Raw genomic sequence first — 72,089 nt, forward strand, 5'->3', positions numbered from 1 at the left:
GTTTGCATTCATTCCGGTACATAGTTGTTGTTTGTTTTTTTCCTCCGTATTTTCCATCAGGGCATTTAGTGCACTTGGTAAGATATCCATATAATCCCTATTTCATTTCTGGAAGTGCAGGTGTAAGATCCAGGAATGATGATAGTTCTGTTATAGGGTATAATTATGGGAGTGGTGGAGATGCACCATTGGCAGGTTTTACATGTTTTGTCCCGGCATGGTCTGGATCCATTCAGTGTGCTTTGGGCCATAGGAAGCTTGCTTCTGGTAGTGACATTGGTGAGGTTTGGTGCTTGTTTAAAGGCTAGGATGGGTGGTTCTGGGAATATCTTTTTAATAATTGGGTCTTTTTCTAGTATGGGTTGCAATTGTTTGAGGATTTTTTTGTGTAGGTACCAGGGAAGGATGGTATGTCATAACTAATGGTGTGTGATTTGTGGGGATTTTCTTTTTTTACTGCAGCAATTCTTCACGTGGTATCCGGGTGGCTCTTTCAAAAGTGTGATCTCTCTCTGGAGGAGTGTTCTTGTTGGGTGAAAGTCCTTTTGAGATTTGCAACGTGATGATTGCAGGTATTCTTCTCAGTGCAAATTCAATGGTATTGGAGGGCTTGGCTGTATATTTCACCATTCTTGGTGTGTTTTGGACGATTGCTAGTTCTGTATATGTTGGTCCATGAGTTTGTTATATATGCTGGTTTGTATTTTACCATTGTGGATATTGATTATAATGTCTAAAAAGGAAATGTTGGTGCTGGAGTATTCAAGAAAGAGTTTGATGAAGGGGTGATGGTTATTGAATTTGTGATGGAAATCAATCAGAGACTGCAGGTTTTCAGTCCAAATGATGGAGATATCATCTATATATCTTAGGTATAGCATGGGTTTGATGGTGCACTTCTTGAGGAATTCTTCCAGGTGAGCCATGAAAAGGTTAGCATAGTGTGGGGTGATTTTGGTGCCCATAGCTGTGTCCATGGTCTGGAGAAAGTGTTGGTTATTGAAAATTAAGTTGTTGTGTGTGAGGATGAAGTGTATAAATTCAATAATATCTTGAGGTCTGTACTCTGAGTTGTAATCTTGCTTGTGTAGTTATGCAAGGCAGGCTTGGATGCTATCTTGGTATATAAGCTGGTAACATCCATGGTGGCTAGAAGGATATTTCTGTGAAAGTAGTCTATGTTTTCAAGTTTTTTAATTTTCATAGAAAGTTTGTTGCATCTTGAGCAAAACGTGGTCTCTGGGTGACAAGAGGTTTTAGGATGGATTTGATGAAACCTGATATTTCCTGAGTTAGGTTTCCATGGTTGGATATTATAGGTCTGCCAGGGTTTCCTTGTTTGTGGATTTTAGGGAGTATGTAAAAACTCCCTGGACTGGGTAGTGAGGGTGTTAAGTTTTGTAGGTTTTCTTGTAGTTCAGATGGAAACGATGTGATGGTAATTTTGAGTTTTAAGGTGAAAAGGGGAGCTGGATCTTCCTCTAGTTTTTTGTAGCAGGTGGTGTCAGAGAGTTGTCTGTTGACTTCTTTTATGTAGTCTTCATGGTTAAGGATGACTATGGCTCCTCCTTTATCTGCTGTTTTTATTACTGTTTAGTGTTTGAATCTTAGAGCAAATGACAGAATTCCAGATGCAGACATAGTACATGTTAATCTAATTAAAAGAGTGATTCCTGTCACAGATAAAATGTGGGCACTAATTGCAGAAGCTACTGCTCAGGACACCACATTGCAAAAAGTGATAACAGCTGTTTGTGCTGGTTGGCCTGGAAAACATATACCTAGCCCCTACTCTCAGTTCAAGGAAGAGCTGTCAGTACTGGATGGCAGTTTATTCAAAGGCACGTGACTTGTTGCTCTAGCAGTGCTAAAGAAAGACATGTTAAACAGAATACATGAGGGGCATCTAGGCATTGAAAAATGCAAAAAGAGAGCAAAGGGTGCTCTATATTGGCCCAACATAAATAATGACATAGAAGATGCTTTAAAGGCTTGTGCAATGTGCCTAAAGTACAGATCAGCACAAAGCAAAGAGCCCATGATGGTCATGGAGGAGCCCATAGCTCCGTGGTATTGAGTGGACATTGATTTATTCATGCATGCAGGAAAAATTATGTATTAGTGCTGAATTATTATTCTCACTATCCTGAAAGTGTATTGCTCAAAAGTACAACAGCAAACCATATGGCCTTCTATGACCAGGTTACAAAATCCTTGGACACAGGGGTAACAGTGGACGTAGTCTTTCTGGACTTTAGGAAGGCCTTCAACACTGTCTCTCACCCCACTCTCATTAAAAAAACTATGGGACTGTGGTATTGACACCTACACAGTCATATGGGTCACTAACTGGCTGGAGGATCACACCCAGAGAGTGGTGGTGGACAGGTCATTTTCAACCTGGAGGGATGTGGGCAGTGGGGTTCCGCAGGGCATGGTCCTGGGGCCCACACTGTTCAACCTCTTCATCAGTGACTTGGACAAGGGGGTAAAAAGCACCCTGTTCAAATTCACAGATGACACTAAGTTGTGGGGGGAAGTGGGCATGCTAGAAGGAAGGAATAGGCTGCAATCAGACCTAGACAGGTTACAGGGGTGGGCAGATGAGAACAGGATGGGTTTCAACACGGACAAGGGCAAGGTACTGCACCTGTGGGGGGAAGAATCAGCAGCATATTTACAAGCTAGGGAACTCCCTTCTTGTCAGTGCAGAGGCAGAAAAGGATCTTGGTGTCATTATTGATACCAAAATGAACATGGGCCGACAGTGTGGGGGTGTGGTCAGGAAGCCCAACCATATCCAGTTCTGGGCACCACACTTCAGGAGGGATTTGGACAACATGGAGAAGGTCCAGAGGAGGGCCACTAACATGATCAGGGGTCAGCAGGGCAGACCCTACAAGGAGAGGCTAAGGGACTTGAACCTGTTCATCCTCCACAAGAGAAGGCTGAGGGGGGATCTACTGGCCATTTACAAACTAGTCAGAGGGGACCAGCAGGCATTGGGGGAGTCCCTGTTCCCCCGAGCACCACCAGGAGCGACTAGAAATAACAGCCACAAGCTGGCAGAGGGTAGATTCAGACTAGATATCAGGAGGCGCTACTTCACTGTCAGGGCAGCTAGGATCTGGAACCAATATCCAAGAGAAGTGTTGCTGGCTCCTACCCTGGGGTTCTTTAAGAGGAGGCTAGATGAACACCTTGCTGGGGTCGTTTGACCCCAGTACTCTTTCCTGCCATGGCAGGGGGTCAGACTTGATGATCTGCTCAGGTCCCTTCCAACCCTACCTACTATGAAACTATGTAATAACTCACATCAAATTGATTTTTGCTAGCATGGGATTCCACAAATATTGAGAACAGAAAATAGACCTTGACTCAACTGTCTTGAGTTTAAAGAGTTTTCAAACAAATATGGATTCTGTCACACTTCAAGTCCTAAATATGCACAATCCAGTGGTTTGTGGGGCGGGGCACAAATGTAGGCCTGCTACTTTAAGAGGCTGGAGGGAACCAGCCAGGTTGTGGAGCTACCCGCATGTGCACACTGGCTCAATCAGGCAGCCACCTGGCTCCAGGGCAGGCATCCGATTGGGTGAGAAGTGAGCCATCTACCATATAAGCACAGGCTTTGGAAACAGATAACAGTTCCCCCTGTAAAAACAGCAGAAGCAACATTTCTCTGCTGAAGGGCCTACAGCAGAGTATACCCTGGAGGAAGATACTGCCAGGGCAAGCTGTAGAAGTAACGGGATTGCCAGCCTAAGAATTAATTCCAGGTGAGGCTCTGCTGTGGAGAGCAAGGTCCAACAGGTGGCAAGGATCAGCAATTGTAGTGGCTGCTTGGGATAGCTGTAGTTCTGAAGCTAAGCTGCATTGGGGATTGTTTCCTTTAGTGAGAAGGGAGAGCTTACTCTTGGAGGAAACCAGAAAAGCTAAGTGAGCAGAGTGATACCAGGCAGAAAGGAGCAGCTAGCTGGGGATGGAGGAGGCTCCAGGGGATCTTGCAGGGTTCTCTAGTCCAGGCAGGACTGCACTGGAGGGGCCTAGAGGCACTGGAGAGACCCACAGCTGGGCTTATTGCCAGGTGTATCCAGGACTCGGGTCTGGGTTTGGGCTCCTAACCACCCAGAAGAGAGTGCAGCAAGAACTTGGGAAAGAGAGCCCGGAGCAGCTCAGACCCACGGGTACTTGACAGCAAGTCCCTGGGAAAGGACGGGGGCAGCTGACACTGAGCCCTAGACCAAGTGGAAGACTAGATAGTCCAGAGAAACAAGCTTGCCTGAACATGGAAGCAGATCATGGTAAGGAGAGAGGAGCTTGGGGAGCCTAGTAGAGAAATCAGTTGAGAGTGCTTAATAGATGACCAAAAAGATAAGAACAGTGGCCCAGAGTAGAGGAGCCAGGGTGGCCTTAATAACATAGGCCAAGTAGACATGCCCGGGAGGAGTGTGGTGGAAGGCCAATGATTAGAAAGGCAAAGAGACACACCTTGTCCGGCCCAACCTGGGGCCATGTCATAAGGAGGCCAAAGGTGCAGGAATTCCCACGGTGACGGGTGAACCTGGCTGCAGAGAGCCTGGTGTTCCAACTGTCCCAACCCAGGGCCAGGACCTCTGGTGTCAAAAGTTTTTCTGGTGGCAGGAACCATGGATGAGGGGTGTGGGCCTGGGTACAAATATCCAATTGAAAGGAGTTCTGAGTGACTCCCAGAACCCAGACTGAGAAGAACCAGGCATATGAGAGTTTTGGGATGGAGAGAGAGTGGGCCACAATGAGATAGGGACACTAAGATTAGGAACTGATTAGGGCTCTAGGAAAGGGCTTTAGGATCCTGTTGGTCCTGGGTAAGACCTGAAACTGCACCCTGCTGGGGTAGAATGGTGTGGTGGTGCCACCTGTGGTGGGGTGGTCCCCAGGAAATGTCACACCTGTGCCTCCCCAATGAAAGGCAGGCATGGGGCACCTGAAAGCTCCACCCCCCCCATGACCTACTGGGTTATCCTATAGAGGGGACAGGCAAAGGGTAACACCATTCAGGCCTGTTGAGAGTGGAGAAGGCCTGTGGGACTGGGATAGGCCTGGGAGAACTTAAGAGGCCTAACTAAAGTGGGCCCAGAGAGGACCTAGGTCCAAGGTTCTCAGTCTAGAGCCTGCAGCCAATTGTGGTCAGATTGAGTCTGAAGGGCTGCACAGAGTAGGCACAGGTGGGACTTGAATGGCTGCATGGAGTAGGGCTGGAGTTGAAGGAAAGGGCCTGAAGGCCTGTGAAGAGTAGGGCCTGGGTGAGAGCTGAAGGGCTCCATAGAGTAGGACCTGACCAGACAGAAAGTGGCCCAGTGAGGGATAGAGAGTGGCCCAGTGAGGGGTGGAATAGTGTGGCCCAGAAAAGGCCAAACGCCACAGAGTGGGCCCTGAGGCCAAGTTTGGGCTAGAGGCTGAGTGCAGCCCAGCAAAGGGGCCAGGGGAGTTGTAGGTGATTTTGACTGCCATCTGTGAGGTATGGGGCATGGTATTAAGGGAGGTTTGGAGCCATGTATTTTGGTGCAGGACACCAGGGCCACAAGTAGGGCAGCCTCCTATTTTTTTCATCAATTTACATTAAGGCATGGCAGGAAACTAAGGGCACACTGCCCTAGACAGGGGATAGGCCAGTGATGTACTCAGCCCTGGGGCAGCCCCCTGTCACAGTCTGGTGGAAAATGGAGTACAAATAGTGAAGGAATTAATGAAAAAAAAGCTACAAATTTACACACCAATGTTTACCTGTCACCCTTAAATTACAGGGCAACATCCACAAAACATGGATTGTCCCCAGCAGAAATGCTGTTTAACAGGAAACTCAAACCAAGGTTGTCAAATCTTGTTGACAATGCTTATCAGAACGAAAAGCAAGACATGAAAACATATAAAAAATTCGGCCAACTCAAACAAAAATAGTACTATGATAGGGGTTCCAAGGAGTTACCACAACTGCACAACAAAGATATGGTGTTTATTTCAGATGGATAAATGTGGAAACAAAAAGCACTAGTTTCCCATCAAGTAGCTCCCAGATCCTATAAAGTAGTCACACTGGAAGGACAGGTGTTAAGAAGGAACAGACAACACTTGCAGCTCCTAAAGGGGAGAAAAAAAGCAGCATCATAAGATTCACCAAAGGAAACGGAAATAACATCACAGCAACATGGAATGCCAGAGGAGATTGAAAATAACACAGAAGTAGAGACATCTGAGCAAGGAAACCAAACAAGAACTCAACCAATAAGTATTAAGAATGCAGAGAAACTGAGAAGATCACTTAGAACCAAAAAGCCAACACAAAGACTAATAGAGACCTGTTAAAATGTGTTTTAACTATAGGTTGAACTAAAAACTTTCAGTGTTAGTATTATGTGTTATATGTAAAGGGGGAAAATGTGCAGATATCTTTAAGAGTGTTATGTATAAATTGTTACATTGGCCCTGGGATTGCAGGAGGGATCCGAAGGGAACAACAGAGAAGTAGGTTGAGCACTGCTGCTTTCTGAATAAAGAAACTTTATCGTTCTGTTAACTTGACTCCTTGGTCTTCTGAGAGCAAACAACTGGCACACTGTCCCCTCCTTCATTCATGCCTGACACACATCCTAAGGTGCCCCTAAGTATGGGCCATGTAAGGTTTCTTTCATTTAAAATTATTTTAAATGAAAATCTCCATATATGGATAATTTCTATTATCCATATAATTTGGTTTTGGGGTCAAATCTGGGACAAAATGGTCTGTAAGGATGAGCTAGTGATGACTGAACTTCAGTTTTGACAACTGAGCTCTGCTTCAATGAAACTTTAAATGGGTTTGATCCATATAGGAACTTCTTCCAGTTCAACTCTCCATCTTATTCTTTCCCATTCCATATCCCAACCCCCTTCTTTTCAATCAACCCCAAAAGACTCTTGAACACATAGTATCCTTTTTTTTTTTTTTAGCACAACCTTTAATGGCTCTCTAGACTCCCTTCTGAAGGCAGAAGGCAAGATAAACTATAACTTATAGACAAACTATAGACTTCCCTTGTAAAAGGCCAGTACAGCATCTAACTATTTTATGATCAGACTTATACAGTGTGCCCTGACCAAGAAAACCATGGAGTGCACGTGATTTAAACATAGTTGATTTTTTTCCCAGCTGCCTTTCCAGCATAATAATTAGACCATGTCCCAAATCAACACTTATGTCATCATTTACAGTAATATTCAGAAAAATGAGATCTGCCTACATATTTTGGTATGTCATTTTTCTGGTGTGTGGGAAATGAAAAGTGTGGGTAATTTTATTTTATTAGCATAATAATTTATGGCTTGATTTTTCAATAGTAGAAGCAGCTTAACCCTGGTATTAGGAATTAGCTGAGAAAGATGTAATAGTCTTGTAAAACACAAGATGAAATAAAGCTGTAAAATCAAATATTCCAATCTGTAATTACAAAATATATAATGCTCTTATAATAATAAATTGTAAATAAGTCATGTCAAATGAGGCTTAATTATGCCAATTTACCTAAGTATGGGATGGTCAGAAAAGAAACATGGAACTTCTGATTATGCCTTGCCTACGTGGTGGAACCGAATGAAATTAAAGGTGAGGGGAATATCAAACCAGAGTGAGAGTCAAGAAAACTAGAGACAGTATTGGGTCATCTCTGTACTGATTCATTCATGCTTATATTTTGGTGTAACATGTACTAAAATAACAGATTAAAACTTCACTTGATTGAATGTGGATAGTTGTCATTGATACTGCCCAGCTTAAATATCACCAGGGAGCAAATACACACAATTATTAAAGTAGAACATTAATGAACTTCACAAGCACTCCCAACCATGCATACACACATGCATGCACACCAGTATACATTGGTTTGAAACAGAATATACTGTACATTGTAAATTAATATGTGCAGTTAATTAATGGGCTGGGGTTTCCACTTAGCTCTGAGTTTACAAATGTCTGTATCAAAAAATAGCCACCATTGTCAGACTTGTGGTGGGGGTAGTCCTTTGCTGAAAGTTCACAACACCTGTCCACCTTGCCTTGCAGAGACCTTTCCAACTGCATTTGTTGAAGCAGAAATTCATCTGGAAATCACTCCATTTCTTCTATCAACCACAAGCTGCCCTGTGCCAGCACCTACCTCACAGTCACACAGATCAGCAGCATCCCCATTCCTCCAGGCTCTGGCTGATTGTGGGATGCAGGCTTATTGGACTACATGCTCAGGCTGCCTCCCGGGCTTTTTCCCCAGCCCAAAGGTGTATTTAGTTAACTGTGTTCTTGCAGCCTCTATAACTACTACCTGGTACTCTGGCCACTGCCTTCTTTTCCTCCCCTATCTATCACACAGATTGCCTGCCATCTCTCTGCCCAACTCTTGTTTGTTTATCACCCTTTGCTAGTCAGGCTGAAGGGTCAAGGCCAACTTTCTCAGTGCTGAGACTGCATAGGGATTCACAGCTCCACAGTAGGGCTTCTCACCTCCACATCTCAATGTATCAGCTGGGGGCCAATGATTTCACTGGATGTCAAGTCAATGTCAGGCTGCAGGGCAGACAGGCAGAGCAATATAGAGAAGCTAGCGCTGCCCTTGCACTGTTTGATTATGTGTAGACAAATGGAGTATTTCAGTTTCTGAACCTGCAAATCTCAAATCCAAGTTCACTGAAAGAAGAGTAAGTACTCTGAAACCTTGGCTGCTGTAAATCAGCATAGTTCCATTGACATGTATGGATCTATTCTGACTTGAAACTATGGCACTTTAAACTAGGTGGGGTTTTGACCATATTTTTGCACCTGTAGTGGTAGAATAATTTTGAGTAGCAAATAATAAAGTTTTCAAAAATGTCATCTCTGATCTGTTAAGATTAGAAATGACATCTATTTCTTGATGTTTTGGTGCCTGCACTGCCAGCAGTGTCCGTGAAAAATGAACACAAAAGGATGTGAAAGTAGTTGAAGCTTCTAGCGCTAATGGGCATTGATCATAGCCAATATAGGCTCTGACTCTACTGTATCAGATTCAGTTGCACTGAAGTCAGCCCTATCAGGTGCAGGAGTGTGGCCTATCAAATTCTCAGATCCTGACAGCCCCTGTCCTTTCTGTCTTAAGAACTTAACCCTCTATGCTTTTTAGTTACTAAGGCCAGATATAATTCATGACTTCCTCCTAGTCATACATCCTCCTAGTCATATAATGAGTTTCAAAACCAAGGTCATCTACTGTAATTAAAACAATGAAATTAAAAAGTGATTATGGTACAGTTAAAACTATATTCTCTGACAATGGAAATAAAATATGGGTTATTTAAAATAAGTTAACATACATTTAATTTCTGTTTTCAGAGGTTTTGGCTTAGCAGCATATAACTTAACTGTAATCTTTGTACAGTAAATGAGACATAATACAGGTAAGGCCAGATTTTTAAACATTTGATACCATTTGAGCAGCTGAATAACTAGTCACATTTTCAAATGAGCTTCCTTCTCTATTTAGACAGTTAAATCAACTTTGTGGCCAGATTTTCCAAGTATTTATCGCTCCCCTTTGCAGAGCCCTTTGAAAATCTGAAATTTATTTAGGTTTGCCTATGTCCTTAAACCAACACAGCTACAACCAACAACCCTAAATGGGAGAAGAGCACTTATGAAAATGTCTGAATTTAAGTTGCTGCTTCTGAAAATTTGATGCACTGCAAATACTAAGAAAAAATTTAAGAAAATGTAATATGTGTGCTGGTATGATACAAAAAGTTTTGCACAGCATACAGTTGGGGTGATCGCATTATCCATAACTGTCAACACTGAGTTAAATAAATGGAAAAACTTGTTTTTAAGAGACCATTCTACTAACAAGTGCTCCTTAAAAGGATTTGGATTCCCTAAAGGATATAGATTCCTTTAATAGGGAAAGCAGAAAGAATTCCAGTGGAAAAAAGTACTGTGATAACTGGAATTTTTGCTCAGCCAGGTAGCCAAAACTTTATTGAACCTTTAACAGAGCAATGTTAATTACATTGAAATTTAAATCAGTTGTGTTTAGTTTTTCATCACAAAATGGTATGCATATGGACACTGTACAAGCAGAGGTACTGAGACTGAAATGTTTCAGTTGGCCTCCAACTCTGGTTGGTTTTGGTCCATTTTGGAGTGATAGTCACCAGGTCCCGAGTCAGCAAAGCATGTTAATACATGCTAAATGTTAAGCATATATTAAAGTCCCATTGAAGCAATGTCCCTATTTGCTTTGCTGAAAAAGGAATGGGTTACCTGTGTACGTAAGTAATATGGGTGCAGTAAATTGCATTGATATGGATAATTTAACATTATAAAATATGTGGGGATATTTAAAAAGGGCTATATAAGGCAGCTGATTGCTTATTAAAGGTACTCTTTAACAGATATGTAAGTGTTCATATGTACTGCTACAGTGAAACATTAGTTAAGTCATTTAGATCCTAGTCTATGGACACTGGTAAAGTGAAGTTTTCTGATGCACTCTACATGTAACTTCTAGAATCAATTGAAGTATAGACCTCCTATGACAATAAATACCTGAATAAGCATTTGGTAGTGTATTGAAGAGGCATACTCACCACATGAGCTACATAAACTCATTCTCTAAATGGGAATATTTTAAAAGATATTGAGTACAGATGTTTCAAAGTAGAATTTAAGGTCTCACTGGGTGTCCCCAAGTGGTGATCACTCTATTGTAAGCTTAACTCTTTATAGAAAGAGTCCTGATTCTAGTTTTTCCTTCCCAACTTTGCACCCAGCAAGCAATCATCATTAAATTTCAACAGTTTTTTGCACCCAGTACCTAATACAAAACACAAACAGCTGCATTTTCACTGCCCAATCCTTTCTTATACCCTTACAACATTTGTTCTGTTAATGTAGGTTAATTCTGCAAATAACACTTCTGTAAATTGTTCTTGCAACTGCTACATCATTTATGTAAGGACTTCTGTGAACTTTGAAAAATTAATGCCTTTAATTTTGGTTGATGGCAACATCAGCAGAGCTCTGTAAATTGCACTTTAATGAGATTTTGCTACAGGGGATAATCTGCTACTGACAGAGTAACATCTTGAAAACATCTGTAGACCTATAATTTCTCTATGACGATTAGATCCCACCACAAGAGTCCAAATACAGAGCAGAAATAAAGGAAAAATGTAAAGTCCTAAATGAGTATCCAACCTGTTCTTTAAAAAGAAGAGGCACACAATGAAAAGTTTCATGTGCTGAAAATAAATCAATTTTTCTGACTAATTAACATTTAGCTTTATTTAATTAAGAAAGACTATTACTGTCTCCACTGCTGTGCATCTGTATATAATGAAGCAAACAGCAGTAGGTATAAGATACCACGGAGGGATATGCCCAAGTAACCCAGCACTATAGGTGCAAAGGAACGTCTATTATTGTTAAGTAACTGACATCAGAGTCTTTCTTTAATGTTGTCATAAATAAAAGGAAGATTTTCACAGATGCTTTCACATATGGTTTCTTATTTGTCTCTGATGGAGACTGGGAGTTAGATTAGATGCCAAAATTAAATGATTTAAATAGACAGCTGCATAATGAAAACTACTAAATAACACCTTTTAAATAGTTTCTATTTATAGTAGTTCTAACTCACAGAAGGATGACAAATCTTATTCTGATCAAACCAGTTTAGCTTGTTGCTACAAAGCCTTTGGAATGCCATAGCATTTGGAAATCTACGGCACACAGAATTCTTTTGACAAAGAGAAGAGGAAGGTTCAGAATTCAAAATTAATATTAATATAATAATGTAATCACTAAAATATGCCATTTCTGATCCTTTTTAATGATGAGTTGACAAGCTCAGGTCAGGTGATCGACATTAGAGAGAGCAAGAGTTTATGGCTGTCTACAATAGCAATAGTCTACAGTAATGTAACAAAGAATAAGGTGGTATAATTTGTCTTTTTTTTTTTTTTTTTTTTAAGTGTCTCATTTTGTGCCTCCACTGGTACCTAACTATTTCTATGCCCAGATAAGAGTTCAGTAACTATGAAAATTTAGACCTGCAACCTGAAGTCATGTTCTTATACCAAGTAGCCTCCCCTTTTTTTCTTTTTTTTTTAAACTTGTTTTATCATGTGCAGTATAATGACAAATTTTAAAAAAGAATCACCTATATAAAAACTAAATGAAGCCATTTTGTTTTGAGAATATGAATTGCTATCTCATACATACAAATTCCAGTGGTGGAGGTACTTTGTGCTTCAAAAATAGGTTGAAGAAAGCATATACTGGAAAATGATGACATGATCTGCATATACAAAAAAGTTCTACCTAATCCCCATCAGCTAGGGGATAGTAGCTGGTTTATATAATGAAATATGAAGGCATAAATACTAATGGTAAAACCCCTGGCCCATGAGCCAAACTGGTCCACAGGGCCATGTCATCCAGCTTATGGGACTCCCACATGTCCAGAAATTTGGCAATGGGGGAGCAATGGCAGCATTAATTGCTGCAGCATTCTAATTAATGCTAACACTATTCCCCCACTACCAAATTCTGGGATATGTGGGAACTTTGTGGGCCAGATGATATGGCTCTATGCACTAAATTCACACTGGATATGGCCTGCGGACTGACCCCAAGTTGCAATTTCTCAACTTGTTTTCAGAAGGAACAAAGCTTTTGTTTATACTGCCCCAAAGAAAGAGAGACCATATGGAAGGACTTGATAGCATCCCCCGGAGCTTACATAATCATCTGTTTTCACTCACTTCTTGGAGTTACTGAGCTGGAGATTTTCAAAGTAAAAATGGCATTTATGCCTTTAAGTCCCAATGACAGGAACTAGGAGATGGGCATCTAACTGTTGTTTGAGAATCTCCCCAATGGTTCCTCAGTTTGTCCTACTAACTGGAATACTACTATGCACTGGTTACTGTTCTTTTACTTAGAACTTGTATAATCAAGTACTAAATAAATGCACAGTAACCAGAGTTTCTGCACAGTAGCGCTGGTGAAAACCATTTTTTAGTGACATTACAGTGCAGTAGCCTAATAATACTGAGCAGTAGCACATTAGCACTTTTTGTGCTGTGACATGCTACTGTGCGGTATTATTCAGCCACATAGATGCACCCACTGTCTTTCAAGATGAGCAGATGCAATAGCTATAATGGCCTACCTGGCTCCATGACATCTCCATCATAATGCACAGCCTTTGGCCTCATACAAAGTTGTCCTCTCTAGTTCATTAAAATGAAGTAATTTATCCTCAGGTGGGCTCTTTCGGGTTTGGTTTGGTCTTTTGGGGGGAAGGAGTTCCTAATCCCACACCTAGAACAACTCTTTCTATAAAGGGTTGTTCCTCACCAACTCCTCCCTTGTAACTGTGCACAGAATAAGCCACCCACTTAACCCTTTCCCATTTGGTACATGGGTAGGATGTGACAAACAGAAGTATTACAATCCTATACAACCCATTACAACCCCTATGTAACCCATCACAATCTCTGTTTTACAAATAGAAAAGATGATACACAAAAGTCCCACAGAAGGTTAGAGAGAGAAGGGAACATATCCTACACTGCCTCAGTCCTGTGCACTACCTAGTAAATGATGCTGCCTCCCCATAACACCCTCCAATCCTTGGCATTGCAACCATCCTTCTTGTCCATTTACTTCTGCTTATAGTTGGAACCATTCTAAATAAATGGACAAGAGGCAATGAATTTGAACTACAGTAAAGCAGATTTAGATTAAATCTCAAGAAAACCTTATTAACTATAAAAGCAGTATGACAATATACAGACCCTTCATTGGATGTCTCCAAGAGGCAAGATACACATCTACCATAGAAAATTCTGCATCTGTGCAGCATGTTGGACTAAAAAACCCTTTCAGTACCTTACAACCCTTTGATCTCTGAGCACAACAGCAGCCAAACTATAGTATGGTGTCCAAAGAGCTGTTTAAACATTAATTAATATGAGCAGAGTATTAAAGGGTATTATGCCCATTATAGAGAGGATAAAGTTAAGACAGTTGAAAGCAAAACTGGGTTTCAGATTCAAGACTTCCTGACTTGTTTCCTTCTTTTTTTTTCCTCTAGACCCTGCTGTTTCCTGAAAAATCGCTGGTAAAGTCAAATATAGCAAGATTGATTTTTAATGGCATCTTCTTTCTGTATATGGGATAACAACATAGTTTAAAAGATTCTATCTACTCATATATATAGCTTCTTATAAGCAGCTACAGGGAAAAAATCCAAATATTTTTATTAACAATGTTATAGGAACTAATATATACTATATTTTCTTTTATACTTATGCCATTAACGTAGAAAATTGTATGTCAGACAGTTTTAATGCCGGTATACTCTTAATAAAACAGAATGGATGCAATTTATGTAAATTGGCTTAAAATACAAAAGGTGTAGGAACATAGATGTTATGAAATATGAAACACTGAGTCAGTAACCAATTGGTTTTCAAATTAACCAGTTAATGATTCCCACATTACACCATGCAAACAGTTTGGATAGTGGACCCACATTGCTAAAATAGATAATTATGGCTTCAAAGTGCAAATGGCTAATTGAAAGGTCCTCTTTCACTTTTTACAGTAACCATGCTATTGTTACATTAAAAGAATATATAAATAAAAGTGTAAATAAACATTCAGCACACAGTTATATAAGCATATCTTGAATCATTCCTGCCTATGCAGGGGGTCGGACTCGATGATCTATTGAGGTCCCTTCCGACCCTAGCATCTATGAATCTATGAATCTATGAATCACCATGTAAGAAAAATCTTATTCTGTTTTATTATTATTTACTAGGAAACCGTGTGAAAGAAAAGTGGCATTTATGTATTGAAAAGGGAAAAGGCACAAGAATTGGATCTAATTTAAAAATCTGAAGTAGTTTCTGTTCTCCAAAAGAAAAAAAATCTGAATAAATTTTCAATTAGCAGACAGGTAAATTAAGCATGATGCTAGTAACACTTTGTCTTACGTGTCAGATCTAAGCAACAGAGACATAACACTTGTAAAACAGTAAGTAAACTAATAGTAATGATAAAATATTGATATATACAAAATTCCAAGCTGAGGTGCATTTGATATATATGAGTGATGGAAACATAGCCCTCTCCAATATTGTTTCTGGTGCTACTGCACAACCTGGAGGAGCCTCAGGACAGTTCTAAATCAGATTAGTTTCGAACAGCTCCCTCAACACAAAGGATGCCAGAAAGCTGCAAAACTCTGACCATTTCCAACTTTCCTCCATCACATCCATGGCCTTATAATAGTGGGACTGCTTTTGGCTACTTTTTATAGTTGTGGTGATAATAATAATATCATTTCATAGATTCATAGAAGTAGGGTCGGAAGGGACTTTGTAGATCATCAAATCCGACACCCTGCCCTGGGCAGGAGAGAAAATTGGGCTCAAATGACCCCAGCCAGGTAGATGTCAAGCCTCCTCTTAAAGACCCCCAGGGTAGGAGTCATCACCACTTCTCTTGGAAGTTGGTTTCAGATCCTAGCCGCCCTGACTGTGAAGTAGTGCCTTTGGATGTCTAGTCTAAACCTACTCTCTAACAATTTGTGGCCATTATTCCTTGTTACCCCAGGGGGCGCTAGAAGGAACAGGGTCTCTCCCAAACCCTGCTGGTCCCCCCGGTGAGTTTATAGACAGCCACCAGGTCCCCCCTCAGCCTTCTCTTGAGAAGGCTGAACAGGTTCAGGTCCCGTAGCCTCTGTTCGTAGGGTCTGCACTGCTGTCCCCAGATCATGCGGGTGGCCCTCCTCTGGACCCTCTCAATGCTATCCACATCCCTCCTGAAGTGCAGCGCCTAGAACTAAATACAGCACTCCAGCTGCGGCCTGACCAGTGTCGCATAGAGGGGGAGGATCACCTCCTTGGCCCTACTTGAGATGCATCTGTGGATGCACAACAAGGTACGGTTAGCCCTACTGACCATGACCTTGCATTGTCAGCCCATGTTCATCTTGGAGTCAACAATGACTCCAAGATCTCTTTCTGCCACTGTGCTCTCGAGAAGGGAGTTTCCCAGCTTATAAGTGTGTTGCTGGTTCCTACTGCCTAAGTGCAGCACCCTGCACTTGTCAGTATTGAAACCCATCCTATTTTCGTTAGCCCACCCCGTAACCTGTCCAGGTCCTGCTGTAATCTGTCCTTCCCTACTAGCGTGCCCACCTCACCCCAAATCTTGGTATCATTAGCAAATTTAAACAGGCTGCTTTTTACCCCATCGTCCAAGTCACTAATAAAGAAATTGAACAGTGCGGGCCCAAGGACCGAGGCCTGAGGGACACTTCCCTCCCGGTTGAAAAAGACTCATCCACCACTACCCTCTGAGTACGACCCTTCAGCCAATTTGCAATCCATCTGACTGTGTAGGTATCAATGCCAGAGTCACCTAGTTTTTTGATGAGAATGGGGTGCGAGACAGTATCAAAGGCCTTTGTTGTTTTAGCTTTACTCAGGTATTCCCCCTCTCCCTCCCGCCCCCCCACCAAACACACACAATTTGGGGGATTCCCAGGTGACCACTTATGACAACATTAAGGCTCCATTGTACCTTAAAAAGGGAATTGACTGAGGCTGTAAATATGCCTGATTTTGATGCGTTTAAATTGGAAGTAAATGTACTGGAGTTGATAGAATTACACCAGAATAAGGTACATTCTGTATTCCACTAACAATGATAGATAGGCCCAAAGCAGCTCTCATTCCTGAACACAAACTTGTACTAATGAATGAAGAGGCATTATACCCTTTTCAACACCAGAAGAGCCCTCTCGTAAAGTCTCTATGCCTAGTTCTTACTCATACTGTCTTTTGTATATGTCATGTTGCTATATACTGTAGTTCAATAGTTCTAAAACTATGGAATTCAAGACTACTAGAACAGAAAGAATACCATGGCAAGGACTAGATAAGAAGAGTAGTGATCGACAAGTGTTTCTATTCTTTTGAAGTGATTTTCAGAATGAAAATATGAAAAACTACTGCTATAGTTTTCAGCTGGGGCGGCATGGGCACTAAGGCACATGGTTGACAGCCCAGAGGTCGCAAAGCCATAGCAGAAGGACTTATGGCATGGCCCTGGCATATTCCAACAAATCTGAATTCTGCTAAATACATTGTCACAAGAACATGAAAAAGGATGGAAGTTTTCAGCAGGAATAAGTTCAGTTCCAGCATGACATCCAAAGCAACATTTAGCAGAGTCGGTGTGTTAACAGGAAATATAAACATACAACATAAATAATTTTTTATCCATAAGGAATGAACAAGACAAAGTAAACAGTAATCATTATTACTTTATTTCTAGTTTATTTTATTCCTTCCCCACTAAGCATTCAGGGATCAGTACAAATTGTTTATTATGCTATAAAATACAATAACATACCTTATTACCATAAAATACATAATAAACCTTAATGCTAACAATGGGAAAAAATTAAGGGGTGCACAAGCAGATTAGTAGCCTCTCAGATATTTTTAGATCTTTTAATGTCCAATAGTCATCTCAATTTCAGTTTCAGTCATCTGCCTGGAAAAACAGGGATATGAGTTTGAGCCAACTGGCCAACATGCTAATATCAAGAAAAGAAGTTTCAGGCAGGCAATATAAATACAAAGAATAATACTGACCCATCCCTAAATGGGAGAAACATTATTAATGTCAGCAATTATATGAAAAACATGCAACCCTCTCTGAAGATGTACTAAGGTAAAAACCAGCGCTCTGGTGTGTCACCAGGAACCCAAAGACTATGAATGTCCTCCTCAGACACTTAGACAAATTTAACTAGAGCGATAAAATATATCTGTAGGGGTCCCAAGAAAAACAATTAGAAATGATGTGTCTAATCACAAAGACTGCACCAATCTGAAAATAGATGAAGGTAGGAAGCATTTGAAGGAACTGCTGGTTGGGGATGGGGAAGCATCTGGATTAATCAGACTGTATTCTAACTAAAAGAGTTCTGATGGATCCTTCCTAGTGGTAGCACTGCCTGAGATAGCTAATGTATTTTAGCCTCAGTCTTTTGCTTCCTTGTATGCCACATTAAGATCCTTTATGGAAGAAGATCAGACTGTCAGCAGCTCTCCAGTCATCTTCAATCTGCACCCCAGCTGCTTCAGTTCCCAGAGATCAGCCATTAAACCACAGGGAACCCTTAACACAAGAAACAGTCAGGATATAGTAAGGGGCCAAGGTGTCAACAGCTGATAAAATCTGCTGGTGAACTATACAGTTCCTTAGTTGGAGAGGGAGATCAGGGATTCATCAACAGGAATAAATATACCACAAAAGTCTATAGGCTTCAGGAAATAATCAAGACTTGGCATACATGGAGATGTTACAATGCTCTTGCATTGTAATGTACCAGAAAGTTGTTAAGCCATACAAAATGGATGACTGGATATCCAAGATAGTTACACTAGACTCAAATACAAGATTAAATTTGGAAACTTATCAACCATGTGCATAAAATCCAGTGACTAAACTACCTCCAGGAAAACACTGATGGCTCATCTTAACATGATACTGGCAGCCAAGTTGAAATCCCTAAGGTTAATAATACAGTTCCATAGTATCCATGACACAGGTTCAAGGAATTAACGCAATATGCCCTGTCTAACCTATAGTATTCATAACTAAACACTTTGGTCATACCCCAAATACACAGGAAATACTTGAATGCTCTAATAAGCTCACCTACAGGGCTCACAGACTTTAAGCATTGCAACCAAAATGTATAAGTACGAGACCTTCTGTTTCTTATACTTCATACCCTAAAATATAACAGCCTCCATGAAAAAGTGATCCATTTCCACTGTCATGTTCTCCAAGGGAAGAAATAAATGGCTTGGTAAACCTGTACTTCTACAAAATTTGCTCTTCTATCACATCAGCAAGACTGTCGTTTCTCCTATATGCCATGCTTGCTGAATACAGGCTTGTTCTCTGGATTCAGATTGCTTTGTCTTCTCTGTTCACTCTGGGGGTTTCCCCATGAGCATGCACTTGCAGTTTGCAGCACCTCAAAGCAGTTTGAGGCACCACCTACCACACATAGTGCACACGCACCTGTTTGCCATGCTGCTAATTTTCATTGCAGTGCGGGGAGGGGATTTGACACCAGGAGATCCCAGTGTAAAAAAAACAAACAAACAACAACAACCTACTGCTGAAAAAAAGCAGTGCATGTGGCAGCAGCTTGCACCACCAGAAAAGGAGCCTGGCCTGACAGAGGCACACTGGCCTCAGCCTCCCCTCCCACACCCCAGGGCAATTTGCCCCACACCAACCCCACGTGCAGGGGCATGTGCAGTGGTCAACCACATGCCCCTCCATATAGGGATGTGTCCTCTGAGTTGTCACACAGAAGGCTCAGATTGCATGGTTTCTAAATTCGTTGAAGCCTCTGAGAGAGGCAAAGGGCTTGTGTGGTTATTGTGACTACCATAAGGCAAGTCCTTTTCTGTACCACCATTTTCCTCAAATTAATTAAATCGTAATTCACTATGAACAACAACTAAATACCATTAAAGACACTAAACATCACTCTGTTGTTATGCCTATAGCACTCTATAAATACACTCGACACCTAAAGACAAATAATGTACAACTCTCAAAGATAGATGAGGATAGCAAGAGATGGGGAAAAGATCAAGATGATGACAGGAAATGGCCAAAAACTTAACATGCTCCTGAACTAGGCTATAGTATGCACGCATCTTTTTTACTAAAGATAAGCAAGAGGGCAAGAGTATAGAGAAGATGACTTTAGGCATGGTGGTTTATTGAGAGCAGCTGCATATGCTCTACATCCTTTTACCGTTCTCTGTCCACTTCTACATCCTGGCAGAGCAGGCTGGGAAACAATGTTGATCCAGGAGCCTAGATGGTTTGGAGGCCAACCAAACATAAATTTTAAGTGGGTATTGCCTCTTGTTGCAAACACCAACAACATAAAAAAAAGGAAAGTCATGGAAAAGTTAAGACTTAAAAAATGCTAATTGCTAGCATTCTCTTTCTATATTTTTTATATCAGTACTACATTTGCTTTTGTCCAGACTCCATATCTCTGCAGATATTTTAAGAATGACTAGCAGTCATACAGAAAGGTCTGTGAATTCATTTCAATTTAGAAAAAACATTCAGGACCATTCTTAAGTCTATCCCTAAATATGAAAATTGAAACATATGCTCAGTTTTAAGCAATTACTTAAGTACTTTCCTGAATAGAGATGCGTTCCCAAATGAGGACCATAGTTTGCTGATAATCCATGGCACATGCTATTTGCACTGACTGATGTGTATATGTTAAAATGTATTATGAACTCCATGGTTTGTTTTTTTTTTGTTGCCAGTTATTTTTATTAGCCTTTCTTGCTCCTTAAATATCTTTCTTAAAAAGTCTTTCTTGCTTCTTAAATATCCAAATACCCATTTCTTCAATGTTCCTGTTAGGCTAAGAACAGACATTACCTTAGAAGCAGTTCTGACTGATCCAAGTCAAACACTAGGACAAAAGAGCAGCACAGCCCTGTATACATACAGCCCTTTACACATATAACTTGTCCCAGGAATGAATGAAAATGTACTCAGATGAGCCATGATTGTCCCAGGGGGAAAAGGCTAGACATAGATATCACCAAATGAAGTAGATCTGCTATGCCATGATGTGTCCCCACACAGTTGATCTCCTTCATTGGGCAAAACATGCCATCTGTTGGCCTGCTCATCTATGTTGTGGGACAATGGTTGACGTGTCCTGTCAGAGTTTGAGGGGCCCAGTCCTGCATGCCACTGGAATTCCCATGTAGAATCATAGTTTCATAGTAGCTAGGGTCAGGGGGGACCTGAACAGATCACCTAGCCTGACCCCCTGCCACAGGCAGGAATGAATGCTGGGTTTACAAGACCCCAGACAGGTGATCATCCAACCTCCTCTTGAATTTGCCCAAGGTAGGGGCGAGGACCACTTCCCTAGGAAGCTGGTTCCAGATTCTGGCCACCCTAACTGTAAAATATTGCCTCCTGATCTCTAATCTAAACCTATTCTCCATCAGCCTATTACCATTGTTCCTCGTCATTCCAGGTGGTGCTGGGGAGAAAAGGGCTTTTCCTGTTTGCTGTTGATCTCCCCTGATGAGTTTGTAGGCAGCCACCAGGTCCCTCCCTCAGCCTCCTCTTGCCAAGGCTGAACAGGTTCAGGTCCTTCAGTCTCTCCTCATAGGGCCTGCCTTGCTGCCCTCTCACCAAGCGGGTGGCCCTCCTCTGAACTCTCTCCAGGCTGGCCACATCCTTTTTAAAGTGCAGCACCCAGTACTGGATGCAGTACTCCAACTGCAGCCTGACCAATGTCGCATAGAGGGGGAGTATCACCTCTCTGGACCGGCTTGAGATGCACCTTTGGATGCATGACAAGGTATGGCTGGCCTTGCTGGCTGCGGTTTGGCATTAGCAGCTCATGTTCATCTTGGAGTCATTATTGACTCCAAGATCCCTTTCCGCCTCTGTGCTTTCAAGAGGAGAACTCCGCAGCCTGTATGTATGCTGTGGATTCCTTCTCCCAAGGTGCAGCACCCTGCATTTGTCTACGTTGAACCCCATCCTATTCTCATCTGCCCACTTTTGTAGTCTGTCTAAATCTAGTTGCAGCCTCTCTCTCCCTTCAAGTGTGCCCACCTCGCCCCACATCTTAGTATCATCAGCAAACTTGGACAATGTGCTTTCAAGCCCCTTGTCCAAATCACTGATGAAGATGTTAAACAATGCGGGCCCCAGGACTGAGCCCTGGGGGACCCCACTGCTCACATCTCACCAGGTTGAGTACAACCCATCCACCACTACTCTCTGGGTGCGCCCCATCAGCCAGTTTTTTACCCATCCAACTGTGTAGGCATCAATGCCGCAGCCACTTAATTTATTTAATGAGAACAGGGTGAGAGACAGTGTCAAAGCCCTTCTTAAAGTCTAGAAAGACTACATCCATGGTGACATCATCATCCAAGGATTTAGTTACCTGGTCATAAAAGGCAATCAGGTTGGTCAGACAAGACCTGCCTTTGATGAACCCATGCTGGTTCCCACTGAGCATGATCTCCCTTGCTGGCCCCCCACAGATGTGCTCCTTGATGATTTTCTCCAAATCAAGCCCCTCAATCCTGGCTTTTCCCACTTACAGAGATGCACCCCTGGATTTCCAGGGTGTGTTTCCATAAACAGGGAACAGGAGCTCCCAGAGTATACAGGATTGGGCCCCTTAAGCCTCCAAAGCACCTGCCTGGGGTGGCTGGAGAGTACAGGAAGCTCCAGGCTGCCCACTCTCTCTCACCTCACACCAAGAGTGACCTGACTTCAGGACGGCCTTCGATATGGTATCCCATCCCATACTGGTGAACAAGTTAAGAGGCTGTGACCTGGACGACTACACAGTCCGGTGGGTGGCTAGAGGGTCGCACCCAGAGAGTCGTGGTGGATGGGTTGGTTTCGACCTGGAAAGGTGTGGGCAGTGGGGTCCCACAGGGCTCGGTCCTTGGACCGATACTCTTTAATGTCTTCATCAGTGACTTGAACAAGAGAGTGAAGTGTACTCTGTCCAAGTTTGCGGATAACACAAAACTGTGGGGAGAAGTGGACACACCGGAGGGCAGGGAACAGCTGCAAGCAGACCTGGACAGGTTGGACAAGTGGGCAGAAAACAACAGGATGCAGTTCAACAAGGAGAAATGCAAAGTGCTGTACCTAGGGAGGAAAAATGTCCAGCACACCTACAGCCTAGGGAATGACCTGCTGGGTGGCACGGAAGTGGAAAGGGATCTTGGAGTCCTAGTGGACTCCAAGATGAACATGAGTCGGCAGTGTGATGAAGCCATCAGAAAAGCTAATGGCACTTTATCATGCATCAGCAGATCCATGACGAATAGATCCAAGGAGGTGATACTTCCCCTCTATCGAGCGCTGGTCAGGCCGCAGTTGGAGTACTACGTGCAGTTCTGGGCGCCGCACTTCAAGAGGGATGCGGATAACCTGGAGAGAGTCCAGAGAAGGGCCACTCATATGGTTAAGGGTTTGCAGACCAAGCCCTACGAGGAGAGACTAGAGAACCTGGACCTTTTCAGCCTCCGCAAGAGAAGGTTGAGAGGCGACCTTGTGGCTGCCTATAAGTTCATCACGGGGGCACAGAAGGGAATTGGTGAGTATTTCACCAAGGCGCCCCCGGGGGTTACAAGAAATAATGGCCACAAGCTAGCAGAGATCAGATTTAGATTGGACATTAGGAAGAACTTCTTCACAGTTCGAGTGGCCAGGGTCTGGAATGGGCTCCCAAGGGAGGTGGTGCTCTTCCCTACCCTGGGGGTCTTCAAGAGGAGGTTAGATGAGCATCTAGCTGGGGTCATGTAGACCCAGCACTCTTTCCTGCCTATGCAGGGGGTCGGACTCGATGATCTATTGAGGTCCCTTCCGACCCTAACATCTATGAATCTATGAATCTATGAACAAGTAGACATCCACCAAGTAATGTAATGTAAAACAAATGAATACCACCTTTGTAACAGTCACACATTTTGGACAGTTATGGTGTAGCAAGGGGCATGGATATCTGTTTGCTTAGCCTTTGGGCCACCATACAAATGTTTATTGTGGCACAAAGGCTATAAATGCAATATCTGCTCCCACACAATCTGTTTGCAAATTTTCTCTCTCTCACTTCACAGGTACTTAAAGTGGAACAATAAGTTTCATGTCTGCAGTATCCCAGGATAAAAGGGTTTCTCCCAGGAGAAATATGACATCTTTTTTAGCATTGAAGGCAGTTTTAAAAGTTCAAGGTAAAAACAAACATCAGGTTTATCCCAGGTCTAATTGTCCCAATCTTTGGCTGTCATCAAATCAGCAGCAGGACAGTCATTTACACAAAACCCAGAAGCTGGATTTCTCCCAGATCAAAGCCTTTTATTGTGGGAGACCAAACCCATTGTCCCAACTTTAGGTACCTGTGAAGTGCTGAGATAACACTTTTTTCCCAGGACAATTAAAGCTAATTTGAGTTAATTGCCATTCAAGCTGCCTGTCTAAAAGACACACACACTTTTTTTTATTTAAACCAAAACCCAGGATTGTCAAGTCCAAGATAAATCTGACAGCAGCAGATTGAATGGTTATATTTTAAACCTCTGTTTTGAGCCTAGGTCTGTTTGTAGCCTCAGAATCTCGACCATTTCTGACTTGTTATTAATTTAATCTTGTTCTAACATAGTTGTATACACAAAGGTTGATCAAAGAGATTAACAAAGAAAATTCTTAAAAACCACGAGCAAAGTTGAGAACAGCAGCAATAGCAAGATAGCTCTCCTTAAATAACATTTAAATTTCACAGTCTGAGATATAACCTTGATTCCAAGAAGTTTTCCAGTGAATATAAATTTTACTCCTGAAAAGCATCTCAAATTCCAAATGGAGTATTAGTGAAGAATAAATAAGGGAATCCATTTTTTCCATGGAGTAAATAGGCACAACTCGCATAGATTTTGAGGAAAAGTAACTATTTATCATGGCCAAGACCTGTTTTCTTAAATACAACTCAGCATTAACAGGAATTAAGGTAGGATGAAGATTTGACCTTAAAAGTATCTTTTTGAGCCAAATAATTCCACATGCAATGCAAATAACCCACAATGTTTATAACACTAATATCAAAATGCTTCAAAAAGTCTTCTGAAAATAAAATGCTTTATAGAAGCTTATCATATAGTATTAATTCATGTTCAAGGGGAAAAAAAAGATTTAAAATCATCATTAAAATTACTTAACAAAGAAATAAACTTATATTCCTTTAAAGTGAAATCTATCAACAGACATTTAAAACAAACAATGAGCTGTGCAGGTTTAAATCTGAGAAACCTTCAGCTTTATAAGCTGTATCTTTTTCAAATCATTGATTTAAAGCAGTTTATCAAAGTTGGTTACATGCAGCCTAAGGTCTTAATTGCACTTGTGATTTCAATTTTAGCAGTTTGCATCCTCTAGTTTGCTTGTAACATGTTTCAAAATATGTGCACAGGGAAAACTAATCATATATTACAATTAATGAAAAATGTTTTCCAAATGTACGTGGCAGTCTGTTCTTTTTTCCTATCTGATAACAAGCAGTAAGATTTTTTTCCTCTTACTTGCTGCTGATTGAATAATGTTTGGAATGTATTTTTAGAATATATTTAGAAATATTTTTCCTGATCAAACTAAGGTGTCTCTTCTATTCTTACTACTGCTAGGCATATGATTTACACACAGTTTAATTATTCAGATGTTTATTATGTTCTACATAATGAAATTTGGACCCTCATATTTTCTTCCTACATGCTCAATGCAGGCTGCAATTATAGCCACAGATATCTGTTTATTTGATGAATTTTGCTTCTTCTGCATAGTTTGATAAATATGGAAATAAGTCAAAACCTACTTTATATACAGTAATTAAAGTGAAAAATCTAGTCATGATGCAAATCCTTAATTGGACTCCAGGAGAGATATGCAGAATTTCTCTTTAATAATATGGGATGACTGGGGACAGAAAAACAAAGCACACTAAAATATGGTTTAGAAGCACAATTAATCACAAAACAGAAAACAACCAATTTAGCATAGCTCATTCAGTGACTCTCAAGGCTCAGGTAATGTTCTTTTAATCATCTGGCTCTAATATTAAGGTTGTGTCATGTGCAGCTGAAATAAAACACAATATATGTGCTGATCTTCAGTGTGAAACATGTTCTCTGGTCTAATTTGTAAACACAGTCTTTTCATATTAAAATGCTCCGACTAGTTAATGACGTGTAAGTGAATGATCAAAGCAGTGTAAAATGGTTTTTAACTGTATTATTTAATGTATTAATTCATTAGTAAGGGGAAAAAACTTTAAATATGTTGCAGGATTTCTTATTAGCTATGCCTAAGTAGTTTTGTCTTAATAAAGGGGGGGGGAGTCATTTTTTTGGATTATGACAGTCTAAAATAGGATGCACTTGTTAAGCGATATTGAATTAATGTACACTTGGATGCTGCAGGTGTGGCTGAGATACAAACCTCTAGGAAATATAAGTCTAAGCAAGCTGAGGAAATAAATGTTTTCTTTTCAAGCACTGAACATATATTGCTCTAATCAGCTAAAATTAACCATCATTGTCACTTAATTTGATTGTAAAAATATAATTCTCTGTGTAGCTTTGTGTAATATCCCATTAGGGGAATATGAGGACGCTTTAATCAGAAGGTTCTGGATTTATTGTGCTAGTTTGCTTAAACTACAAATATAATTAATCTGCTTTCCTCTTCCTATTTTAAATAAGAAATACCAGCACAGCATTTTTGTCTCTAAGTACTATACTATTCTCCAATTTTCAGAATAGGAGTTACTATTCAGTACACACAATAATCATAATTATGTTAGTAAATGCCTGTTTCAAAGTCTAAAACAATTCACTGAATATGCTAACTGTCTAGCAAGCGCTGATAGTGGATTACACTGAAAGCCCTGTAGTCTGTGACATTACTACAACGACCATTCTTCTGTTACCCAGATGTGCCCATTGGTAGAGACCATGACTGCATGCTTCCATGCTGAGAGCAGCTGAAATTAGAGAGGCTTGATGTCCAGTATTCAAATCACTGTTAAAACTCTTTCTAAGTCAGAACCCCTACCCTCTGTGAGAGATAAAAGGAGCTGTAGCCAACCTAGTTTCAATGTAGTCTTCTCTTGACTACCCTGAGATGACCTAGCACCTCTTCATGCACCTGCCATAAAACTTAAAGGCTTCAGAAATACTTGTCTTTGAAGTGTCCTAATAATAACAATCTAACCTTTGATGTTTCTTCTTGTACCACATGCTTGAGTTTCTTATAATCTAAAGTGTATAACTCTCAGTTGTTGCACAAACTAGTTGTACATCTTGAGAACACAATACTATAAAAACTAACACAAATTAGTATTTGTATTCTAGTTCATATTATTTAGCCTTTTATTTATGCATCATAAACCTAAATACGCATAAAGCAAAAAACCTACCTTTATAAAACTAAACACAAATATTTGAGAAATACTATGTTACAGTATATTAAATAGCCAGATATTCAGCTGTGATTATCTGAATCATCAGAATATCTATTTTGAGTCTTTATTCTAATCCAGTTCTCAACTTTCCCAGACTCAAAGCACCCATCAAAAAATGCCAGTTTGTAGCTTTCACTCATTTCTCAACTACAGAATAATAACAGATAATAGAGCCTTTCTTCTGTTACAAAGAACTCAGAAAAAAACATGGCAGGTCAGAATTATTTTGAAACTATGGATTATTATTTGAAATCTCTGGGGTTATTCTATCAATTGTTAGGTGTCTACACACTTAACAGCTGCACAGTACCTGTGGCACCCTGAAAGGAATTTGTGGCACTCCAAGGTGCCAGGACAGCCTGGTTAATAATTACTGTTCTAATCAAACAATCAAGGGCATAGTTCTAGGATTGCATATGCAACTAAAAGTTTGTCAGTAACTGACCTATTTAAGTGCTTGATCTTAGTAATCTCCCACAATGGTTGTTTTGAAGGAAAAATGAAAAATATAGATCCTTTTTCTTTTAACCTTTTTTTCAAAATTCTGTTTCTCAGGTTGGTTACCCTTTTCTTGTCATAATTTGAGGCATCTGTTCAAGCCTCTTCCTACACCAACAGTGAAAGTTTCCCCAAGTCAACAAAGCTACAGATGGGTACCTTGTCATTTGAGTTGAATACTCATAGATGGAAATGATACTAGCTATATGTGACTCCCTTATGTGTTGCTACTATGAAAACTGACATGCCTTGACTATGAGAAGCCATCTAGGTTTAACCAGACCTTTGATCTCCTGATCATCTCCTTGGTCTCTGGAGTGATGCCTCTGCAGCTTGAAATTATTTGTGTTGCCATATCACATTGCAAAGTCTTTTCAAACTTGCTGTGCCCTATAATAGGGTTCAAGTTACGGTGGAACTCGGGGCTGAGCCCCCCTCCTCCCCCCCAAAAAGATGCGTACAATTTAAAAATCATACCTGGGGTGGGGCAGGGGGGTCTCCAAATTTATTAGGGCGTTGTAATGGGCAGCCCAATTTTTTTTGCAGACCCCAAGAGTCAAAGTGCAATTCAAACCCTGCCCTATAATCCTAGGTATTTTTCAGTATTCCTGGCCACATCTACATGAAATGCTGACTGCACAGTTGTTACTGTGCAATCATTTAGTAATTGCATACACAAATACTAAATGACGAAGCAGCAAGTGGAGTTACTATGCAGTAGCATCACCAAACAACTTTCAGGTGACACTAACTGTGCAGTAGCTCATTACTACTGCGCAGTAGTGTCATGTCACACTTTGTGCCATGCAACACTACTGCACTATAGTAGCAAACTACTGAACAGCCAGCATCTCGTGTAGATGTGGCCAGTGTTGAGTATCTCCTTCCCATTATCTAACATATTACAAGTGTGTTTTTTTCCCCAAAGATTCCAGTTGTTTGAAGAGCTACTCAAGGTGAATAATATTTTTTCATTCACGTTTTCACCACTACATTGCACTTAAATCATTTTACAGGAGCTTTTTAATGTTCTGTAGTTGATTAACTTAAAAGTACAACATTTTTGTTCATGTATGGCCTCAATTGACTTCATTTAACTGAACTGATTTTGGTCCATTGGGCTAAATTCATTCCTGGTTTAACTTTTCTGAAATCCAGATAGAAAGTAGGGCATGGTGATACCTTAAAGACTAACTGCTTTGGAGAGCCATCAACTTTCATAGGCACATGTGCTAGCATCTGATGAATTAGGTTGCTGCCTATGAAAGCTCATACCTCTCTGAACCAGTCTCTAAGGTGCCACACTGTCTTACTTGCTACCTGGCTTCAGACTTGGCTCACTGTATCTATACTTCTACAATCCAGTAAACCAAACTATGCTGACCTACACAATTTAATTCAATGAGTTCCACATCCAAAAGGTTTCACCCAAGCTGTAGGTGACTTTTGGCCAGTAAACAACAAACCATCACAACCCATTCCTGCAAACTACTGGGTGACATTATGATACATGTTATATAGGTGGTCATGCCAAAAAAGCACATTTGTTCATACATTTATAAATGTATGAAACATCTGCTCTTTTGCCTAGTGTTTACTGTTGTGAATAGTGTCAGTGACTAGAGTTGAAACCTTGGCCTACTTAAGTCAATGGTATATCTCCCACTGACATCAGTGGGATCAGGATTTTCCTACGTATCTGTTCTAGCACAGTGGCACTACATTTATTTAAAAAAAACAACAAAAACCTTAAAAAATGGAACAGGAATTATTAAAATACAACCAAGTTTAGCAAGAAGATAAAAAGCAATGAAAAGAAAAACAAGGCAAATCTTTGTATATTTACATTCCCTTGATGTGAATTTTTGATGTTTGGATTTTCTTTCAATTTAAATTTAGATATTGAGACATTAAGGAAAAACTTGAGAATTATTCTATATTCGGTGAAACAGATTTGTAAGATCATGTTGCATTTATTCTTGCTTCTAACGGTCAGCTTGTCAAAAATAGAGTCATCAGACACAGCAGTCAAAAGTATTTGTGTCCATGTTAATATAGACATGTAGTCTTTGTTTTAGGCTAATTTATCTTTATTTTTCATATAATATGCCTCACTATACACCAGAAAGCAAGAAATGTATGGGAAAATTTGGCCACTGGCTCTAAAATCTACTATCTAAATAACTATTAGTTAACATTTTTGTTTGTTTACAGATCTTTTCATTTAGAAATGCCCCATACTGTATATGCTATGTATTTAGATCTTAAAAAGCACTTATCAGTTTTAACTTCTACTTACTGCTATTAAAAGGTACAGTTAATCAAAAATACAATTACTAACCCAAATAGGTCAGACCTCAACCTCAAAACAAGTCAGATAACCATATGAAACAAATTGCCCCTTATTCCTTGAACTCTGGATTACACCATATCCTATAAACTGCATTCAGAGCACATATCTGAAAAAATAGATCATCTTTGCAAAGTACTCTGAAAAAGTCAGTAGATCTAGTTTGGGGATAAATTCCAGAGTTGAGAATCTGACATGGACACCATTCCATCAACAGCTGTCTCCCTTATAAATCAGATGTTTTATAATCTATGGAGAAATAATATAAAATGTACAAGGCATGGCATGCCATCTAAAAAATAGAAAAACAGTTTCAACACTATCTTAAGTTCTCAAGCAACTTAAAGCTGGTGTTGAGATAGTAGTCATGAAGTTTCAAAGTAATAAAAACATAAAGTATGTCATTTGACAAATCTAAATAAATAACAGTTGTCATGAGTGTCAGCACTAAAACATAACAATTGCTTGTCTAATGCAAAGGGAAAAAAGAGCTCTGTCCACAGCCCATACTGGATTCTTCAGACACTACCCATTATTTAAGACTATTATATTCTGAGCCAAGAATAACTAACAGTTCATCACTTCAAGCAGAGAAGATAGTGGAAATTATGTTATGTCTTCTATTCATTTCCTCTATCTTATCAACTTATCTCAGACTTGTTCAGCAGAGCATGTCCATGTCAAGTGAATAACACTGCATCACCACCTATCCATTACCTTCATTACTTTTACAAAAAAAATATAGAAAGATAGAACTAAGTATCCACATTATGCTTAAGTAACCACACCAATACTTCCTCCATAACTCTTAAACTTCTTACATGCCCATTGGACAGGCAGATATCATGAATGAACCTTGTAGTACCTCATAAGAAGTCCTTTAGTCCAAATGAACACTAGCTTCTGGGGTCCCCCAGCTAAAAGGGGAAAAGTCAAAACCTAAGGTGATTCCATTAACTGGTAATAAGTAATCATGCCTCCAAAACCTCATGTTCAATAGTAACAAAACCTCCCTGATTCATTTAGACTTGCTAGTGGCATTTATCTTCCATCACCAGTAGATTTCAGTCAAAGAATAATCTACACCAAAGCTAGAGCTAGATGAAAATAAACATTTTTTGCAATTTTTTTATTTAAAATATTCTGCCTGGAGATTCTTGGACTCTCCAGAAAATTCTTCAGTTAGAAAATGAGGCCAAATCTTCAAACTAGACTCATTGTCCTAACACAAGAACCAATTAAAGAAATATTATGTCTCTCTTCCTAATTTCCAATCCCAGTCCACAGCCAAGGGTTTAGAGGAAGGAGTGGCTCCTGATTTTGCCATTGTTGTTATGTGAGATTTATTATCTTTCATTATTTTCACAGACGCTGAAATCACAGAACAAGGTTATAGTTGCCCTTAGTGGTTCCAGCACTTCTACAATGAATATTTTTATCATTGTATACTAGAATTTTGCAAAGGGTTTATTCATATAACAGCATTAGTTTCAATTAAAGTGCTGAAACATAACCAATTTATGTGCGCCTAATAACAGAGATTAAAGTAATTTATTGCGGGGACATTTGAAAATTAATTTTAATAAGTCAATTCCCAAATAATTTTTCATAGTTCCAAAAAGAAATAATAGCTCCAAACAAGCTTTGAGACCCAAGTGTATTTTACAAGGGGATTGTTGCATGTACAGAAATAGGTCACTTTTCTGCTTTCAAGTTTATGTTCAATCAGTAGAACAGAAGTTGCCAATTGCAAGTCCAGTATAGAAATGCAATGCTCCAGATGCTGAAAAGTTGGCCTGGTAAAGCTATATGCACTTAATTTCATTGCTGTGATAGATATCTTGGCTGGACAGCAAACCAGCCAAGTACAAGGATGAAAATTTAAAAGAATTGTTGCACTAAAAGCAATGATCATGCTGTCACTATAGTAAAGCTACCATTGATTTCAATGTGAGCAGAAACAGGTTTAATGACTTGCCAAGTAGCTGATTGCTAATATCTATATTAGCAGCATGCGAGTTCATGCAGCTGTGGCAGTGAAATATAAAAGTTATGAAATCACCCGGATGGTTTTTATTTACTTAGAAGGTTAGTGATATGTGATACACTGGGTAAGGAGTTCTGGAAAATATTGTTATTGTTCTTAGAGGGATATACCTTAATGTATAATTTTTATCTTGTCATTATTATTAATAATAATAATAATAATAATATTATTATAAATGAAAACCTTACAGGAGAATTTTAATGGGCTATCTCTGTCTGCTTTATGGGACACGATAGTAAGCTAGAGGTATATAAAACGAAACTTGCAGAATGCAGTGATGTTGATTAAAGCTTCAGCGAGCTGTTCAGCAGAGATAGGAGCTCAGATTACCAAGCTCTACCCAACATTTATTAAAAATCCATACAGAAGTGTTTGTTCACCTGTTTGTGTTAGGCTCGTAGTATCTTAGACTCAAAACAAAACATTAGTTCAATTGTTCTTCCTGTCTACTGTGAAAGTAGTGAACAAATAAAAAGAATATTCTAGTCCATAAAGATAATGTTATACAGCAAACACATTCACATAAATGTATTATGCTCCCAGGGCACCTGTATATGAAAACTCCAAATCTATAACCTGAATTAGATTTCAAGGATTAATTTAAAAATATACTTTTGTACTGCTGAAGCATTAATATAACTTGTAGAATCTCCTTCAAAGGTTAAATGTTCAGAACAATTAAAAATTATTCCCAGTCAGTGAAGGGAGCACAGTAATTGCTTGCTTTTCAGAGTTCAGAATGGAATTCTCTCTGTGTAAAGAAAGGGAAGCAATTTTGTAAAGCTTAGCTCTACTTTCCCAGTAATAGTAGTAGTCTTCATTACTATATCTGGTTGATCATGAATAAAGTCCCAGTTTAAATGGCAATGTCCAGAGCCAAAGCACAGTACCCAAAAGAATCTTTTCCCTACTAGCTCTGGGCATGAATGTGTCCATGCCGTTCTGCACAGAAACTGATTAGTTCTTGTAGCCATGACCACTATACCATAACTCTAGGAAAGCAACGTAGGCACTTGGCCTGTTAGTGCCACATAACCACCTAAGTACACCTGAGCTCCCATCTCCTGTTTGATGACTTTGTGCAGGAACTATACTCCCTGTCTGGTATAGATTGGGCCACACAAGGGTCAGAAAGAATGAAGGTTTGTTCAATTAAAAAGGAGTTACACTAAACAACCTTAAGCAGCAGTGAATAACACTATTAGGGCCCAACACAATTAACCATTCTAATGATAAATAGGTCTTGTAAACTCTCTGCCTGATCAGCTGGAACACTGGGCCAGTGTCTGTTAAAATCTTATGGCTAAAGTATCCTTTTTGGAGGCTGCTGAACTCTACCTTAGCTACTTCTCATCATAAATCGATTCCCAGAGACTTTCTTTTAGTGTTCATTTCTCATGATGATTTTCTTGAACCTTTTTTTTTTTTTATTCCTCTTCAAGGAGCATGAAGACACCTATTTCCCACACAGGGCCTAGTAACTTTATCTCAATGTGTCATAGTTGCATTCCTCCCCTTCCCCTCTTTCCCCCCCATTTTCTTTTCTTTTTTATTTTTTATACGCCACAGCAGCTGGGGATTTTTTTTTTTAAATCTTTGAATCAGGTAAGGTTCCCCCATCCTTCCCCTTCATGCTCAATGGCAAATCCCCTCTTCTCTAAGGCCCCACTCCCCTGCCCACTACTGCTACTGTCCCCTCTGTCTCTGGCAGCTCCAGGTGATGTTAGAGAGCTTCTTCTGCCCCAATCCAACTGGGCTGTATGGAGAGCTAAATGTAGCTCAGAGTGCAGCAACCCCTGCAGCACTAGTTGCTCCTCCCACACTCCTATTTACAAGAACCTGGGTCTGCCCATGCATCCTCTGTTTCCTTCAGCATCAGAGACACTACTTTAGAATAGAGGCCCATGGGATAAATCCTGGCTATAAATTTACCCCCAATCTGACCCAACTCCCTAAACAGAAGAGATTTAGCAATCCAAGAAAAACGCAAGTCTCAGCTAAATCTCAGATCATATCTAATCCATACCCACAGGAACAGGATTCCTACAAAAAGCAGTTGCAGCTGTGATTTTCTTTCAAAATACCATTGGCTTAGGAGACATAAGTATCCCTTTTAAGTAATAGCCTAGTGGTTATAGCACCTACCAAGAACTTAAGAGGTCCAAGTTCAATTCCTTTTTCTGCAGGAAAAGGTTCAGACCTACATCTCCTGGCTCCCAGGAAAGAGCCTTAATCCTTAGGATGTAGACTATTCCAGTGATGGCTCTCACAATCTCTCCCATTAACGCTATGCTGCTATGTAAAAAAGAATTCAATATATATTGGACCAGAGGAAAGAAGCAGAAAGGGAAAGTCTGAATCTGCAGCTAAGGAGAGAGGAATTCTGGTTCTGTCTCCTTCTCTCAAATATATGAGGCAAGGTTATTTGTGTAGATGTGATATCTTTTATTAGACCAGCTAAATAGTTGGGGAAAAGTTAGTTGCAAGCTTTTGGTCACAAACACCTTCTTCAGGCATTGGGAGACTCTGCTGCTGTTCTATATTCTCCAAGGTAGAAAAGAAGCTGAAGTAAACAAAAAGTCTGTAAAAATGCAAATGAGCGAAAGTTTGGCAGACAACGGGTAAAGATAGGAGGGGGAGAAGAGAGGGAAATGTGTGAATGTATATGAAATGTATATGAAACAGTTATTGGATGAAATACATAAACAGTCCTAGGTGTTGAATTAAAAGAAGGGGTATAAGTTACTTATCTTGAAGAAAAGATTCTAGGCTATGGATTCCTAAGTTGTGCCTCCCTGAAGCCCTAAGAGAGTTACCTGTGAGGCAGGACTCGCCTCTACCCTAAGTATTTCCCTACTGACTAGCTACAGAGCATGATGCTGACTTAAGACACCTCCCTTCTGAAGATACTGACTGCTCTAGATCCCATTCTGAGGCCCCTAACTCCCCGCATTTGCTATATAGAGCCCAGATACTAGAAGTGTGGGGAGCTTCGGTTGCCAATTCAATTCGAAGAAGATTCAGCTCAATTTGGAGGCCGAATCACCAAATCCAAATTGAATCAGGGGACCAAAAAAACCCTGCAAATCGATTCAGAGCTTCTGAATTGATTCAGAAAAGATTTGGGAAAAGATTTGGAGATTCGGAAGACAGTCTTTCAGGGGAACAGAAACCGAGAAGAGGGAGGGGGAGTGGGGGGGGAAGACTGACATCTGTAGCTGGCCACTGACTGTGATCTTTCCCTGAGTCCCCTTCCAATCACAGTGCTCTGGGGGAGGGACATAGAAATAGCACATAAGCCTCTGCCTGCAGCCTTTCTGTCCCTTGTGTTGTTGTTTCTGCCTGAGCATTGGGAAGGCTCCTGTTACAGGCTGCCTTCCCTGCTGTTTTTATCCCACTGCACCTTAGCACACGCACGCGCACACACACACACACACACACACACACACACACACACACACACACACACACACAGAGTCACCCATGTCATGAGTTTTGCTTTCAGCAGTTTGAGGTACAGTTTCCCAGAAACTGCTGCACCTACTTCCTTGAAATTTGGCAGGCTTTGTGCCTTTAGAGGGGGCTACCTTCCCTGCTGTTTTCATCCAAATCTGCCAAACAATGACAAAGTTATAGGTATTCCAGTGATTCCCCATTATAGTCTATGGCCAAATCTCTCCAAATCAGCAATGAATCTTCCAAAGCCAATTCATCCAAGTCAATTTGGGACAGTGATCTGAATCTCTGAATTGAATCACTGTCCTCCAAATTGGTTGAATCCAAATCAGAATCTCATACTTACCTATTCGCACAGGCCTACCAGATACCTCACTTAGAGTATTGGATTACATCAGGAATACCAGGCATCCAAACCCTTTATTGTACCTGGCTCTTAGTAATTAGGTCAGCACATATAGAAGCTAAGATGTCCCCAGCAACTGTACACATACAGACATAGGACCCAGTCATGTGTGGTGCTGAGTTCCACCTAATACAATTAAAGTCAGTAGAGATGGTGAGTGCTCTTTAGCTTAACAGTTGGAAGGAGCTAGTTGGCACGTTGTATGACTGAGCCTACAGACATTAAACTCTGTTTTACTAAGGGGGAGAATATCAGACTTGATAATAAGGTTATCTCCTCATTTTTCTAAAAAGCATAATGGAGAATAAGAAAATGGAACCTAAGGTAACCCTCCCTACCATCACAAGTATTAATATAGGATACCAGCAGGAAATGGTGACATAATGGCAACTCTAGTTTACAAAAAAAAAAGAACTTATCACTGAACAAGTACAAATACTAAAAAAAGTAACAAACAAGATAGCCCCACTGGGAGTGTTGTCATTACCTACAGTAGGATCAAAACTGGTCTTCTTTCACAAAATATATTTTTAACTTTCCTGCATGTGAAAATTGGTATGGCCTGTTACAGGATTTTGAGCTAAAATGTTATGAATTAAGGATACTTAATATTGGTTTCAATTCAACGAAGCTTTGCTAGTATTTTAATAGAGGATCAGTAAACTATTGATGCATCAGTGACCTGCTTTCCTTTGCTACCTCAGTTACCTTCTCCCACATACCTCTTAAAAAGCAGAAGTGTTTTGGAAATTTGTTTGATAACAAATTACTTCAGATTTAAGGTTCAGTTTTTAGAAACTTGTCTAGATTCTGAATCATTGACTTTTTCATTCTTCTTTTAATAGAGACACTTCAAACCCTAGCTGGATCCTAGTCTGATTAAAGTCAGCAACCGTAAAGTCAGCAACTAAAGGTGTATTAAGTGATAATGTTGCAGATTCTGATTTCCCTTGTTCCCTCACATTCCCTTTACAATGTAAATGTACCTGTGATTTATCTAACTTCAACGAGTAAAGATTATACAGTATTGAAAAAAAATACATTAAATGGACCCAGAATGGATAGTTAGTGTAAGGGCATTAGAAGGAGCTTGGGGCATTCTCTACATGAATAAAACCCCTTTCTTTAGGGTAGTCTGTCAAAGAGGAAGTGATGAACTTGTCTGATGAACTGTCAGTGCATTCTTCTCAGAATATAGACAGCATGTGGTTGAAGAGTCCTAGTCTCTCTCTTCTCCTGCCAGAGAGCAAGCAAATATCCAGAATATACTGCTGAGCCACAACATTTTTCTTTTGAAATAATTCATCAGGAAGTTCCTTAGGGACATCTTTAATGTTCACCAAGACAGGCTCTATAGCCAGTCTTTATCATCCAAGGTTTTTTTTAAGTCCCTAATATTTGACACAACAGATTTGGCTGGCAGAGTATTTTATTTTCTGTCCCAGAAAAGACCTTGCTCTTAGGTGTATTCCCTTCACATACTTTTCTTCAAATGCGCCTGTAGCCAAATTCTGCACCTATATTTACTTGCACATGTTCACTGGGCTTAACATGCACTCATCCAGGACCAGAAACTAGGCCAAAACATTTAGCCTAGAAAAATGTTTTACAGGCTCCACATCACCACAAACTGTAAAACCTTAATGTTTCTTCTTGACTGCTAGTTCTCAGACTAATGTATTTCAGACTAGTGGAAAGTCATAGTCAATAAGTATAATGATACAGGTACATCAGCATTTATAGACTTGATGCTATATATATTATTAGATCATCTTCTCTTCTTCTCACTCCTTCCTCCCCTTAACTTTATACAGCTAACTCCAAATAGCTAAACTCAAGAACTGAAATAGTCTACATAGTGGTATCTAGAATGGATGACAAAATTGATTTTATTTTTTCCCACAGAAATATTTTAATTTTTGGCAAATTTGTAAAAAATTGAAATAAACATAGTTTGATTCATATATGACCTTATGTTTTATAGGAACTATAGCTCAAGCACCTCAACCTCTCATTCTCCACTATACTCTGGTCAGACTATGCTTTACCATGATCTCACCTCTTGATAAATTGATGTCATACCAATCACAAGGCTACAGTGCATCATGGGGAATTTGGCCTGATTGAGGAGTCTAGTTCATACAGGAGAATGGAACATGAAACAGAAACTACGGTACCATAGTAGTATTTCCAAATTTTAAAGTTTTGGTTTTTTGCCCAAACCCCCATTTTTTCAGTTATCCAGTATTTAGGTGTGTGATAAAGTTAATTTTTGTTTGGCAGCAAATCATTTAGTCAAAAATAATTTTCCTTTCATAAACAATGTCAATGGAAAAAAATAGATAAGCTCTATCTACAGTATGTAAGGAAATATAATGCCTTTAGTTTACAACTTGACTTCCACTGGTAGGAAAGAGACTAAGCATCATATATGACCCTTGAATTATAGAGAAATAGTCTTTCTTTAGCAGAATATGCATACTGTTAATTTTATGATCTTTCTGTAGCATAGATTTAAATAAAAATAATGAGTGACTACTTTATCTATTATTTTAATAGAGAATGTGCAGTTTGTATATCATGTCAGGGAATTTAAAGAGTAGATACAAGTTACACACATTCAACAATACTTAGTAGTAAAGCACTGCACAACTCAGAAGTGAGTATATTTGATTTAATCAAAATAAGTGTTGTAGAAAAATCATCCTAATTTCATTTTTGAAAAGCCATTAGGTTTCAAATTAAATGGAAGACTAAAATAAAAATGAATTTTAACTGCAAATGGAAGCTAAATTTGGTCAATTTTTTTGTTGTTTATCTGTGCATAACGTCCTTGCATTTACCAATTGACAAATCTTCTATTAAAACACTTACTGCAATCAGGTGAAGTAGGTTATTAATGGTTCTAAAAAGATATACAGGATTGCCTCATCCTGAGGCAATTAAGCCTGTGAAGTAAGTGTGTTTAATATCTCAGAAGGCCTGACTATAATGAAACAGGTGATCTTTCTACAATTGGTATTGTTTATCTCATTTAGATACTCCTTGCTTTTTGTATGTTATTTGTGTTTTTTAGGGTGGTGGTGTCGATTAATGAATGACTACATGAATTAAGACCTCTTGTTTTAGACAGCAGTTTCTTTAATTCATGAAAACTCAGACCCACTTCAAGAAAATAAATCCTGGCCCTTCTCCAGTCATGTCATATATTATTAATGATATTGTTATGTGTCTTCTGTTGTTGAGGAAGCATGCCACACATTTTGGGAAATATTTCTGGAAATCTTCAGACTATGGAAGTTCCTCTCTTGCCTAGTTCTTTTAAGAACCAGTGAAATAGTTAACTTGGTTAACCATTTGGAATAGCACTACTGGTATCTGAATGGCTTCAGAGCCATTGTTTCAGGCTCTTTTCAGAACCAGGCAGCCCCTGCTGCATCAGTTACATCAAGACTACATTTTGAAAATTGTCTTTCCAATCTTATACTGGTGTTTTTAATGGCAGACAACTTCTCCCACAACTCCTTACAAAAGATCATAGAGGCTTATAGCTTACATCACCAAGTCCTGTATGAAATGCCGTCCTAAGTCCTAGCACCACACAAAAGTCCCAGTAATTTGAGAAAGCTTTGCAGCTACATCCTCTTGAACTAGGCCCACTGAAGTGCTGAGACCTAGGTACCAATTAACCAAATTAGTTCTTCTGTAAAGAGATATGTTCATACCACTTTGGCTAATTTTTCACATTTTTCTTTACAGCTCAGGAAGACAGGCCCCTATTTTCAGAAACTCTGAGTTAAGGAAACGTAATGGCTAGGGACAGATATTACACATAAACTGATTTAGGTGATCAGAAACTGGTTTAAGCCTGTAACAAAATAGATGTTCAGTGCACATAAACCATTCTGAAAATGGCTGAATGGTTTGAGATAAACCTGGTTGAATGCAGTATCAGACTTAACTAATTTGGGTCAAACTGGTTTATGCAATGTCTGTCCCAGCCCCCTTCCTGGTTTGAGTTAAACCAGAGTCGACCAGCATCCCAGATGCTTACAGTTTGCAACCCTGGGCAGGGCTCTGCTCTCTGCTCCAACCCAGCAGAGCCAGCCCCGCCCCTCTGCTCCCTGGCTGCAGCTCTAGCAGAGACTGCAGGTACAGCAGTGTCTGCCTGGCTTCCTCCTGCTCCCTGCCCCTCACCACTCCCTGCTCAAGCAGGGACTCCCCACTTCCCTCTGCTTTACACAAACACAAAAGTTGTTTAAGAATAGCTTGAACTAATAAGAGAGGCCTTTGTTTTGTTTGATGGGCTGATAAATGCTAACAACTCCCTGTGTAACTCCCTGCTGTGTAACTAAATGCTCTTTTATCAACAGGGGGGGAACCCTAATCAGTGTGTCCTGCTGGGGCCTGGCCACACCCCGCTCTCAGCTCAGCGCTATGGAAGGGAAGGCTGCTCTAGTGCCCCCTGGCTTCTAACCAGAGCCACTGCAGGCATGTGCCTGCATTTCTGGAACAAAAAGGTCTATTCACCTCCAAATCGGTTCAAGCTTTGCAGGTGAGACTAACCTGCACAGATTGAATCAATTCAGGCTCAAGCTTCTGAATGTCTGTCCCTAGCCAATAAGGGAGATCTACTGAATTTAAAGTGAAGGATTTAGGCACCCACATTTGAAAAACAAATCCTTTATACTGTGTTTTCAATGGGACTGAACTGGCAATACTTCAGCATATGGTTTGGCCATTACATTTTTCATTTCTTCTTTTCTTCTCTGCTGTGTTCTTTTTTCCCTGTGTTTATTATTGGGGATGGTTTGTGGAGGTATGGTTAATTACTAGAGCTTATGGCCTGCTGTGATTGAAAGCTGATCTCACCAGTTTGGGGTCTGCTTATATTTATTCTGTATGTAATTAAATCTGAATATCATATCTATGCATAATGTTGGGGAATAACGAGATTTTTTTAAAGGAAAACATTTAAAAGGTGTTTTCTTCTTGCAATACCAAAGTTCTAAAAAAAAACTCACCCTGTACTCCTCTCATATGAATAAACAAACATGCAAAAGGCCAAAGAGACATTTTTTGTCCATGACTTAGATGAAAACAGATGTTTGTTTACAAAATCTTGTGCTCTCCACTAAAAATAAAGAAGAAATGCAAGCAAACTGTGATAAAGGCTATCCACATATCTTGGGGTTTTTTAACTTCACAGACATACTAAAGGCATGCATAGGAGTGCAAACACAGCAGGATGAGCATGAGGGCATCCTGGGAGCAGCAGCATCCCACAGAACAACAAAGTAGCATGAGAAGAAGGCAGAGGATTCCCAAAAGTAAAATAAGACACAGGGAGGCCAGGACCCCAGACTTGCTTATAGGACTCAAGAACTGTCCTAGTTTTCTCACCTCTCTCTCATCACAGAAAAAGGAAAGGAAATGGGATAAATGAAGAGGGACAAATGTATACTATAATTTACATTTATGGAGTCACACCAGGATAAAACCAATGTAAAAGATATGAGTCATGTCCTCGGGGCCCCTTTTTTTTTTCAGAGACATAGGTACAAATCAGGAGTAAGTCTACTGAGGTCAATAGAGCTTCAAAAGCATATAAATTATATTAGAAACAGAGAGATAAAAAATGAAGAGAGAAATCAGTTGAGTAAAGTTAGAACCCTCAGGAATTTCCAGTGTCTTTGGGCATGAAAATTTCTCCTAGTATCCTTATATACAGTCTATGTTGTAAAGAAAGGAGTGTACAATAACTAATCCCAAACTCGTAGTATATATTTCCATAAACAGACATGTAATCTGAAATAAAACCTAATCAAATCCAATCCACAGCCCAATAACACACCAGAGAAGTCTGACATTTAGTGTACCTAAAAATCATTATGTACCGATTACAAACGACAAGGATCAGTTCCCTCCAAAATTAAAAAAGGGGGATAGGAGATGAAAATAAGGATGAAAGGGGATATGGGAAATAGGTCGAGAATGCTGTTTATGGGATTTGCTGTGCGCACTAAAGGAATTCCTGGTGAGATCCCAGTAGGGAGGATTTTCTTGACTGAAAAAGTCCTCTCACCTTGTGTTTGCTGAATTGAAAATTAAGCAACGGACCTGTCAGAAAATGATACATGGTGACAGTTGATTGCTGAAATATATAGGCCCTAAATTATCTGTATTTGTTTTTTAATACTAAGTCCTTTTATCCCTCGGTATATTGGCAGTTTGTACAGGTTCTTGAAAGAAACAATCAGCATCCTCAATCTTACCTGAAGTAGAACCAAATAACAATTTTATTATCGTAGTGCTTTTCTAGATATACAAAGCATATTTTAAAATAAATATTTACTTTGTAGTTGCCATCGTCATCATCATCATCATCTAAAGTAGGGCTGTCCAAATGGTGGCCTGTGGGCTACATGCAGACCACAAGGGGTTAAGTTGCAGGCCCCAAGCTCCTAGCTACCCCTCCCTCCTCTGGTTACTCCACTCTGGTTACCCCTCCCTCCTCCAGCTTTTGTTGCCTGCTTCAGCTGGTGGAGCAGTGTAGCACAGGGAGACCAGAAAAGTTGAGGGTGAGCTTGGAGCCATGAGGACACATTGCAGTGAAAGACAGCCAGAGGTATGGCAGTGCAGCTGTGGGGGAAGGCATCCCCACCTTGGGTGGCCCAGGGGACCTGTGGCTCTCTCTAGAGCAGCTGTGGGCACAAAGCCCCCAGTAGTGTAGTCTGTGGGGCATTCAGGCCTCAGCCACTTACAAACTGGACAGCCCTGCTCTAAAGGCTCTTCTCAACCAGTAGAATGCAACCTAATGGTGAACTGCAAGGCGCAATTGCAGAGCTAGGCACATATCGCCCAGTAGGAGGGAGAGCAGAACAGGAACAGTTTGTATCCTCCTCTGCCCCTTTGTTGCCGTTGCCTCTGCACTTCTCTCTCTGGCAGCTCCTCTGCAGCCTTTTGTTGTACACACAGCTCTCAGCTCAAAACAGCAGTTCAGCAGGCTGTGTTAAATTCACAGTATTGCCAGACCAACATCATGACCAAAGCCAGCTGTCCCATCTCTATAAAAAAGTATGGTTGTCCCTCCCATCACCAAATACTTGAAACCAGCACCACTACCTGGCATTAAACCAACCTAGCACCACTATCCAGCACAACTATCTAGCATTAAATCAGCACCCAGTAGTATCAATAAGTTACGTTGCCTGGACACCAGCCACAGTATTTGCCCATCACCTAAAACCTCAACTTCTTCCTCCATTACTTTACTCAGCACCCAACAGAAACTCCCAATACCCTGCATGCCTGATAAAACAGACACATTTTCTTTCTGGTTTTGTTTTTTTTTTTTTAATTCTGGCATTTGTAGCAATGATGCTGCATGCAGAGCTGAAAAATTATTCCCAGAAAACAAACTACTCATGGAATTTATCATCTACTTCCTCTTACAAACTACCTGAAAATAGACCATGACTTCCAATAATTTAACTATTGCTTAAAATGTATTTGTAGAGCTTTTTAACCTCCATGGTTTAACTGCAGAAAGTTATCCATGAGTATTCATTCTTAGCAGTTGAAATTTGAGCTGTATTCACTAATCATGATTGGTCATGATTACTTTCTCATTTCTTTTCCCTGATTGGATATAGCCCTCAGTAGGAAGCCCTGAAGAAGAGTCTCTGAATCTCTTAGGGAGAGGTAGCAAATGGATTGGATTAGGATTTTTTTTTCTACTGGGGCAAAGCCTAGGACCTTAGTCTCAGTACAGAACTACATTGTACTCAGTGCTGCACAAACACAAAACAAAATTGAGATCCCTGCAGCAAAAAAAACCTTACAATTTATAAATGTTAAAATTTTCCCTCTGTGGATACTAAGGCCTTGTCCACACAAATAAAAAACAGCTTTCTGTAAAAACCGTGTGCTGAATATAAGAAATTAAATTTAAGTTTTCTTTCTTCATAGCCACACAAAGTTAATTTGAACCATTTTTAAATCAAATTTAGCATGTATAGTTCTCTGGGCTTGACTCCAGGGAACAGCAGTTAGCCCCTCCACCCCCATTAATAGAGGTGGCGGCTACTGGGTATGCATCAATTGATTTTGGGGAACAACTAAAGAGAAAACAAGGAAAGGAGTAAGGTCATAGGCTCAAAACATGTGCACCAAGGGGAGAGACACAAAGCAGAGTACTCCGGACAATGCCTACTGGCCCCTGAACAAATCCAAAGAGCTAGTGGACATGGCCAAGTGAAACTTCTGGAGATGTCAGTGGACAAGGAACAGGAAAATTGCTTGTGTCTGGACTCTAGGAAAGAGTTTGGGAAATTCTGTCCCCCTACTGTATAAAGTTGTGTTTCATATCATATGATATATCATTTTCAAGACAAACAGTCACACATATGGCTGTCTGCTATCTTCAAGTAATTGACTATGGAAAAATAAAATCCATTTTCCACTTTTATTTGTGTAAGGTCCAATTGTTGGCATATTATGTTGATAGGAAGACTTGAGATTTCATGGATTACCATCCCAAGAAACAATACTTTAATAAATCATTGATACATAAAAGCAAAAATAGCCACTATACACACTTCAAAATAATGTTAACAGTATACATTTGAAGCCATTTAGATATGATTTATATAATAAATTAATATTTTTCCATAATCTTCACCTGGCATAAATTTAAAAAATGAAAAGGAAGCCAGAGAATCTACTAAAAGCCTTTTCCCCTCTATATTAAATAATTATGCTGCTATAGTGCCTATGGACTTTGTATGCCAAAGGGAATGAATGAGATAAGAGGCAGACATGCCTTAGTCCTCCAACCTAAATGTTCGTTCAAGAAACACAAACCAAACACAAATGTTTTTCAGTAATGTTATTGTGCCCATGAGCAGTTGTTAGCTAAGCCATTTATACCTGATTTAACTCCATTTTATATGACCCAGTCAATAAAAATGGGTTTGTCACCATAGCCACTGCATTACTCATATGCTAGTACTCATCTCCTTTAAACTTATATATTGCAAACCTTTAGAACTGAAGTTACAAGTAAAGTTTATTTACTGTGGTCTACATCCAAACCCCTGAGTACTCAGCAGCAGGGAAAACCTACATTTTACAACAAAGTCCCAGAATCCTGCAGCATTATGGAACCAATTCTGTTACAGCTTCAGATAAATGCAATAGGTCAAGGGCTTTTTTAATGAAATATGAAAAGCAGCAACACACTGTGATAAATACCATCTGAGATACTTATTTTACTTCTCTCCAGTTATGCACCCTTCCTCATCTTCAGGATTCTGAGTTAAAAATTCCTTAATATGCATGGACAGTTGTACCTTCAGCTGTTATTCTGGGTTCTCTGCAAATTCAAGAGCTCTTAAGTGCATCAGTTATGTTTGATTAATATTTTTCAAAATATGTTAGTTTGAGGGCTAGAATCATAATTTCATTTTTAAACAACAGGTGAAATACCACAAAAGAAGAATTCTGAAATGAAAGGAAGTGGAAATCCATTGCAAATTCCACATATGCAAGAATATGGAATACAGGAAGGCTCTTCCAACATCCCAATGTTATTTCTTAAGTAGAGTGACTTCAGTTAAGATTATACTTAAAACAAATTACAAGATATCACTAACTTTAAAATGCACAATGCGTTTGCAAATTATTATGGTAAGTATGACAGCAAATAAATAAAGGAGTCCTAATCAAAGTGGAGGAAAGGAGGGACGCTCCTCACAAAACAACCTACCTATCACTACAAATAGTGATTTCAGATTCACATGAGAAATTTAGAATCTGTGGTAAGGCTTTATGTAGCCAGCTGGATTTCATTTACTTATTGTTATTATTTGAGGGAAATGCCAGTATTATTTTGTTGACAAATTCAAAGGAAGAACGTTGTATGATTGTGTCCAGGTTTCCATTATAACCAAGCTTCCTCCCAATATAACCTTCTCTAAAGTTGTTACTTTGGAACTTAAATTTGTCCATATAATTTATTTCTGGCCCACGGTTAGATAAAGTCATCTAGCTGAATAAGTTGTTGCCTATAAGTGCTCAAGCCTTTCTGAACTGGTTAGCCTCTAAGGTGCCACCTTGCCCTACCTTCTCCAGTTAGGAAGAAGAAAGAGTTTTGAAATTTCAGCATACGTTGCGCCAGACCACAAAGACCTATTGTGAACATAGGGCAAGAGGAGAGAATCCTATTTAAAGGAAATTGTTTCTGTTAAAGTGATGAATGCTAAAAAATGTGCACGTCTAGACTGGCTAGATAGAGTTCTTACTTTGAGGTATCCTCGCCCTACAGTGAGTTAGGCATGTGCAGATAGATTCCTCTACAAAAAAACATTATTGCAAAATTGCCTCAAAGAAGGCCCCTTCATTTAAGGTCTCCCAACTTAAGAATGACTCAAACCTCTCTTCAACTAAGAATAAGTTTTTAAGGTGTTATCTAGCAAGGGTGCATTTGTTAGGAATTACTTTGATATTCTTAACTCTGCCACCTTACATATTTTCTACTTAACTTGTAGATCCTCAGTACACTCAACCTCAGTAACTGCTAGGTTAGAAACATTAAACCTGGTCCTGCCCCTACTGTTCTCACTGGAAAGTCTGACTGTGTTTTAAGTGGGTGCAAAATTGAAGTTTCATACTTAACAGTGTATTCCTGACAGTTTTTGTTATCTGCATCTACATCCTCCCAACAGTCTACTCTTAAAAGCTCTCAGTCCCTTTCCTGTAACTTAAGAACAACTTTGTGTGTTGAGTTCAAACTCCTAAATAAATAGATACACACTAGCTCCTCAGCTGGTGTGAATTAGCATAACTCTTTTAAAGCCAGTGGTTTCAAAATTAACTACAACTGTGAATAACCTTTCCTGCTTTTGGTAGGCAGTGAGGGCCAGCAGAGAGTAGCTAAAAGGTAACTAGCAGTTGCCAATCAACTGCCATGTCTCTGAAACAGCATATCTAAGATCCTTTTATATAGTTTGCTTAATAACAATTAAAGAAAATCACTTTGGTTTTTCATATTCTTTAAAGTGTATGTATAGCAAATATATACATCAGAGAGACTTCTACACAACTCTCTTACCCTTGTCTTCCTGCTCTGACAAGGTGCAGATATACCAGGGAGGGTGAAACTAGCACTTTGCTGAGGTCATAGTGTAATGATAAAAGTGAGTACTTCCCATGTAGAGAACTGATAGAATATTTGATTCCTTAAAGAAAGGCTGAAGAGATCGAAATGCGATTGTATTGAGAGTCACGGGACTCCATGAAGTTTGAGGAAAAAGAAGTCAATTAGGCGATTTTTAAAAAATGCATAAGGGAACTAGATGAAGGGACTGGATGTATTTATCCATTTAAAAATATTGTGTAAATTGCCTTCTGTCTGTTAATACTCAACTTTTTTCCCTAATTGAAGAGAGATGTGGCCCTTTGGCAAGAATTAATCTAATTGCAGTCTCAGGTGCAGGTAGGAGTCTTGTTTGCGTGTGTTTAGATTGAGTCCCAGTGCTAGTGTTGCTCCCCTCCGCAGACCCACCACCAGGGTTCCCAGTCCTAGATCTTCCCAGTTCCAAAGGGCGCCACTGGTGCGGTTCAGCCCGCAGCTAATCAGTGCTGTTAACGTCTGGAGGCGTCCTTTGCAGATGGGAAGCGTTAAAAGGACTTGCATTGGCAAAGATGCGTTCCAAGAAAAAGCGCGCCCCTCTCCTCCTTTACAAAAAGTTGACATCAGCTCAAGTTGAAAAGTAGGTTAATTAGCACTGTCTAACAGAGCTTCCCAACAGTGACTTACTTCAGGTGCTGTACATTAGTGCTACTCTGCTGAAAAAGGCTTTGTTTTCACCTACTACTGTAGCCTGGAGTGTCTGAATATTGATTAACTCTGGGTAGCTGATTTCTTTGAAATACACTTACATTATTCCGATAAACTGCATCCTTTAATCGCTTTTTCTTAATGGAATTAAATATTAACAGCATTTTGGCATTAGAACTATTACCCTCGGAAGCGTCTTTTTATTATCGAAGCCTGTCCAATTCCTCCGTGGGAATCTCAGGCGAGAGGTGGGGGGAGAGGGGCTGCATGGGCACTTCCATCAAATCCCAGTGCTAAAAAAAGAACCGGGTGTTTAAAGCTCTTAAATTGCTTTGGATATCGCAGTGAATTCAGCCAGCCCGTCCGCCCTCAAGCCTCAGTCCCAGGGAAATCGCCCTTAGACCACTGGTGTCGTGCCCTGGTCGCCCCGGGCGCGCCCCGCGCTGTGCGGAGACGGCCCCTCCGTGCTCAGGTGCGCCGCGTGCCTCGGGCTGAACCAGCCTGACTTGTGTTAGGTGCCCCTACGTGACCGAGCCAAGCCAGGAGCTTTCCACTTCGAAGTCAGGACAGCGAGAGAAGGGAAAGTTTTCTAGCCGAACAGGGACCCAGGGCCAGGGAAAAGGCGCTTGGTGCAGTAGCGTTGTCGCGTGAATTGATTGAGGAGGCGCAGGGGCTACGATGCAGGGGTAATGGCAGTCATGAGATTAAGCATAGAAAGAATAAAGAACTTGCTGTGCACTCATCCCTGCTGCTCAGGCATTGCTGCACACAGCTCCCTGCAAATAAAATGTCCTAGGCAGCAACTCTTCCCCCCACCACCTTTTTTGTACAAAGTCTGCTGAAATGAACCTTCGCTTTGTGATAAGAGAAACCCTGCCTCGGAATATCGCGGGGAACGGAGCCTGTCATTTCTTCCCTAAAGGCTTTGCGAAACTTGGCTGTTTTGTTTTCTCTCGAAGCAGCACTGTGAAAGGCGCGGAGCCGAGGGGCTTGCGGCGAGGTCCTGCACACACATGGAATTGCTATTCCAGGGCAAGCCGCGCTGGGCAGGGCCAGCGGAAGCCCACAAAGGAGGACGAGCTTTGAAGCGCCCCGGGAGGGAGGGAAGCAGGGTCCAGTGGCAGCTATAGGATTAAAGCCGGCTAAAACAGTGAAAAAAATATTAAACCTACTTTGCCAAACAAGTCAATATTCCATTCCCGCTCAGATCGGCGTCCCACTTGCTCCAGGATCCTTACACTCGGGAGCAGGGACCAGTTGTACCAGCATTTTCTACTTAGCAGAGTTGCCTTTGACGATGTTTAGAGGGGCCTAGAACTAGGGGTTTTCTGAATGCATGTGTTTACATCTGATGCAGCTTCTCTTTGAGATGCTCTTTATAAACCCGAGAGAAATCAAATCATTTTTTTTTTATTTGATACAAAGTTGTTGGGTTGTTTTGGTGGGGGGGGGGGTTAATCAGGTGCCTCAGATTTCAGCAGAAATGCCCTTGTTTCAATTTTCCCCTAAGTATATTTCTTTTCCCACTCGCATGGAGCTATTCAGCTACTGTTTTAACGTTCTGGGTGATTAACAAGGGCAGCGAGGCTTTCAAGTCCTCTAGGAGACTTTTTTTTCTTTTTCTTTTTGAATTGAGGTCTCCAGCCATCTCCCTTTTCTTAAACTATTTTCAACGTTAACCCCTTAGCCAAGCTGGCTATCTTCGGGGGGGGGGTAGGGATTATTGGGAGTGCCTCTAAAATGAGAGCAGATCTTAAAATGACACCGGTGTCAAAGTTCTGCCTGCTTGAGGAGCTGCATTTCTGAGACATTGCTCTGCTGGTCTTCGCATGGCGGCACTGACTTTATACTGCCTCAGTCCTCACACTTTGCCCTGTAAGGTTTCCTGGCAGGGAAGCAAGTCGGATTCATTTAAAACGTTTTCTAATTTATAGACAAACTTCTGAAAAGTATTAGATGAATGTGCCTAATTGCCCCGACCCGCCTTCTATTCAGGGAAATAAAAACAATAGTAGCAGACTCAGAAAGAAAAGCGCAAAACTTAATTAAATCAGTGCTTTAATGGTTATAGAAGCTGCACACTACTAGTATTAGTTCAAATACCAGCATCTGGTTTCATTGAAACTCAGTTGTTTACTTGAAGTCATGCAGAACTTAGAAACTATCCCTGATTCTTCATTCTTCTCTCTGGGGCAAAAAAAAAATAAGAGTCGCGGCCAGCAAAGCATCTACTCAGGGTGAATTGTACCTGGCACAAGAGAGCTGATTGATCTGGAGTGCAGTGCAGGTCCCGGCACAGAAGCAGATTCACTGGGACCTTTGGCCAGGAATTCCACCACACAACACGCGAGAAGGATTTGAAGGAAGAAAGAGTTTGATTTGATTAATTTTGTAGGCATAGATTGGAAGAATAGACATTGCTCCACATGTTTTCACAGCGCCTCATTGACATCCTTGGAAATTACAGTGTTTACTTAGTATCTGTATCTACCCTTGTAACGAGAAACAAGACCGTAGCGGATCATTCTGTTTACCAAAGAGAGTTTTTCAAACAATTATGCACAAACACGTGCATTTCAATGTGTTTCTGAAAGAATGAAGCAGTAGAAGTCTACTCAATTGTGCCTCAAGTTGTGAAATAATTCCTTTAAAACAAATATTCTCCTTCAATTGTTCCAGTGAAAAACTTGAAACAAAAAACCGATTATAAATTAACCAACAAGATAGACTTTAGGAAAGGAAACGCGCATTGGATGTCCTAAATATTTAATTTCCGCTAAAGAAACACAACGCTTCTAAAAGGCCCACATATGAGACGATTTTTCATAAGCATTTGTACTATTTTTTGAAGCTCAGCCATAACTCATCTTCACTGAACTTCAACAACTTCAAGACATCAGTAAAGTTTGTGCTTGGAGTCGACTTCAAAGACACAACTCCAATGACAGGCTGTAATGATTTTCCCCTCTGATTTGCAGTGTCTCTAAAATACAATGTCGGTGTGTTTTAGTTCAAAATCAAGAGTTCATGTTCTGTTCAGAAGCTTCTAAACCGTAGTCTTTACCAGTTCTTTCCCCCAAAACCACAACGTTAATAAACAGCAGACTAATGACAAAACAGAGAGAGTAAGGGAAAGAGTTCTCTCCCTTTTTCCCCTCCATCCCCCAACTCCTAATTAACCTGTAACTTAACGCTTAAGCTGATCTTTAATTGACTAACATTGCAATGGATGAGTTGCCTTTAGGAACTAAGCAACACAATAAACTCACATGATGTGAGTGTACCTATACACTCTAAATACGAAAAGTTGGAACCGAAAAAAGTTTTTTCCTTAAAGTGCAGTAGCGGTTATTTCTGTGACATTTTGCACCTGCCTTGCTAGGTGTCTGTTGGAAAAGGGCGATTTTGGTTGGTTTGTTGTTGCTGCTGTTTTCCTTGTTGTTTGCTTTTTTGGGCAGGGGGTCCCACCCCCCCCCCCCCCATGATTTTCTGAATAAGTATATTTCGGAATGGAGTGAAATTGGAAACAAGTATGGAGGTAACTGGCAATTAAAGGTGATGGTGGTGAGGTATCTAATATGAATTTAAACTTGAAAGATAAAAGATGTGTTGTTTATTTAGCTCTGACTATAATGATGCATACAAGTTAAAAGACGAATTAGTGAATAAGCACAATAGAGGTAGTTCGATCAATAGACTGGATGGCGGGGAGAAATGTACTCCTCTTATTTCCAACTTCATTCTTTAAGATCCATAATTTCTCCAAAATTTAACCCCTAAAATTAGTGTAAAAATGAATTATTGTTTCTAAAGGATTGATTATAGCTGTATTCGGGACATTGTTGGGGCAGGCGTTTCCTTTTGTGTTTGGATGTGAAAAACAACTGTTTGAAAAATAAGGTATGCTTATGTATAGACAGGTCCTTTTTCAGCTTCGGAACCTACAATCCTGAAGAGAAAGACATAATAAGAGCTTTTTGATTATGTAAGAGGTGCACGATGCCCACTGAAACCTCCTTCACAGTGGGGTGAGCTGGAGATGATGGTCGGGTTTCTTGCATCAGGTTCTATTCAGAAAAAGTACCAGGGTAGTCCATACCCAGCCCAAGTTATCTAGGTCTCAGACAAATACGGCTGATCCTGGACACCAAAAAAAAAAAAAGGACCTTGGAGCTAGGAATCTGCCTAAAAAGATTATCTACTTAACTTAGCCCTTCCAGTCTCGTTTTCAACCACTTGCTTTCAGCTGAAAACGGTCTGAGTATCCTAAGAAACTGCAACTAGCAAAAATAGCATGACCAGCATGACAACTGATAATTGAAAAGAAATTGTAAAACATTTGTTAGCACCTTATCCTTTTAATTTGTCCAGAATTGCCTTTCAAAATTCTCCTTCTCCACCCACCCGCCGCATTTTAAACCATTTATTAGCAGCTCTAGTTAATCTTGGATCTATTTTAAAAATATATTTAAAAGGAAGAATTTTCTGACATAAATAAGTCATCAAGGCTCTCGAAAGCTCATGAATCTTTGACTGGAGGATGTGTGGGCACTTACACACTCGTTCCACGTCATGATACTTTAAAAACTTCCACAAAGACAACTCGGGACAAAAAGCACCTCTGTTTAACAAGATAATTCTTGCTTTCAGTTTTATTTCTATTTTCAACTTCCTATCCTTTTGTCCTGTGACATGGCGCGTTTTTTTTCCCCTTGGGGACTCTTTTCTCTCCTTTCTCCCCCTTCTCCTGAACTGTTTTACAGCCCTGCTTTGTTACTGTCAGGAAAAAATGTCTGGAGAGCCCTGTCTCCTAAAGAAGAAATAGAAAAGGGAGGACTGGGGCTGCAATGTTGCCTACGCATGCAGAACATCCCAATCTGTTTTTGTGCATTGAGTTGGTGAGGGGGCAGCAGGGAGCTCGCACCCAGTCTCAGCCTGGACAATGGGAGGCTGGACAGCTGCACACCCTCAACAAAAGATTCACTCTTCTGTCAACTCTGTTTACTTAGTGTTGTTTCTGACCTCTGTGCTACACTTGTTGCTAATACATATGCTTATCAAACCATTTTAATTGGCTTTCTTCATAACATTAGTCCCAGCACTTTTTCTGCTGTGTTTCCAAACAACTTAATTGACTTCTGTAATATTCATCTTCCTCAGTGCTAAAGAAGGGCTTTATTTAAACAGTCTGTCCACATGTTTCCTCCTCCATTAAAAAGAGAGGAAAAAAAAAGACAAGGAGAAAGAAAAAGATCTTTGCATGGAAAGAGAAGATCTTCTCCTTTATAATGTTTGCCTTTATGAGGCAATCATCAGGCAATGAAAAAACAAGAAGAAGCAAGCAAGCAAGCAAACAAACACAAAACCTTAACGAGGTTAACGTCTTATATTGTGTTAACTTTTCGGATAGAGATACAAAGCCAGAGATAATACACTGAATATTGTGCATACGTGTGTATGTGTTGATGAGGTGGCGGCTCATCTATAAAGCATGACGGTTCCGAAGATGATTTAAAGGTGCTTTGTGGTCTGTTTTTGTTTTGTTTCTTAGTGCCAAAAATTGGTGCCAGCCTCGGAGGCAGCCTCCCCACTCCGAGTTTTGAAGTGCCTCTCCTTCGGTGAAAGAGCCAGGCTGGGCGGGCACACAGTCACCATGGACTATCGCAAATGGGCATCCACAGCTGCCAGTCTCCAGTGAAATGGAGTGTGGCTCGTCCAAAGATTAATACATCTACAGAGGGCATCTGAATGCCTTTTTTCTTGCCAGGAAATTGGCAGACAGATGCAGGCGCAAGCCCGACCCACGGTTCTCCTACAGGAAGCAGCGGAGTGGACCTGCCCCTGGACTGCACCGTGCCAGGCCGGCCGGCGGGCGGCCAGCTGGGGAATGGCCGGGTCCCAGCGGGCGAGGCGGACTGCCCAGCCGTTCTGCTCCCGGCCCTGATTGCAGCTACTCCCATAAAGGCATAACAAGGAATGGTGGCCCATCCTGCTTCCTCCTAGCTCAGCCGGCCCGTGTGGGCAGGAGAGCTCCGGGTAGCCCCTAGCCTTGCTTGGGGGAGGATGCCACCAGGGTATCAGAGCCACAAGGCAGTGCCAGGCTGCTATTTAGTAAGGAGGGGCAGAAGTGCCAGCCTGTGGACTGGAATCGGGGGCAAAATTTATTGGACGAGGAGTGCTTTCCTCCCCCAGCAGGCTTTCCCGTGCATGTTAATAGCTTTGTTGTAATTATTCTTTATTACTTGTTGAACTCAGGTTTATGAGGGAAAGGCGCCCCGGTTTGTTGTTATGATTGTTTTCTTTGGCTTGTATCAGGCATTGTTCACGTTGACTGTCTAGCTTAGATATGATGTTGGGACAGCGCCTCCCTTGAAATGGAAACAGAGGCCTGAATAAAGAAGGGTGGAAAAAAAGTACTTTGTAGTCTGCATCGTCCATCTTTAATTCAGAGACGCATCTATACTCCTGGGAGCGCTGCCTTTGATCTCTTTGATTTTTACACCAGATCTGTTATGGACTAAAATTCCTAGGTTTTCCATAGAAACATCTCCATTCCTTCGGGATATTGATGTTTTCTTCTTCCTAGGGGTTATGATATGGTAAATCAGATTCAGAAAAGCATGGACAATACCAGCATTCATGGGTCCGGGGGTGGGGGTGGGGGGGCTGTAGCCTCTCTCCCTTCTCCCAATGAATCAAAATATTGTTTATTCTGTTGCTCTTTAAGCCCAGTCACTTCAGCTGCCTTTCAACGCCTTCAACTTTGGAAGAGGGGCAGCAGCAGCAGCAGCAGGTTGCGTTGCCATGGGGACCCTACTGTATGGCAGCAGCGCCAGCCCCACAGACAATGCCTTGCAAGGGGCTTGAAAAGTGAGGTTTCTCCCTTTGCCACGCAGCCACTTCCGATGGAGCAAGCATTCTCCTTTCGGGACCCTCATCTTGTCACTAGAACAATGTCTATCCGCCTGCCAATTTTTTTTTTTCTCTATCCTGCCTTTGATCTATAAAAAATCAAAAGAACAAAGTCAGGGGAGAATAGTGTGTGTGTGTGTGTGTGTGTGTGTGTGTGTGTGTGTGTGTTGATGCACTGAACAGGCTTTTATAATTTGGCTCTATTTTTGTGCATGGGTGTTGCGTGTGGAAAGCAGGGGTAGGGAGGTACCGTGCCTGGACCTTCTCTAGCCCCGTGAATCTGGGCCGTGGCTTGTACCAGTGGGTCGCTTCCTCGCCCCCAACCAACACCCAAAGCAGCCCCGAGTGCTGCCCAGCCCTTCTTCTCCCTCCACTCCCTTGAGTGCCACTCACATGGCTGGGAGGCCGCAGACCTGCGAGGCCGGGCTGGCCGCTAGAGGGTGCTACGCAGGCCCCGCCCAGCTCCAGGCGGGGAACTGGGGGAGACTGATGCACTAACACCAATGATAATGAAGATGATCAAGAACAAGAAAGCGCTCAGGTGAATGGCATCGCCAGACACATTTCCCAGCGTTTTTAGTCAACGCTGCAGAGGTGCGGGTTTTCTTGTGGAGGATCTGTGTGAACCACCAGGAACACAAGCGTGCAGAAGTGCGGGGATTAGCACGCACCAGAGAGCGCACTAAACCCGCTCTTGAAATACGGGATTACACGTTGGGGGGCTTTGAAAAGCAGGGAAAAGGAGGCGTGTCCATAAAAAAATGTGCAGCTTTTTAGCTCTAACTTGTCCTTCAGGGACAAGAGGTCACGTCAAAGGCAAGACTGAGGGGAAGCAGCCCGAGCCGGGGAACTCCGTCTGCAGCCCGGGTTTTTTTCTCCCTGGGGACAAGTAGCTGCTTGAGCCTTGCCCTTTGCTTTATACGCCGAAGATTAACATTTAAAAAAAAAAGTTTGAAGATGAACCCTCCACACACACGCACACGCCTCAGAGGCTGGCCTTATTGTCCTCTGTTGTGAATGCTAATTCCCCCGAAAGGGTCGCACTGCAGTGAGACCCCATGGCTGCCATCGACACAGACAACTGGCGCCCTCCCTTTACGCGACTTCCGAGCCTGCGCCAGGTGGGGACGGGCAGACACGGGACTTGGGGCTCCCAGTCCCGGGAAAACTGCTTCCTATCCCGCCTGTTTGCGCTCAGAGACGTTCCCTTAGGAAGGTCTGTCCTTGCAGAACAAGTCAGGGCTTGGGGAAATGCACGTTTCTATTGCCACCACCTCCTCCTACTGCACTGAAGACACCTCTAAGAAAGACGCCAGCCCCTCCAAGCCGGCACTGCGGTGCGTGCCCACGGCCCCGCGTGTCAACGCGGGTGGAGACGGGGCTTTGAAGCGGCGATGTCTAAACCGTGCTAAGAGCCTCCCTCTCCCGGGCTGGCTTTGGCAGCGAGGGGAAACGCCTGGTTCAAAAGCGCGGGCTCCTCCTGGGCGGGGCCGGGCAGGCGGCTCCCGGTCCCTGCCTGTGGCGGGGCCGCCCGCCCGGCTGGGAGGGAAGCTGCTGGTGGCCGCAGGAGGGGCGCCTGGCGCGGGCGGAGCCCCGGGGCTGAGCAGCCAGCCGCGGCCCCGGCCGCCGCGGGACTCACATGCAGCGTGAAGCCGGCGCGGCTTTATGCCTGGGGCGCGAGGGGCCCGGGGGCTGCGCCCTGCGCCTCCGCTGCAGCCCGCTGTGTCCCCCGCGCTGCCCCCGGGAGGCTGCTCCCCCGAGACCGGCTCCGCCTTGCGCCGGGCACAGCACAACCGCCTCGGTGGCGGGTCGTGCCACGTCCTCCCCACGCCGCCGCCCAGCCGCAGGCACCTGGCCCTGGCTCCCGAGGCCTGAGCCCGGCGGGCCGCAGGGGGAAGCACGCGGTGACCACGGCGGCGCGCCCCGAGGGCTGCAGCAGGGCTCTGGGCCGGTCCCCCGCGCCCCGACTCCGGCCCAGGAGCCGAGGCGGCGCAGGGAAGCCGGAGCCGTGCCCTGGCGGCGCCCCCTCCCCTTCTCCGGCCTCCCCCAGCTGGTCACACTCTTGCTGCGAGATGAATCGCTGGGCCGGGGCGGAGGCGCCTTTGTGCGAGGTTACAAGTGGCCTCAAGCTGCCCAGCGCGCCCCAGCCCAACTTTATTTATGATCAGCATCATCATTATGTCACAGCGGATCCTAGCGCGGGGCTGCGCGCCCCGATCCGGGCTCCTGCGCTGCGAGGGAGCGGCTCTGCCTTTCAGCCGCACCCTTATGCGCACCCCAGAAATGCCATTTTAATCAGAGCCGGGGAAAAGCCGCGGCGCGCCGCTGCTCAGAAAGGCACCGAGATGCCTCGAGCAACAGCAGCCCCCCGAGCTCGCCGGGACTCGCACAAAGCCCACCCCCTCCGGCTCACACTGGGCAGCGGGGCAGGCGGGGGGTGCTGGGTGACACCCCGGGCACTGGGCGCCTATCTGTGTCCCAGGGGATAACGCCGAGTCTCCCATGCTGCAAATGAAAAGCACCCCCTTTCCCTCCACCCCCAGCAGCCTGGCACTAGGGAGGTCACCTCTTGGCTTTGGCGATGGTGAAGGTATTCTCAATAAAAACCCTCATCAAAGGAAAAACCAGTACAGAGCAGGCGAGAGGCTAGGGGCGTAATTCAAACTTCAGCTCCGCGCCTTGGGAGCAAACCTTGTGCTGCGCAGGGCTGCCATTCCCAGGGACAAGGGGAACGGGGAGGAAGCAGAAGCTTGTTATGGCACCAAGAAGCACTGAGAGCAAGGAGATGCAACCTTCTGGTTGTTTCATTTAGCATAATGACACTGACCATAATAAATCACTCCGGCTACTTGATTCGTCCCAATAAAAGGATCACGTTGCTCTCAATTGCCCTGATACAGGATATGCCTAATATCAAGATCAATGTATTATAAAAGATTATAAGTATATGCCATAATAAAGAGACGTCGTGTTCTTCACCTTACTGCCACGGTTACTTAACGTAGTTGTATCTTATCCTACCACTAATATTATATATAACACAATGCATCAAACCAGGAATATTTCAACCTTATCAAAAATTTGTGATGACCCTAAAACAGTTTCATTAGGTATTATTGCTACAGAAAATCCTGTGGAGTAGTAAACAGGGGATATTTTATCACATTAGTGTATCCACCTCCTCCCCCCTCGCAAATATTCATACACATACACAAGCTGGGAGGAAAGATTTATTTATTCATTGACAGCTTTTACTAAAATATCACACAACTCATTTTCTGTTTACATTATTTTTATACTGCTCAAGCCTTACTTTTACCCCCTCCTCGCTTTTCCATCCATTTTTACATTCATTCACTTCAACAGTCATACATAAAAGGTGTTGTGAAGGAGACCCAGAAACCTTTACATCTCAATTTTTCTTCTCTGGACAGGAAATGGGGGACCCCTTTGGATCAAGATCGTAAATTTTATTTATTACTTACAGATCGCACAAAGTATGTTCAAGCTTTCATGACAGCTTCTTGGAGACATAACGACTGGACAGTATTGCCCAGACATTACAAAGTCTCTAACAACCATAAAGAAATCAGCAGGTAATTATAGGCTTGATTGTATACATAATAGGCATCGGAAATCGGAGTATAACTGATGTGGTCAGAGATTCTGAACCAAAAAAGGAACCGTTCTGTTAAAAATTCCCTATACAATAGCTAGTAATTGTGCTTTATTCTAATGAGAGATACCTGCGCAGCATTGCAAATATAAGACAGACTCAGATTTGGACTTCTCTGATACCAATTTAACCTGTGGTCAGAAAATGTATCCCTTAGAACTTTTAAAGCTTTAAACCCTTGAAAGCCCAAGAGCTACAAACACAAACATTGTTTCAAGATGATTCAATTTCTGTCGACTAATAAATTTGAATTCTCTCCCCTATGTAATACTTCTCAAAAGCACTTTCTTATTGGTAGGTCGATTCTGCGCCATTTGAAAGATTTTGCAGATCTGTCTTACCAAAAATAAACCTTACTTTTATCAAAATGGCTAGAAAAAAAATCTTGAATGTGTAAACAAAGTAATATAAACGAATACCCTGCTAAAAATAGACAACATCAGGGATCATTTATGAGACATATCAGGTATTTAATTTAAATTAATCTTACCATCTTCCGAATCAATTTTCTTATCATGGGATAAAAGGCATAATTATTTTTCTGGACCAGAAAAGGGGGAAAAACACATTTATTACTGCTATAGTCCTTGAGTTGATTCCTATGTAACAAATTGGTTTCTGAAATAGGTTACTTTGCCTCTGCCATTCTGTCAAATCATATATTTGTCTTTTAACCAGCAATTCCCTGTTCAAACAGATTCTAATACTCAGCAACATATTAGAGAACCCCTTTAAAACTGTGTTAATGTCTTACCCGCCTTCTAAAAGGTGCATGAAAATGTATTATTTTTCTTTCGAGCGCAATTCTATAATAGAGTTAATCTGTAACAATTGTGAGGAGTTGCTTGTTATTTGATTGTAAAAGTTTGAATACATTTGCTGATGGATTTGTTGTTCAACAGAGATACTGTTCTATATTTCCTTCTAGAGTTCAAAATGTGAACGGTTTCTACTGCAACTTTGCTTTAAATATCCTCTGGCCTTAAGTTCTCTTGGGGGGGTTATGCCTCTAGGGATACATGTTATGTTATTCTAAGTCACTAGTGACCTATAAGCCTAAGTGAACTTGTGTCCACATCAAAACGGCCCCACAGAAACAAATAATCTAACGTACCATTTCAGCCTATAGGGAAGCTGCTTCTTTCAGGTCAAGTTCGAGTGTGTAAGCAAGCAGAACAGAGTGTTGCTAAGAAATGTTTGTAACACTCGACAGAAACTTAGAACAGATATGAAGCCTCTACCTCCAAGACACAAAACAGCACTCATACTGAAAGCAACTTAAAAAGTCAAAGTGGTTGAATAATGAATGTAAGTAAGTCAGAAGGCAAAAATGTTTTTCAGAACTACAGCAGACCGGTTAGTGGATACCTGTGCAAGCTGAAATAACCTAATCACATTTGCAATGTAATCTAACTAAATAGATCTGGATTTCTTTAGTCTACAAGTGTGAATTCACCTACACAGAGGATATTTTTTTTCAAATAGCATGTAGGACACGGTACACATAACATTCTTGCTTACTGGGAAAACAGTTTAATAAGAATTATAGTATGGATAACCAATAGTAGCTGAATACTTCATTACCGTGTTTTAAAATTATACTATTAAATAAGTGTTCTATGAATGTTGCATTGCTAGTTTCTGCTCATCATTCTGATTCTAGTTGCCAAGTTCATGGGGGATCAAAAATAAGGGTTGATTTTATATATTTTAATAAACTGTGCTTTTCAAAATGTTTCTAACTAAAATGTAGTTCGAAAATGAAACGCATTCGTTAGGAATTGCGTTTCCAAAAAAAAGAAAGAAAATGGAAATGTGTCATTAAAAGATTTGTAAAGCAGAATATAATGAAAAATTATGAAAATCATATATTTATACATTTTGAACTTATCTTGCACTGCATTTTATCGAATGAAGCCACAAGCAGGAGTTGCAGTCATGAGCTTACTTTGCAAACTGCAGTTAGGATAGTATTCTGTTCCAAAGAATAGCTTCCTCACATGTCTAGAAATACTCAAGCAGTCTTTCAAACAAAAGCGCACACATCAGGTGGCATTCTGTTAATGAATGATGTTCTGTCCGATAAAAATGAACAGTGAACATTTTCTGTAACATTCTTTTTTTCCGTGCCTCTGGTGTTTACAGCTGATGAGGATATCACACGGACACTGTTCTAATTTACCAAAGTCGTCAAGCACCTGCCCCTCAATTCCAGCCCCAAACAGCAAGGAGACTCCTCTATTTCAAACTTGAGGTGGATGAACTGAACTTTGGACTTCAACGATCACGTTCAAAAACAAAATGCCTGTTCAGAGACAACGTTTTTACATTTTATGTTGTTTGTTACGATTCGTGTAAGAAAGATTTGTTGAGCTAGAAAAGATATATAGAGGGAACAGAACACGTAGTTCGGAGTTACTTTGAAGCTTACTATGCCCAGTACATGTCGTGCAATTTGTATTGGTCAGGTATTTCTCAGGTGTACCGTTGTATCTGCACATAATGTATTTATTTCTATGGTCATCAGTATCTAGAGTCTGCTCATAATGCGTTCGCTATTTCTATCCTGAGCCTAAACTCTCGGCACAGTTAAAATAGCCACGTTTTCTAAATGCTCCAGGAAGAACATGCTGATTGCCTTGACCACAAGTTTGTTTTTTGACCTTTCCGGGGATTTAAAGAAAAATCCCGTCTGTATTCTACATGTTAAATGGTCGTATCTTTAACCACCAACTAGCAATCATCAGACATTAATTTATACGGCTTTTACAAATACCTAAGCTATTTAAAATGCTGAACTGGGTTGTGTGTGGCAGGGAACATCTATCTATTGAATAGGCAGTGTCACACGGTAGCATGCTCTCTTGTCAAGGCTGATTGTGTTTTAGGCAAACATTTGAGCAAACATAAAGGCAAAGGTCAAGTACTGTTCAGTTGCAGTGTGTGCTAATTCACCTAGCTAACCAATGGGGCAAAAGTTGCATTTTATGCTAGTACCGCAGACCAAACCAGAGAAGGACATTATTAGCAATGAGATCGCCTGTGATAAATTCCATGGAAGTTCCTACAAACTACTGTACAGAAAGGAAAGTTTCTTCAGAAACGAGGAGCCCTGTGCTGAGTCCTTTATCTTGCCCCCACTGTGTTCACTCTGCACTAGAAAGCAGCGGCATTGTGGTATTTTCTCTTATCCCCCCCCCGCCCCCCCACCCCAACTGACCATTGCTGGTAAAATCGGATGTAAAGTGCCCTGAACACTAATGTATGGGAAACAGACATATTATCAAGTCCGAGTGAAATGAGGCAGCCTCAGAGTAGTGGCAGGAATGTGCCATTTAAGCCTGTATTGAAAGCGCGCGCGCGCGTGTGTGTATGTGTGTGTGCGTGCGTGCGTGCGTCTGTGTGTGTCCAAGCAACTGAATTTCTTACTAGTCATTCTTCCCTACATACCTTCAATATTACAACTCAATGTTTTTCATGTGAAATACTGAAATAGCTCTTGCAGGCTAATCTGCCTACATTATTTTCCAAGGACACACATTATTTTTTTATGGAAAATCATAGTCCCATCCAAGAAAATGTAGATGAATCAAAGTAGTAGGTGATGGTTGTCAAACTAACAACTTCAAAGTCTTTGTCGCTCACTTTCTCTCTGTCTCTAACCATTCCTCTCTACTCGGTTCAGCCTCGAGGGCTCGAACTTTGAATCAATAGTAACTTTGTCTGACCAATGGCTGTGCTTCCACCGAGACTACACGTACAGTAGTTTCCATAATAAACCCGGGTTTCACAGTTGTGGTCTTAAGCAGTCAGGTTTAGTGTACGCACGTGAAAAGAAAAAAAATCATGGCAGTGAGGTTGCAAAAATAACTCCAGTTAAAATGCTTATAAACCCACCCGAAGGCTAGTGAAGTTGTTACTTGTTGCTTTGTGATATACAGTATCTGTCTACACCAATATAACAACCCTACCCTCCTGGGAGCCACTGATTCAGTGTATAAACAATCCTGATATTTAATAAACTTCCAGAAATAACAACTCGCTTTGAAACATGATTCTAAGCATGAAACTAGTCTGTTGTGTCAAATATGGTATTAAACCACTTAGGTAAAATTTCTTCGCACAACAGACTTTTTAAATAGACAAATTATGATAAAACATTTTAAAAAGTAAACTTACCCCAACCTGCCAAAATACTACAATTTGGGCGAATCTTCCTTAGTGCTGTAGAAAATTGTTCCTTCCAGACCCTATATTCAAGACGGTGAATACATTTAAAAAAATAAAAGATTTCATATTTTTTAAAAAGTAAAATCTACTTCAACTGTCTCCTGTTTCTTTACAACTCACTGGCTACGGTTCTATAAACACCACCTGGCCAGTTTCACAAGCTTTAAAGTTTTGTGTGAGTGTGAGTGTGTGTGTGTGCGTGTGTGAGCCGAGTTAGGCGTTTAAAAGGCATCGTCGCCATTCAGGGGTATAAAAGTGTTGCCCTGATCTTTGGTGTGATGTTTTTTACATGCACCTCTCATTTCAGTTAACTTTTTAAAGATGAGAAAAGCTGGAAGCTTTCGTTTTCGAGAGACTTTTCTCGTTATTCATCTGTTTAGTCGCCTTAGCTGCACAAAAGCGTATCAGCTGCGTTATGAAAAATGGCCTAAGCCCAGAGAATGTCACAGTGGTCGACTTATTATTTTAGCCCTTCTTAAAAAAAAAAAAAAACTCAGGGAAAGTTTGCTTTTGATGAATTCAATAAAAGCGGCTCTGCAACGGAAGAGATTTTAAGCGAAAATCATACAGCATGGGGGCAAAGCTTAAACCAGCCAGATGGCCAAAGGTAGACTGACTCTCCCTGTTCCCAGACCGAAAGATAGAGTTACACTAGTGGAGCTTCTTAGTTTTATTAATCCTAATCTGGCTTTATTTCCCCCCACTTTAAGCATTTTGCTTTTTAAAGAAATAATAAATGTTTAAGCTAACAAGTTGCCTTATTTTCTGCCAGATCCGATAGGGAACTTTTAGGACTTTGAAGGGGGTGGGGGGGGCGAGAAGCAAAAAACCAAAAACCAAAAAAAAAAAAAAAAACCCACACTTTTTTTCTTGGTAAGGTGCTGATTTGCATTTAACATCATCTTGTCTCTTCCTTCCAAAGAAAGAGTTTCCTTGATCCTGTATACAGGGAAAGTTAACAGAGCTGGTGTGGCTGGGTTCTCAGGATTTAACAATTTACTCTGCTGCAATTGTCCTAATGAAAAAGAGAGACTCTATGATAGGAAGTTACTTATTTCTTATTTAAAATAAACCTCAGCAAATACTAAAAATCAAATTCTGCCCTCGCATTCTCCCTGTGAAAGCTCATTGACCTCACTGGAACTGGAAGTCCATGACTGACTTCAAGAAAGTGACCCTGACTGCAAGTGACCCTTTGTACTTCCCTTACAACTGTACCGCCTGCTTTGGGAGAAGAAGGACGTTTTTGATGCCCTCGGGCCCCGGGAAATGTCTATACCCAGCGCTGGCTTTTGCAGAGCGAGGAGTAATTTACTAGAGAGTAAAGAGTGACCTCAGGTTGTTCCCAGTTCTTACTGTCCCGCGTAAAGACAAGGACAGCACCTCCTCGCCTCTTTGTATTTATTCATGTTATTGAAAACAATTGCCAAGGGTCACGATTAGGGAGAACGCCAGTCACTGCGACTGCAGAATGTGGGAGATCAGGCTAATGCCCTTGACCTTTGCCCCTTGCTCCCTTTGACTGAGTGGGTTTTGCGAGGCTCCGCTAACGTGGCAGTATGTGACACTAGCCACTGGCAGGTCGAGCAGACCTGAAGACACGAAGCACTTCTCGCCCTGTGGTCTAGCGGTAGGCATTGATGGGTCAGGTCCGTGGCGAACTCAGGTCTGTGATCAGTGGCCGGCTGCTCAGACGGCGCGGAGTGCGCTAGGCAGCCCTGCGGACCCACTGCACCACAGGGAGCCTCGGGACCGCTCAGTGCAGGGCTTCACAAAGCCAGGCATCACCTGTTCCTCCACGAATGCAGCTTTTGCCCCCTCTCCACTACACCCTGTGACCCCTGTTCTGGGATATCAGAAGAAGCTGAGCCAGGTGAATGGCGGCTGCTGCCCAGCGATCAGTTCAGCCTTTCCCCGGACCAGAGAGGGGAACCGAGGGACTTCATTTCTGAACAACGCAGCCATCCACCTGTTAGTTCCACCTAAGACCTACGTCTTCCCGCACCCCCGGGGACTGCAGCATGTCTCTGGGCTTTCATTGAATGGCTATTCTGTGTGTGTGGGGGGGGGGGGGTCAGTCTGTCTGGCTCGCCTGTGAAGGGCTGTGATGCACACTTAGCGCCCTGTGTTGCCAGGCTTGCCCTCTTCACCCAGCCCAGCACTGGACGTGCCCCTGAAGGAGGAAAGATCTGCTGAAGGGAAACTCCCCCAGGAAAGCGGGTCCCCTTGCTTGCTGGGGGGACGTGGGGGAATGAAATCCAATCTTTAGCTAAGGTTGCAAACGATGGAACAGAAGGGAGTGTGCAAAGGCAGGGGCCGCGCGCGGTGTCAGGATCCCTGGCGCGGTGTGCGCGCTTCGGGCAGGCTCACACGCGTGTCCCCGCGCCCGCGGGAGGCTGCGCTCCCGGCGGGGTCAATGAGCTCGTGCGCGGGGCTGGCTTCAGTCCCTGGCCGCGGTGCTCGTGATGATGATGATGGCGGTCAGGCTGGTGGTGATCGGGAGCAGGGGGCATATGTCCAGAATTAGTCCTGGTGGCGTTTCTGGGGACTGGGCTGGGGGTGGAGGGGAGTTTGCAGCTGAGAGGGAATAAAAACGGCGGGCGCTAGGCATTAGGTAGCAATGCAGTGCCCCCGCCCCGCCCCGCCCTGCCCCGCCGGCCAGTGAGACTGGGGAAACCGCTTGCCCAGGAGAATGCCAGCTGGCACGGGTACCCCCTTGCCCACGGAGGGCTGTTGCTGCAAAGCCCTGCCTTCGCCTGCTGCTCAGCAGTGTTCCACCCTGAGCCGCGGGCTCCCCTGAGCGATTGTCTAGGGCCCTAGGGAGGAAACTTGGTCCCCTCTCTGGCAGCCTGGTGGCGCAAGGTTGGGGAGATCCGTTTCCGCGGGGGCTCAAGCTGCCTCTGCTCTGCGCCCAAGAGGCGCCTGGGACCGCGCGCGGAGCCGGTAGCGGGCGCGCAGGCAGCCCAGGTGCCCCTGCCCGCGGGGCGCGGCCGCGCCAGCCCGCACGTCCCGCAGACTGCCAGCCCCGAGTGAGACGCAGCACACGAGAGTCCGCCCGCGGCTCAGAGCTATGGGCATCGGGGAGGGGGCAGGTGAACCCTGCCCCCTCCACCTCGGCACACACATACACCTGCAATCACTCAGACACGGACCCGTATGTACAGGCGACTCTGTGGCGCCTGTTATAAAGAGTGGCAAGAAAGGAGACCTAGGTCCCTTCGCCCGGATCTATGTGCACTGCCCTGGTCAAGTCAGCAGAGAGCCCCGTGCAGCGCCCACCGCGGGTGGGGAGCGCTTGGAGAGCTGCGGAAAAGCGGGGTGTGGGAGCACAGGGCTCAGCCTGGATTACAGCCTCAGGTTCTCGCTCTATCCCTACTCACCCAACTCACTCCCCTGATCAGACAGGACGGTTTTGGTTTGGTTTTGTTTTGGGGGGTTTTTTCCCCGAGCGAGGACTAAAAATTAAGGGATAATGTTGGTGTTGCCACCTTAAAGGTGCAAGTTCTCGGGGCTCCTCACAATCGCTACCTTATATTTAGCTTATTCGTTTTTCCTGATGTTGTAAAACCCAGTTGAAGAAATCACCTAGGTTTTCCCAACTCTGAAGGCAGGCAGCAAGCAGTATGCATCATTTCGAGGCTGCACATCACATGCTCTTTATATGACGATGATCGTTCTCATGTCCTTCCGGAGTTACAGCGGAGCATGGCTGCATCAGCTTTGCAAACTTGCCCTTTTTGGGGTGTGCTCCCTGATCGGGGGACACCAAGTCAAAGATACTGTGATGCAATACAGGCGTGTGTAAAATATGGGTAAAACTTCCAGTCAGTTCCAATTTCTACTTCACTAATTTTGGCACGTTTCAGGAGCCATGGCGTGTCAGGCAACACTTTGTGTTTCCACACTAATTTCTTAGACTTTGGTCTTATCTTGACACGGAACCCAGTCCTCCAGGCAGGACCGAGACAAAACTCCCTGTGACATCAATAAGTGTTCCTCAGACGGGGCTCGAATAGGAAGTGGTCCATTGTCGGCATCCTATTGTACAAGAGTGCACACTGCCAGCTAAAGACGTATTGTGGAGAGGAAAAAAACCCAATCCAAACTACTTCCCAGTTGTGTGGAAAGCTCTGACTTGTCTGAGTGTTTACTCCTCATACTGCAAATGTCAGTAGAATGCAACTTTAGTGCTCTGCGGTTAATATTTTTTGCCCGAGGTCTATCACTAGCATTAATTGTCCCAATAAATTGAGATATAGTGTGCATAATGCAATGTAACAATATGGTTATATTCCACGTGTATGACTTAATTAAGCTATTTGCAGCCTGATGCTGCAAGTCAACGGGTGTGCAAGTGGATTAACAATGTACTGTTCTCGTATCCTCAGGATGGTGCATAATTACTTTACTGGCGGTACATATCAATTTTTGATGATTGCAGAACACATGCTCATTTTACCAACAAGCGCTTTAATAACTCTCCATTGTGTTTTAAAAAAGCGTTGTTTGGAAATATTTGGAAGTCTCTGCAAACAATTTTATAGGTTCTTAGCGTGTACTTTAACGGCTCCAGGTTTATACCTGATGTATATTTTATGCAGTGCAGAGGCTAACACCCGGTCCATACCCGAGTCTGCGAGGCTGGAGTTCCTGCGGCCCGCCCCTCCCCCCGAGCCGTCAAGTCTGCTTGAGGAAAAGGGACTTGATCCGCACACTATTTTGACACGAAGTTTGCGCACGCATGAATCTGCGATTCACTTTCTGGCCCATAAAGAATTAATCATTGAAGCGGGGCGGGGTCCCCCCTTAATTTCAGTCCAGGCAGTGCCCTGGGAAGTGTCAGGGTCCATGAAGGAAGGCACCCTTGATATCCCTGGTGAGTGGAATTATGGAAGTGACATTGTCTCCCAACACATGCTCCTGAAATCTGCAACCTGAGTAATGTAATTAGAAAACTCGATTAGGAGGACTCTAGCAGGACCCTTGGAGGAGTTCAACGTCTTTGTTGAAAATAAGATGACTCCAGAACAATCGCTCGCACCATGCAGGCTCCTAGCGTTTGCCTCTGTTAGGTGTGATTTACTGTCTGCATCTTGAGGCAAAGGCAGAAGGGGATGATCATCTGACCTTTCTGCGAGGAACTTAATTTGTCAGCCATAATTTTATTGAAAAGGTATGTAGTCATCCATCAGAGTGAATTCACGTGCATTAAACGTTTACATATGGAAACTGGTTCAGGGGTACTGCTCGGACGCCTTCTCCGTAACATCAGCGGTTTAGAGGACCCAGTTCCATTGAGTTAAAACAAATCATCAGTGTCTGACAATGGCACTGTTAACCCATGCTTTGCTGGCACTAGATTCTGTACCTTCTCATCAGGCCTTGCTTAGTACCGAGACATTATGAGACTGAAAATGGGCAACAAGGTTTCGAGAAGTTGAACTTATCTGCCTGGCTTGGACTTTACTGATAGTGAAGTCCTTCAGGTTTCCTTGACTCAGAAGTTTATGTAATAACTCAAAACTGCACTGTGTTCACTGGCAGAGTCTGAACAAGTCAGAAAGTTCAATTTAGTAGACTGGACGGTTGTTATAAATCACCTTCAAAAACAGTAAAATCATGCACGAGAACAGCTACCCAGGTAAAATGTTTAAATACCCTATTAGAGTAAAGAATATGCACTAAATCAGTGAAATGCACGTTGCAGACCCCTTCTCAACAGACCGCCGTGTTCACTCTGAAAGGCAGAGCCGAGGGTGTTGCTGTGTTTTGAAGGCTTCCTGGAAGAAGTCGATTTGTTCTTGTACCTGAAGCAGGTGATGCTGATGCAGAGACATCTGAATGACAGCAGGAGTGAAGGACAAATCTAATAAAGGCTAATAAACCGTGAGAGCCTAAATGTCATTAAACTTACAAAGATGAGACTCCAAATCACCAAAAAGGTAAATGCCTTCATTAGGCTGATCTCTGAAGACTGTCGAACATTTCATTAATTTATAATTTATGATTGTTTGACAAATATTGAAAAGTATGTAAATATGAGAGGGATAATGTCTTTTCTGCGGGAGATGAGGAAATGACCCAAACTGTACGTGCCTGCTAGATTACACACGAGGTTCCAGCTATCTGTTATCAAACTGTGCTTTCCCTTTATACAACATATTGTGCAACTGACAAGTGAAATAGTGCAGATAAACCAATGGTTTAAAACGTAATAAAGACAACAGCCATTTGCATTTTTTACATTTTATTACAAAGGTAATTTACTATGACACATTTCTGAATGTAATTTATGAAAACATTTTAAAGCAATTATATAATGTATACAGCACTTGGAGGCACAAAAAGTCAGATAAATAATAACATTATGGATCTTCAGAGACTTTCTATAGCATGCACAGGATTCTTCATTTCAAGAAAAATATTTTTTGCAGGAAGAAGGATCAGCAGTAAAATATAAAATCATAGAAATTAAATGCAGAATGATGTAATAAAGAGGAAATGGATAATACTTCGGACTGGAATGACAGCATTATGTATTCAAGGGGTAATTTCGTCTATTCCAGAGGACTGAAATAACCTAATAGCATTTTTTCCTGAATACTTTGGCAGGCTTTGTAAAAAGGAGAGGGTTTTTAACAGGTTTTAAAATCTAATTTGTGGTCCAAAACCTAGTCTGCCTGACTGTAGTAGGAGTACTGCAGTGAATAAAGGAAACATGATTTGACCCAACTAATTCTTTTTAAGCCAAGGTAAATATTACTTGATTATTACTGAATTAATGAGGAAGGAGGGTGGATGGAGAAGAAAAGAGGTGCAGAGGGTTGGACTAAATGGCCTTCGAGATTCTTACAACCTTATGAATCTATATTATAGCCATTGTAGTGCCAGTATCGTTTTCCGTCGTATGGACAGGGCCCTTGTATGTGAGTAGTGGAGATGGACAGCCCATGCCCCAATAGGACTTTTGGCTGAAATGGGAGTGCAGGTTCTTTCCCCTTTTTTCTTTCCATTATCCAGCAATAATGTAGTAATATTTGTAAAAACTCCTTCACAGTGTGTATGCATTTTAGGGCTGACTCTTCCCCTTTGGAGTTAATGGGAATTATACCTTTGATTTCAAAGGGAACAGGATTAGGCCTTTAGCGAGAATCCAGTAGCATTCATTAGTAATGTATGCAATGGCCTGCTAAGTTCTCTCTGATATTTATGTAACCATTATCTTATAGCTTAGTAGACAACATCATTTTGCTCCTAACTATTAAGAACAACGGAAGAGACCCAGAAAATGAACTATAAGAATGAAAGATTAATATGATCTTCTAACACATGGCTCCAGGTGCAAGGCTCGAACAATTTTTTTTTACTCTCATAGTAAAGATTTGCAAAGCTATAGCATGAAACTTGATGTCGTGTTTTCAAAGACATCCAATAAACAATAATTTATGAAGCAGAGTTTTGTCAAGGATCCTCGCATTCCACAGAAGGCGTTATGTGATTCTGTATTTACATAAAGAGTGCCCTTTGGACAAATGTGACTGTAACAGGCTTGTAAAATAAAAGAGAAATCTCATCTATTCCTCGGGTCTACCAGGAAGTCGCTTTATTCCAAATCTTGCAAATATTTCGGTAGTGTGTGTTAGAAGTTTCACTAAAAGACCCCCTAGCAGAGCTGGTTACCTACTGAGAGACTTACTGCCACAAACCCCTTTCACCAGACATATTAAATCTCTTCCCCTAAGAAAACATGCACTTGTCACAATTGAAATCCGATTTATGGGGTAGTACTATGTAACCGTTTACGGAACCTTATATTTTACCTCTGAGTCCTTCTGCTTGTAGGTATCTAGCACGTCTTTCCCCCAGAGGCCTTATCAAAACCTAAATAACTGGAGTGATGTTGAAGTGTGTAAGGGCTTTTTCCAAAGAGGCATGTCGCATGTTTGCACTACTCGGTTCCCACCTAGCTCAAGCCTTCCACGAAGAAAACCAGGGCCACTCTTAGGCCACTTTTGTGGATTGAGCTTCCTAAACAAGAGCCAGCAGGTGATCTCATCCTTCCCTCGCCCTTGTGGCAACGTGAACCCTGCAGATGACGGACACTGGAAGGAGCCCGATGCACAAGTCATAAGGCTCCTCTGACAACGTGGCGTCCTGGGCAAGAGATGAAAATAACATGCACTTACCAGCAACTACATTTAAACAAACCCCAACCCCAAATAACTGTCTCTTGCAGCCCAAAGCTCAGACAGGCCAGGACCTAACAGTATTGAAAGAGGAGGAGGGAGCAGGACAAGTGATGCTGCCATCGTCTTGGGAAATACTTCGTTGCATACTTTCAAGAAGTGCATTTATTTTAGACTACTTGATGAATACCATCCCACTGCCCCGAGCATATTCTAAAAGGAGATTTCGCATTGGGTTGATTAACATTTCGCGCTAATATTATATATTTTTAAATCACTGTACACGTATCATAGCGAAATAAATAAATAAATAAACATCCCGGGTCAGTTTCTAAGTCCTGGTGATCACTGCTTGGTTTTCGATCAAAGCCCAAAAGATCCTTTGCCGTGGCCGCCTCACTGGCATTGTCGTGTTACACGTCTCCCTTCAGATCACATGTAAAACATGTGTTATCAATATCATATGGCTCTGAAAGGGCTCGCTTTAAATCGTGCGTGTTAACTCGCAGGTTAACAATTATCAATATAACTGAAAAGGGGCAGCAATATTCCCTTTGCTTGTTAGTCCTATGCAAGCAAGCTCATCGCTGCGCCTAAATCGATTGCTTCCTAAATTCACAAGATGGTAATAATGCAGGTAAATAAATAAATAAATAAAGGCTGCGGAGGCTGCTGAGGTATCAACTCCAGCAGGCGGACCAGTCGCTTAGTAATAAAAATGTACAGTGAAAGGGCTTCATTGTTTCCTGTGAAGCAATTCATAAGTGACCCGTTTATATCTGAATAGCCATGTTTTGATGACTTATAGTATATGCAAAAACAAACTTTCCCGCGGTGTTTTTTTTTTGTTTTCCGTCATGCTTTTCTTTTCAAACAGCCAGATGATTTTAAAAAGAAAAACACCCAGAAATGATAAATCGCGTCGCATAGCTAATGGCTGGAGGGCGCGTTTACCAATTCATAATCATTTATTCTTGGTGATGTATGACCCTTACTCTTAAATCTCAAAAGCTTCTATTTGAAGGTGTAAATAGCCTTTTTTCCCCCTTGCAGTAAACCTTCCTGCATTAGCAGTGATTGATCTCCTGTACAATTCGTCCCAGAGTGCTATTTTAGAGGGGGAACACTGGCTTTTGGAGATTAACTGGGGAGTCTGTTACATATTAATGAACCTAGGAGATATACTAACGTTTTGGTAATTTAGTTATTTGTGTCTATAGCCTTCGCCGTTATTTTCCCTTAGACCCCCGCGGTTGTTATACATCGAATTAAAACGTGGTCCGTTA

The sequence above is a fragment of the Alligator mississippiensis genome, chromosome 7 (assembly GCF_030867095.1).
Source record: "Alligator mississippiensis isolate rAllMis1 chromosome 7, rAllMis1, whole genome shotgun sequence".
In the NCBI taxonomy this organism is placed as follows: Eukaryota; Metazoa; Chordata; order Crocodylia; family Alligatoridae; genus Alligator; species Alligator mississippiensis.